The following is a 72089-nucleotide window of genomic DNA, read 5'->3' as shown; positions in this document are numbered from 1 at the left end:
CAGCAATGACGTAGAGAGCATAGCAACCACCCTGGGAGGGCCTATGGGTCATAACAACCAGTTGACCAATCAACACAGGGCAAGCCCTCCAAGCCTGGAAGCACACCAATCATGAGCCTGTGCGTACCCCTAGACACTCCCCTTACGCTGCCCTATAAAGATCTGTACGCAGCGGCTTCAAACCGTCTTTTCTAGCTATCCGCCATGGCGGGTGGGTGAAAGACCCGAGCTAACATGGGGTTAGCTCGTTAAATTACAATAAAGCCTCGTGCAGTTTGCAGCAAGCTCTCGAATCCGCCTGGTGATTGGGGTGACCGTGAACGTGGCCTGGGACCCCGGATACTTGAGTTTTCGGGGGTCTAACAATATCAGTATAACCTGATACCAAAACTAAGTATAAGCATTAATTACTCACAAATTGTTTCCTTTAATGTCAAAATTATGATTAAAAAAACTTCAGAAGCTTCATGCATGCATCAATGTGTTGAAAATAAGCAACACATTTCTTCTGTAGCACAGGAAACTTAGTGAGAGCACAGAAAGGCTTTCAAATGTGATTGGTTAGACAAGGAAAGGATGGGGAAGCAACTGAGGGGACCCAGGAACCCCAAAGTCACTTCCAGAGGTTTTGCCTCAAATCACTCTTTGCAGGTTTCCTCCCTTCCATTGTTGAGTTGAGGAAACTGAGAGTCTGCAATGGGGAAAAGTTTTTTCCACATTAGAAAACCAGTAAGCAATTCAAATGTCAATGCCATGATTCTAGATTTCTTTCCCTACCCACACCCCTTTACAGTGCCCTGTCTTGGTAAAGATCCCATAACCAGCTCTCCAGCAAACCAAATCTCTCATTTGTATACTTTGCTGGTTGCTGTGGTGTGCATGTTCCCAGGGAGGATTTTGAACGGTCACATGATGTCCTTGAATACCAGGTATAGAAGAGACAGATGGCAGCAGTGGTGGCCTGTGTGGGCTGCTGCAGCTGTGCTCCACATATCATTGCCTGAGATGACTGATACCCAGTATCTTTTGTTTTGTTTTGTTTTGTTTTGTTTTGTTTTGTTTTGTTTTGTTTTGTGATAGAGTTTCACTATGTAGCTCTGGCTTCCTGGACTTCCCTATGTACAATAGGCAAACCTGAAACTCACAAAGGACCACCTGCCTTTGCCTAGCAAGTGCTGGAATTAAAGGTGTGGACTACCATGCCTGGCCCATCAGTGTCTTTTCTTATGCAAGTATGCTGTTTGATTTTCTCTGTGGCAATTACTGCCTTCTGATACAAAATTTAAATTTTTTTTTAAGGCAGATTCTTTCTCTATAGCCCAAATTAGCCTTAAACTCACAGTAATCCTATTGCCTCACTTTTCTGAGTACTGAGATAATAGGTGTGTGCCACCAATCCTGAATTATCAGTTTTTTTTGTTTGCTTTAAAGACCAGGTCTCACACTGTAACCTTGGGTGACCTGGAACTTGCAACGTAGGCCAAGATAGCCAAGAACTGGAAAAGATAACCTGCTTCTGAATCATGAGTGCTGGGATTAAAGCAATGGGTTTCTGTGCTTTTATAATTTGATTTTTATCTGTTTCTATTTTCCCTTACTATATCTGTGTTCTGAAAGAGGCATTTTATATTTATTATTCATTTATTATTTTTATTGTTCTTTTCTTAAAAAGAATGACTGATCTACTTAGCTATCTATAAATGAATGATGTTTGTATATTATTATACCGGAAAGAAGTTAAAAAAGCCTTTATTTTACAATTAGGAGTAATGGTTACATGAAGGCCTTGGAAGTAAATGAATGAATGAATGGATGAATGAAAGAAGCCATCATGTAGGTTCTGGGAACTGAACCTAGGTACTGTACAAGAGCAACAAATGTTCCTAACCTCTGGACAATGGTGGAAACTTTTTTTTGTTTTAATTTGTTTTTAAGATGTCAGGGCCCATAAAAATGGCTTCGCTTCATCTTGACTCAAGGACAGAGAGTTCAAAACTATCCTTACTCTTCCAAGGTTTAAGTCATAAAGCCGAAAGGTCTAAAGTGTGACTACTATAGGATGTTTGGTCTAAGGCTTGGATGTCTTATCTAAATAACAAGAGACTTGGTCTAAGGTGGGGTTACTCTTAACTCTCAAGGCTAGATAACAAGAGATTTAGTCTACTGAATGTTTGGAAAATAAGGAAGTAAGTCTATTTGTTCCTTGTATCATGGTAAAGAAGTCTCTTGCCTTTTCCCCTTTTTTGGTTGGGTATATTAGAATGTGGAATAAACTTGGGGCATTTGGTATTCATTGGAATGCCCTCCCAACTCTATTCTGTGTCTCTGTCTTTTCCTTAGTATCTGTATCTGCCATTTTCTTAGTCCACACACCCCTTCTCAGGTACGAACCAGGAAAGTCAGCTGGATCTCACTGAAGCCCCCCAAAGATGAGCTACTACAAATTGTCTCTGCAACATGGGGCTACTACAGATGGCAACAACATTAAATTTTAAAAAAAAAATTTTAGTGTGTGCCTGCATGTGGATATGTGCACACATGAGTACAGGTACCCTCAGAGACATCAGATCCCCCTGAAGCTGGAGTTATAAACAGCTATGGGCTGCCTGGTATGGGTGCTAGGAACTCATGTCCTTTTGAAGAGCAGCAAGTGCTCTTAGACACTGAGCCATCTATCTCTTCACCTCCTGGTGAGAAATTATAAGTACATGTGCACACAGATGCACAAATACACACACACACACACACACACACACACACACACACACACACACAGAATTTGGAGTTACTTTAAAAAATCATTTCCTTGCCTGGAGATGACAATTACTTGATAAAATACTTACCTAGCATGTAGGAACCCCTATGTTTAATCTCTAGTTCTATACATGATTACTGCCAGCATGCCTGTGGTCACTGTACTGGGGATGTGGAGGCAGGAGGATCAGAAGTTCAAGGTCATCTTCTGCTACATAGGAGTTTGAAGCTAGGCTGTTATTAATAGTTACACTGAAACTTAGTTTTGACATGTCTTCAAGTTTGGATTTATTCATAAACTCAGGAGACACAGCTAATCCTTATAAAAATAAATGTTTCATTCTTGTCTTAGTGCTTTGGTGTCCTTGGTAGACATGAAGGTGCTTGTGTTGGGAATGATCAAGCACAGAGGAATGGTCTCCTCTCTCACTCAGGAATCCAGACTGTTTCCATCTAGTGCCTCTGCTACTCCATTTCCAAAGTCAGCATTGAAAGGGAGAGTGGAGAAGGCACACCTGCTTCTTAACACATCTGACAATAAGTAATTAGAAGTTTTGCTCACCTTTCATTGAGAGACCTAGGTCACACTGTCCTGCCTGAATGCAGGATCAGCTTGGAAAATGGCCCTGCAGCTACTTCCTAACAGCAGTTCCTCATTGAATAGAAGAACAAACCCTTGGAAGACATGAGGCTACCTGTGCCACAGCCTTCCCGCTGCCTTGTAAATTTCTCTCTCTCCCTCCTCCCTTCCTCTTGCTCTATCTTTCCCTTTCCCCCAACTCCTGATTTCTGCAGGCTTGATCCTCTCTTATTACTTTGTATTCTCTCTGTTGGCTTGGAACACACAGACACACAGACATACACGCACACACACTTTCTCATTTTAGTTGCTGTTCTTTCAGTTCCAACATATTCACTCAAGTTTTGAGATTTCTATAAAGCCAATGTTTATTTAGTACATTATCAAGGTCTGTCTGTGTTAGCCCCAAATTTAGGAGCCATAAGTTTCAGACTTGTGTTTGTGGGGCTGCAATCAAGACCAGCCGAACAGCCCTGGGTCCATTCCTGAATGGGTAAGTGTGGATGAGGGAAAAGCTAGCTATAGACATTAAAGGAAAGAGGGAGATATAGCATAGCTGTCAGGAGGGCAGACTCAGTTAATACTGAATGCCCCAGTTTATTCATACATCATCTTAAGTAACCAACCAAAGGTGGAGACAATGGGAAAAGACTTCTATTATCATGTATAAAGGGCAAATAGCAATTACTTCCCTGTATTGCACGTACCACTTGGCCTTCAGGCACTAGATAGCTGCATGTATCACCTAGCCTTCAGGGTGAGTGTAAACTCACCTGGGCCTAGGTCTATTGTTTTTTAGATAGGAGTGATTCACTACCTAGACTAGGGCATCCTGTGGCTGTTAAGACAATAAGAGCTCTCTGAACCCATGGCAGGATGGAATAGATTTCAATATAGGGGTCCCAACAATACATCTCTCCTCTACAGATAAGAAAAGACTCTCTTGATTCCTCTCCCTTCACAGCTAATACACCATATATCCTTCTTTTGGTAGTGCATGGCTTTATTCTTACTTTAAAGAAAGTCATAAAAATCGTTATGAATATGAAACAAATACACATTATGCATTTTTAAATTTCTGTGCTCATTTCTCCTGAAATCTTTATTGATGAAGTCTAGACTTTGGTCACAGTAACACCCATGTGAAATATGGTCTCCGTGTTTTTCCTCAAATAAGAATGTGGCAAATGTATACCATAGTTGTGATGTCCAAATAGGTATGTGGGTAAGGAATTCTCATGCCTAAAATTTTCCTTTTGGCGTGGGGATGATATTGTTCCACTTTCTCTTGATATTGATTGTTACTAATGCTAAATCTATTGTCAGTTTAAGTGTCTTTTCCTTGGCTGAATTTGTCTTTTCTCTCTAGTAGCTTTTACAAAGCTCTGTAGTTTAATCACAATGTGATATTTTTTATTGATTCTTCACTTTGCTTCTCAGAATGTCTTCAAACTTTGAACTCATGCTTCTCCAGTTCATAAAATCATTACTCATACCCCTCCAAATATTGCTTACCTTCCATTAACTCTATTTTTATGGAATTGATTAGATGTATTTGAAACTTCTCAATATACTTTTCATGTCTCTGGATTGCCTTTTATATTTGTTTGTTCTTCCCAGAATATGTTCTTAGCACAGTTTTTCAATACATTTTTTGAGTGTATGTAGACTGGAGATAAACTTTTTTAAAAAAAATCAATTCTTTTGAGTTTTGATCACCCTTCCCCCAATTCTTCCCCAACTTGTCCCTACTTCTATTCCCACTCAATGCTGTATCATTAAAAATAAAATCCTGAAAGACAAATTTGTGCTGGCCAAATACTCTTGGATGGGTGGTCTTCCTTTGGGAAGTGTTTAACTTGCTATACTTTAAGCTATACTCCTATAGAATTGTCTTCCTCTCCCAGCAGCTAAAAATCATCAATGACTCCATGGCCTGGGATGGGATTGTGTGCTCTGCTCCTCCTTGCTGGGATTGGTTTGGCTTGGTCTTGCATGAGTTTTATATATGTTTTTGCATCTGCTGTGAGTTCATCTATGCAGCTGCCCTCCTGTACCCAGATCTTATGTACTTCCATGTAGTCACCCACTATTTCAGCCTCTTACACTTTTTCTGCCTCCCTTCAACAATGATCCCTGAGCATTGAGGTGTACACATTCCCTTTAGGACTGAGAAATCCTAAGTTTCTTATTCTCTGCAATTTGTGCTAATTATTATCTGTTTCAATTAGAAGCTTCTGAGATGAGAGATGAACTGGCCTCTATCGATATTCTTATATACTCCAGTGTCTTATGCATTTTCTTCTTTTTAAACATATTTTTTTATTGATTCTTTGGGAATTTCACATCATATACCCAATTCTGCTCATTTCCCAGTCCCCCCCATACCTGCCCTTCACCCTTGTATCTTCCCCAAAAGAAAATTAAAAAAAAATTAAAACCAAACCAAACCAAACAAACAAAAACCAAAACCTCTTCATTCTTCCATCTTTCCTGCCCTTCCAACATCTCATACATCTTAGTGGCATTGGGCATCAGCTGAGCTGGTCAGTCCAGGTCACTGGGACTATCCCTCTCAGGGGAGGAGCAGAGCCAGCTCTCTTCCACCCATGACTTCAGGACCAGTTCTCACAAGCCAATGGTGGGGTGGGGCCATATACGTTTTCTTGTAGTCACACACCCAGGTGCAGGGGCCAGCTCTCTTGCTGCAGTGTTCAGTGAGGGGCAGGACCAGCTATCCCAGAGCCAGTAAAGGGTGGGGCCAGCTCAGCATGGCCATCTGATTTCATCACACATGGTTCCTAAGGCCCTCTGAGGTGATGTGGGCCACAGACATCAACCCAGACCCAGGCTTCATCAGGAACGTGGACCCAGACATGGCCCTCCACAGCAGCTCAGGTCCAGGTGACACTGTGGCTTCATGTAGCAGCACAGGCCACTCAGATCTGTATAACCCTGACTGCAGAGTGGCCCTCACCCTGGGTCTCTGCGTGGCCTTTGGTGGCAACATGAGCCACAGACCGCAACATAGACCCTGGCTGTCATAGAACTATGGACTCTGGCCAGACATTGTCCTCGGCAGTAGCCCAGGCCTGAACGTCAACAGGGTCTCAGGTGGCAGTACAGGCCACTCAGATCAGAATGGCCCAGCACCAGTGTGGCCCTTGGGCGTTGTCTCAGGTGGCTGCCCAGACCCTCAGCAACCACATCACCTCTGCTAAAACAGGAGCCACGGACAGACCCCGACTGCTGTAGGGCCAGGCTGCCATAGGACCTGGACATTGCTATGGCCCCAAGTGGCAAACAGGCCTCCCACAACAATTCACTCGTCACCACCTTCACTTCTGTTCCATCTCTCTCCACAGCACACGAACCATTCTGCTTCTCTTTTGTAGGGGAAGCTGTAGCCACACCTACTTAGGGGCTTGCAGCCACGCCTTCAAGGGCGTGGTCAGGGTGATGTAGAGTGAGAGGCGGTCAGGTGGCTGGGCACTTTCTGTTTTGCTTTTCGGCTTGCTGTACAGGCTACTGCTGCACCGGCTGGCTAGGTCGCTCTGTAAGTAAGGCTTTTTCCCTATTAAATACCCTTATATTTCTACTTGGCTCCGTATTGGTAATTTCCCACTTTATCTGGTTGTCAGGAGTGGGATATTGGAAACCTACACCCCATTTGGGACAGGCTGTGGGTTTTACCAGGCCTGCCGCCTCGGCCGGGAAAGCTCCCTCTCTCCATAGGTGCTCCAGGCACCCAGCCGACCCACTGCTCCACACAAGCGCATTCCCGCTGCGGCTGAGCTGCTCAGAACCGTCCGCCCAGCTTGGAGACAGTTTCTAGCGCTTAGAGTCGAGTAGGCCTTGGCTTTCAGCAGCATCTTCCCCTGGCCACTGCTGTGGTAAAGCCGCATCTCTTTCAGTGGTTGTGGCCGCAAGGCCGGATACTCTCGAAGATAAGCGCAGCCGCTTTTGTGACCTCTCTCCACTGCTGCCACCAACGGCTGCCAAACGCTGTGCCGAGTAGCTGAACACCTGTGCCACCTGCTGGTCTAAAATAGTTACTGCATCTGGAGTAGAAATCAGGTAAAATTATGGCGGACTATTTATCATTTGCTAAAATTGGTAATATTTTTGCTTATTACATGAATTCAATGTTTGAGGAGTATGCTAATTTGCCAATTACTGGCCTATATGCCGTAATGACATTTAGCTTGCTGGTACAAATAATATTACTAGTCAGAGGGCTCAGGAACAGGGACAGAGATAACCTCACCACCTGCTTGCAGGAAATAACAGCTTTACTCAATGAGGTTTTGGAGAACAGATTAGGTCAGACCACAATTGTGCATCAAGTGGAACAGAAATTGGATGATAAGCTTGGCTCTGTGTCCAATACGCTAAAGGCAGAGCTGTCTGTTACCTGAGATGAGATGCAGCGTATTTATGATAAGATAAACACAGAGAGATCCTCCATGTCTGAGGCCTTAGAGGCTAGGCTGTCAGAAGACCGTGATGAGCTAAAGAATATTTGTAGCCAGCTAGAAACTCAGATAGGCAATATTACCCAGAAATTAGATGCAAAGCTGCAAAATAACCAGGATAGGGTTGAAGAATTGGACAATGCCATTCAATCAATTATTGAAGCATCTAAGGTAGCAGATCACAAATTTGAGTCTAGATTTGAATGTTTGGAAGATAATTTACAGTACAGGGCTGACAGATTACATAAGTCCACGAGGGTGATTGCTGAGGACTCAAAAATCAGCAAATCATGACCTCGAATCTAGACTCCAATACCTAGAAGGCAGTTTCCATACCATCCAGATGCTGCCTAACGACAACCATATTAAAGACCTAAAAAAAACGTGTAGAGGAGCAGTTAGAGCAATTTACAGATTCACTAACATGCTTGGAATCTTTTATGATTAAGGAGATTGAAACTTTTCATAAGGATATCATTACTAGGCTTAAAGATCATTGGGACGCCTCAGAGGCAGAATCACTCCAATCTGAGGCACCTACTCCACCTAGGTATCATGACAATTCCTCTAAGGTTGTTACTCGTACACCATTAGTGTACCCAGCTACCATGGTAGAAAAGCCAGCTTCTAAGAAACACACTCATGGATGTATGGCTTATGAATGGCAACCTATACAGCTGAAGGATCTTTTTTTTTAACACTTGGAAAATGGTTTAATGTTTTACAACAGAAATTGGAACTGTACAGCTACAGTAAGTAAGTATATATATATATATATATATATATATATATATAAAAATTACAGTAGACAAATGCATCTACACAAACCCACCATTTCATTCTGATTCACTGGCACCCACACAATCTCTCCCAAAGCCTGAGGCCCCTCTGGCAGCCCCAGAAGGGGGAATGACATAAAGGGCACTTTTAAAGAGACAGCACCACTCACAGCCCCCACCACTTCCCCAGGCCTCTGGAGATCAGCTAATCCCCAACAAGTACAACTGCTTGTGTTTCAGGTTTCCCAGGGGCACAGATAACAAGGGCCAGTGCCCCGAGTTACCAGCTGAAGGATCTTAAGAATATTAAAGAATCAGTTGTCTCATACGGTCTCCATAGCCCATATGTAAAACAGCTATTACATTCATGGGCAACCTTTAACAGGGTGACACCCACAGATTGGGAATGATTGGTAGCAGCTGTACTTGAGAATTCATGCCAAATCCAGTGGAAGGCATTGGTGAGGGAAGAGGCAAAGTTCCTTGAGTGTCAGGGCATAAAGGAAGGTTTGGAAGCCCCTCTAGATAAGATTCTTGGTGAGGGTATTTATGCTAACCCACAGGCTTAGGCTGAATATGATGATGATATACTGTCCCTATGCAGGAAAGCAGCATTAAATGCCTGGGATAAGGTTTGTGAGCCAGGAGAACGCCTAGAAGCTTATACCAGAATAGAACAGGGACCTACAGAATAGTTCCAGGACTTCTTACAAATGTTAACTAGGGCAGTAGAATTACAGATAACAGATCCAGAAACAAGACAATCAATTATATATACAATAGCTTATGAAAATGCAAACCCAATATGGAAAAGAATACTTTTGCCTTTAAAGATCAGATCAGTTCCGCTAGAAGAATGGGTTTTGCATGCAGCCAACATTGACTATAATGTGCAAGATACTGGAGCTTGGGTAGGAGAAGCCATTTCGAAAGGTTTAAAAAGGTAACAGGAAATTAAAAGTTCTAGAGGTGAGGTTGCAAGGGCTTGGGGAGGAGAAGCACCTTACAGAGGTCAACATAGGCACCAAGAGGCTAGAGGTTACTACTGCTATGAACCAGAACCTTGGGTAGGAAGAACCTTCCCCTGGAGACCACGAAGGCACCAAGAACCAAGATGTTTCAACTGTGGTAAAATGGGACATACTAAGAGAAATTGTAGACAAACAAATTCTTACAATGCCTCATACGGAAGGCCACTGCCTTCTGGATTGTGTAGAAGATGTGGTAAGGGCAGACACTCTTTCTTTCCAATTTCTCCAACACACATTTGATCATTATAATGACACACCCACCCGGTACCAAGAGGACCCATGGATGTCTTCCTACCAACCCAGGCCTTGAGGACCCAGGCTGGCCTGTGGGTGACGAACACCGCCTGAGTTAAATGGCATCAGGTGGGCCATGGATGTCTTCTTCCTTAAGCATTTTCTTTAACTCCACTTGTATCTATTTTTGTTTTATTTCCCGTCATTTATCTATGTACGAATCCTATAAATACACATTGCTTTTGGAATATTATTTCTGTTAATTTTGAAAATTTTTGAGATTTTATTTCTTTTTAAGTGTATGAATGTTTTGTCTGTGCTTATGTCTGTTGTTCAATGCCTGCAGAGGCCGGAAGAGGGTGTTGGATCCTCTGGAAGCAGAGTTACAGATGATTGTGAGCCACCAGCTAGGAACTGAACTTGGGTCCTTTGAATAGGATCCACCTCTTCAGGTCTTTTCTTTCTTCTTTGAGAGATATTCTTCCTCTCTCTCTCTTCACTTATCCCTCTTGAAATTGTTGTCTGTATCCCAATTCCCAGAAACCCCAGCACTCTCAGTGCCTGATACAGAGGTGGTAGGACTCCTACCCCTTGTGATGGGTTATACATTTACTTTCTGAATTTGTGAATAGCTTGCTTAGGGTCTGTCAGTTGTGACCTTGATGTCAGGGCTGTGTAATTTCCTCTGGTCTCTCTGGTTTACAGGACAGTCGTATTCCTTTTCTTTCAGGGACCATCTCTCTTAATTTGAGAGCTTTTCCCTATTCATTTTGATAACTTCGTTGATGACTGCATTTCTCTGCCCATTTTTGATGATCCAAATCTTTGTTGGATTTCAAAAGGCAACCAGGGCAAGCAAGTCCTAGTTGTCCTTGATTGTCATCAGAGATAGATGGCAGTGATTAAAAGTGATGATAGGAACACATTGGCTCTCAGGATCAATGTGAATTGTGACAGGGATACTGGGATTCCTTCATCCTTTTCTCCCTAACATCCTCTCTTCTTGTCTTGCCCAGCATTGATTGGTTCCCAATGCAGAGGGTCATGAGAGAACTGCTTTGGGGTCATGCTGACCTGCTGTCTTTTCTAGCACTTTGCTAAGAAACTAGCTTATTTATAGCCTCTGACATAAGGGATGGGACAATCTGTGTGGCTGTGTGATGTGCATGGAGGCTGAAATCCAGCCTGTATCAAAACTGGGGTAGTCCTACTAGAACACATCTACAGTCTCTTCCCAGCATCCTCCTTGTCATCTTTACAGACAGGCTGCAGATGAATCCTGTACTGGGGGCTCTCAGGCTGTTGTGCCAAAGACAGACAGGGTGAGGGGCCAGCACCAAGTTGTCATTATACTGTTGGTTGCCAGGAGAAACATCAGAGGCTGGGATTCTTTCCTTATTGCATCGTGGAGCTGACAGGTAAAGTGTAAGCCTCCCTCCCCCTTTTATTAGCTGAGTTATAACAGTCATTTTCTCTAATTAGTAACTTCCTCAAAGTACCTTTGACTAGATCGGCCCTCAACACCCACCCCCCAGAAGTCCCCTTTGGGTAACACTGTCTCCAAAGATATCTTGTAGGGACCAGAGAGTAAAATTCAGAGACCATGAAGAGCTTGTCTTACACATGAGGGGTGAGAGTGATGGCTCACCTATCAAGACTTTAGGTTTAGAAGTAGGAAGGGTTTGATAAGCTTCTCAGCTGGACAACATTGTATTAGTCTGGAGAGAGTTGACCGAGGATGGGGTTGTATCAGCATTGATGTTTTCAACCTGTCCCTGAGAACATCTGGAAGTATATGTATTCCTTCCATGACTACTACAAAGAAAGCATTCGCCAAGTACATGTAACAGTAGGAAATAAAATCCCCAGAGAGCTAGGGGCCCTGACATCATGGGCTTTACCAAATAGCCTGTAAAACAGAGTCTGAGGCACCTGTTTCTGAGTAGATCACAGACATTACCATAGGTTTATGAATGACATCGGGGCCATAGGGAGATGAAGGAGTTACACAGAAGTACCAGGGATCAGAGAGTGTGCTCTGATGTCTGCTGCATTTAGAAAGTAGCATGGGAAGTTTATAGATGGACTATAGCCAATGGTGTTATAGGTAGAGTAGAACTCCAGATCCACCAGAAAAGAAGATTTTCATGATGGTAGCTGTTTGGAGTGTTGAAAATCCAGAGCCTGGAGAGCTATGCTGCCTTGAGTACATGTCACACGCAATGTTTTTACTTCTCTCTCTTTTTAATCATTTCTCCTTTTGTCGCCAACTGCTCACAACCATCCTTCGCTATTATTAAAAAGGCTTCTGCCGTTGACTTCCTGTAAGGCATCTTTCCTCCCCACTGAGGGGAATAGTGTTCTGATAGTGTGCTGCACTGTATGGCTTTTGCATGTAGCACCTTATTTTGTGGCGCCAGCAATCCTATGAGTTGGCCAATAAGGATGTGATTATTAGGAGATCTTTCAAAAACAAAACACAAAAAACAAAAAACCTTGAAATGTTATTGAGTGTTCCTGGTCCTGATCATGTAAGGAGATTTCCATCTCACAAGAACAGAGTAATAGCAAATTGTGATCACCATTTTTTTAGAACAAGGTTAAGGGTCCCTAAAGAAGATCTTCTACTAGTGAAGAAGGAACATATGATTTTCTTAAGTCTCTTTAAATGAACAAATATGTCTTGGAGTCAGATTTGAATCAATCAGGGAATCAATCAGTCAGAGAATATTGGTACCTTTCTAGGCAAGTGCAATGATGTAATGTTCCTTGCCAAGGAGGAACAGGGATTAGAATTGTTGAATCCATTGAGGATGAAAGTATATGCTGAATCCATATACTGCCTCAGGAGAATCATGAAGTGTGAATAATTAATTTCTCGGTGGTATTTTCTCACTTACCCAAAGAGGCCCATTATAGTAAGTTTGGTATTCAAACTCTGTTTTACAGATCAAATGGATTCTTTGATCTGAGATATTTGTGCTGAGAGCTAATAGTCAAGGGATATCTATGCACTATAAACAGAAATAGTTTTCACTTGCCAGAAGTCAGCATCAAGGAGGTTTCATGCATCATATCAGATTCAAGGAGAGATGGAAGCAAGGAGAGTGTGTCAAGATCTCCCATGCTTTTCCTAGAGTACTAGCTAGTCTGGATGCTGCTGGGACAAATACCTGACAAAGGCGACTTGAGGCAGGAAGGGTTCATTTTGGCTCACAGTTTGAGGGTTCAGTCCATGGCAGAGGAGGCATGGCAGCAGACCCTAAGGGTACAACAACAACAAAAGTTCCCTGTCTCTACATGCAAGAAACTAAGGCTCCAAGAGGTTTGTCTAAGGCCTCAGAGGAATAGTCAGAGGATGGTCTCTCAGAGTCATACTCTATGTAGTTGGATAATCTTTTGAAGATTCCTAATTTAGTTCTGCATCTGATATGGCTAGAGTCTCTTCCTTTTCTTAAGGAAGAGATCATGAGTCTACTATTAATTCCCTTATTAGCAATGATACCAGAAGGTCATGCTAAGTTTACAAAACAGACAAATTCCTACTCCTGTTCTGGGAGAAAAGTTAAAAAATATTTTATATAAAAAATAAAATGCAAAAAATCCTTGCTTATGATGGATTTTGTTTTTACTAACGTTCATTTCTTTCTCCCGGTGTCTTTTTATTTTGGTGATGCCTTTGGGCTTCCTGGAGTGAATGATGATTTGTCATGAGCAAAATAGAATTTGTTCTTGAGTCCTGCTGGTGTAAACTCTGAGATAAATAAATGGAAACAGATAAAAGTCTCAGGAATAAACCAGACCGCTTACATAAGCATATGAGTTAGCATTTTCTTTCCAGTAGGTAGGAAAAATTCATAGAGCTAATAATTCATCTCCTTGCCTACATGTAGGACCTTCACCCAAGATACTTTTTATCTATTCATATGTGGCAAGATGGGGGATTTCTTCTTTCTTTTTGTTGTCATTCTTAGGAGGGGCCTCTGTCAATTTAATAGGTGCCAAATGAAATCCTACTATGTAAAATGTCCAATAGCAATAGTACCAGGATTGGTGGTCTTGCAAGTGTTGTCCCTTTGAGACTCTGAAGGACTTTGAATAAAGGTGATCTGCATTCCTCTTCCTCAGAGACAGAGCAAGGCACTTATGGGAAAGATATGGATAGAAAAAAATTAGGGACTATTTCTGTCTAGGGAATAGCAAAATAATACAATTTTCCCCAAGTTAAATACTTTTGTTTATTATAGTTTTTAATCTTTAGCAAGCATAAGGTTTTACTGTAGAGGAATGGAAAATACTTCAGAAGTATTGTTAGTGTAGAAACTTCCAAAGTTGGTGCAATTTTAGCAATTGTAATGCCAGATACTTAGATTCTGTCTTTTGTATTTTTTAAATTATTTCTTTTTTAAAAATTGTTTGTTATGTATACAACATTCTGCTTCCATGTATATCTGCACACCAGAAGAGGGCACCAGATCTCATAACAGATGGTTGTTGGTTGCTGAGAATTGGACTCAGGACGAACAGCCAGCCAGTGCTCTTAACCGCTGAGCCATTTCTCCAGCCCCCTTTCTTTTGTATTTTTATTAGCCTTACTAAGGGAAGTCAGGGCAGGAACGCGAGCACAGGAACTGGGGCTGAGGCCATGGAAGACTAATGCTTACCGCCTTGTTCCCCTCGCTCTCTTAGTTTGCTTCCTTAAACCACCTAGGACCACTTACTTGTGGCACCACATCAGTCATTAAACAAGAAAATTCCGGCCGGGCATTGGTGGCGCCCGCCTTTAATCCCAGCACTCGGGAGGCAGAGGCAGGTGGATCTCTGTGAGTTCGAGACCAGCCTGGTCTACAAGAGCTAGTTCCAGGACAGCCTCCAAAGCCACAGAGAAACTGTCTAGAACCCCCCCCCCAAAAAAAAAGAAAAGAAAAGAAAAGAAAATTCCCGCCAGGCCATTATGATGAAGGCATTTATCTCAGTTGGGGTTCCTCTCCCTAGATAGCTCTAATTTGTGTCAGGTTGACAAACAATAACAAAAGCAACCAACTGAACACACCAGGACACCCTAAATGCAGAAATCTTCAGTCCTCTAGTGGATGCAGCCAAAATAGGGTATTGCTGACACGCTGAACATCTCATTTTCTTGTTTATTGCTGTTGCAGTCTAAGATACACACATAGAGAGTCTCTTTGCAGTGGGGGATAGAAAAGATACCTTAAACATAGTAATGCTCTGTTAAGCAAGGGCCCTGGATAAGGAGTATCTAGAATCCTCAGTTAGCTCCCCTACTTGCTTCCTGAGGCTAGTATGTGTCCTATTTTGACTTGAGCTTGACTGAGTCATGCTTGAAATAATCCAAAGGGAAGAGGGCCACTGACTCTCTACATCCTATTCCTGATAAGGTAGCATTCAACCCTGCTGCAGCATGCTGTCTATCTCTTTGACATTTTCATGTAGCTTCTCTCTATTAAAAGTCACTGGGCTAGACAGGGATTCTTATGCTTTATTACAATTTCTGGACAAACTCTGCCTGTTAGTATTTCTGTTCCTATTGAGAATAATAAAAATTTCTGCTTCACTGTTGTGGAGGGTGTTCATGGGTGATGGACAAATTGGGCATTATGAAAAGACAAAGAATTATGAAAAAGATATGTTACATCCATTTTCTATTTCCTGAAAGTAGACGCCCTTTCATTTAGAACTGGGTAGTGAGAAATTTGATACAGTACCTGAATTTATGTGGTGGAAGTCATGATTTTGGTAGGCAGAGAAGTATCACAAAGGACCATCTGTGCACGAGTATGTAATCTACAAAGAACCTGCCTCTAGTGCCCTTAGTCAGAAGGAAGGGGAGATTGGTCATTTGTCTCCATGAGCATGTCATTTTGCAATTCTAGTAATACTAACAGTCTAGTTATCTACTTAACAATGAGAAGGGAAACACTGGCCAAGACAAACATTGAGGGCTGGAGATGCAACTCATTTCTAAAGTGCTCAGTAGTATGCACAGAGAGCCCTGGGAAGATTCAATTCTCAGCACTGAAATAACTCCATGCTTCCATTAATTAAGCCATATTTCTGGAATAGTGTAGAGGTAAGATACTGTCTTTTGATCCCAGATTAATGATCATGCCTATCATCTTTACTTTTCTCTGTTGGTGACCAGGAACAATCTAGAATGCTATCAAAATTTTCTGGATAGTCCTTCTGTCTGCCCCCTTTACTGGGCTTCATGATTTGAAAGTCAAAAATCATTAGATGGCTCAGTCCTTAGGGAAACATGGTGTAAGAAGAGAACTGATTCCTGCAAATTGTCCTCTGACCCCTATGTGTATGCCAGACACGTGTGTGGTTCCCCCAAGATAAAATAAATAAATGCAATAAAAATAATTTTAAAACTATTTGTTAGAAAAGATTTTTATCCAGCCCTGATCGATAAATTGCCACATAGAGCTATTAAATGCAAGGTTTCTGGTTTCTGGTCATTAGCTCTGTGCTTTAGACAATTGCTGAGAAAGCCAACAGAAAAAAAAAAATAACAAGCTTTGTAAACATGTGGGCTGTGACAGAAAGTTTACAAAGCACAGAGATAGGGAGGAGACACATAGGATCTGGATTAGCAGAGAAAGTGGAAATATCCCTGTAAACCTATGTAGAGGCACAAGCCAACTGTGTCAGGGATAGTTTCTTAGTGTGTTGTGAACTATTCTAGGAACTTGAACTTTTTCCCCCCTCAGACAGGGTTTCATTTAATAGACCAGGCTGGCCTTAAACTTGCAATTTCCTTGTCTCAAGTCTCTCAAGGGCTGAGATCCAGTGTGTACTACCACACACAGCTCAGGAATTAAATGATTAAACTCAACGATAAGGATAACACTGAGACATGGTGGGCATGAGTTAAGTGTCTTTGTAGCTATGAAAGCAGCGTTTTTGCCCCCAGTGAACACTCACTAATCAATTGTATAGAATTTTCTGATGATAAGGATGATATTGGTAGAAAATCCTGATTTTGATGTTCAGTCCCTTCTGTACAATTTTGTGATTCTGGGAGGGTCAAGAGGCAGGTTTAGGATTCTGAAAGAGATTTGGTGTTGATGCAACCTGTAGCATGAAGGAATTCTTCTGACAGATGAGTTTGGAGAGAGGTGAATGGCAGGTACCCCGTCAGCCAAGGCCTTTGGGATTCCTCCTGAAGTGGAACTAATAGAAGGGTTTTTAGTGAACCGTGCAACACGATTAAATAAGCTGCAGAAAGGTCACAAGATGAAATGTAAGTCTTGGCTTAGAAGAGTGTAAGTAGAGACAGAGAAACCAGCTGAAAGGATGTGAGGGCAATTTTGGGAAACTGTAACTTTGGTTTGAACTAGACCAGTGCCAAAGAGAGTGGAGACGTATAGATCCATCGAAGAGGGAACGGACAGTCCTTGATATTGATTGGATGAGAGGGACCCTGAGTGAAGAGGAGTGACATGGGACATGCAGGTTCACCTGAACAATGAGAGTAAGTAATGCTATAAAGAAAGAGAAAAGACGTGGGAAGTGATAGAGGGGGGTGACCGGTTCTATTTTCTACATACAGACTTTGAGATGTGTGTAAGGCATTTCATGGGTGGGGAGGGGGAGAGGGAGGAGGATCGAATTCATGCCAGTGGAAACACAGGCATAAGTATAGATATGTAAAGAAACCTAATCTCCAGTGGCCAGACAGGTAATAGTACACACAGGGAGCGAGCTTGGGAAGAAAGAATTTGAAGAAAAGGGGAATGGTATAGCTCCTTTGCCTTAAAATCATCTTGTTGCTGCATTCCCAAATATTTTAGATTACTGATGTTGAAAATGTCCCATTGTGGGGGAGCGAGCAGGTAAGAAAACCTGTCCAGCCAGCGCTGTGTGAATGATACCACCTGAAGGTCATCGGTATATCTTATTTACATTTGCCTAGGTTCTGATCTCTTTACCTAATGCTAAAGGAGATGAGAAGAAATCACCTTTATTTATTGTTCAAGTTCACAAATACTAGCCATCGGGAGAGTAACCTAGAAATACTCTGAGTGCATTAAGGTAAGTACACTTTTTTAAAAGGTCATGTCTTTGGGCTACTGTCTGATGTGATGATTGGTGAGAATGGAACCTTAGAGGGGCAGGAAACATAAAGAGAAGGTGGCGTAAAGTCCTATGGCCTTAAAAGAGCAATGGACTAAATCTGTTCCCAGAGGGAGGTTTCATGAGTGATGACCTTGATACTTTTTTTTTTTTAAACTTTCTCACAATGAAGCAATGGGCGCTTCTTTTACTGTCTGATTAGCAGGTTCTCGTTTGAGTGATGAGGTCCATTATTTCAAATCTACTTAGAGGGCTACCTAGGGGCTCCGTGGCAGAAGCATCGTAGCAGCTATATTTGTCTCTGTTAGAGGCAGTGGGAACTGTAGAAGGCATGCTATAAGGGGCTGCAAGTGGGTGCTGTAATATCAGGGCCTTCTTTCTCTGTAATGGGGAGAGAGCCAGAAGGTCTCAAAAAGGTCCACTTTCTCCCTAGGTGCTGATGAAGAGAGGATGATTCACCCTTAGATGCTCTTCCACTCCTACCCCCTTTCCTAACAGCATAAAACCTGAGTCAGCTAAGAAAACAGACTTGCTCTTTTTTAGTCTTAGCAGCATTTGGGTCTAAAGACAGACTCTGTGGGAAGACAGATCTTAGTTACCTCCTCCCCAAGCTGGTGCAGGAATTTCAGATCTCTGCTTGCCAAAGCATTTTCATGGAACTCAGAATTGGGGGGTAGAGGGCGGGGTGCCGAATGTACACCCTTGACTACCTCACATTCAACTCTGGGCTTTTCTCTCTTCAACAAAGGATAATGCATGAGGGGGTCTTCTGGGGTTCCTTGCCTGTTTCCTCACAACCTGGTTCCAACTGAGTCTGTCCTTCCATGGTGAGCTTGACTGGTTCATGGGTGCTGTGCTGTGCTGTGCTGTACTTGGACAAGGCAAGCAATTCTATGTTAGTATGTAGAGAAGAATCTTGTTTCCTGTAGAAACCCAAGAAGGAAGGGTCTTCTAGGGTGATAGTGTACTTATCCCACTGGGAGATGGAAGACAAAGAATGCTGCTGGTTTCTAAGGAGCTGAGAAATGAGAATGATTAAATTCTGCCTGGCTCTGTCCCTGCTTGCCCAGTACCCTGGCCTGTTTAGTTTGTTTTTTCCCCTGAGAATAGCTTCCAGGTCTCAGGAAAGGGTATCAGGAGGAGGAAGATGTAACAAACCTAGCTCTGACACTAGGTTGTTGTGTGACCTTGGATCAGTTGTTGAGCTTTGCATACCACTTTGTCTTTACCTGTTAATAGATGATGCCCCATAGGAAGACTAAATGAGCTAACACATGTATACAGCAAGCGTGTGGTGTGGGGAGCTCACTGTCTGCATCTCCAGTCCCTTTACTCCCCTTTGCTTATCCCCTATCTGCTCTCACCTTTGGTGCTAAGGGAAGTCTTCCACTGTTTCCTAGTGCTTTGGTCCTTCTGGTATTCCATATGCATCACTTGGCCTTTTATTTTGGAGATAAATTTTTTATATTGTTCTAGTATTACTGATTTCCAAGGGAATACTTTCTACTATAGTTGGCAAAGTTTTAGATACATAGTAGAAACCTAAGCAATATTTGAATGGATGAATACAGAACACACTAAATTGCAGAAAGGGAGCTATATGTGCAGTGTTCAAGCCTCAATGGATGCTTAAACCAGCTTGCTTAGGTTTGAATCTTACTACTGCCAGTGCAGAGCTTTGCAAGTTTAGGGAATTGCTTGGCCTCTCTGTTCCTTGATTTGTTCATCTGTAAAATGGCTGTGGTAAAAATAAAACCTTTTCCCCAGGGCTTTTGTGATGATTAAACAAGTTATTGTTTGAAGAGTGTTTTGAAGGATGCTAGAGAGAACACATTACCATTATTTTGAAGGGCACAGGCTTGTGATCAGACAAAACTGTTGAGAGCCTGTTATGTAGCTTATCTTATGTGCCTTGAGACAGAAGTTATTCAGTTCCTCTACACCACACTTCTCATTCAAATAGGAGCAAAAGACTCTTATCAGTTGTGAGGGTGAAATTGAGACGAGGAACCAAAAACCCTGCACGTGTTTAGTGACTGATGACTTTTAAGGCCCAGAGTTTGTCAGTTGTCTCATGGGGAATTCTTGCAGTAGCCCAGGCCCTGCTAATAAACTGAAGACTTGGGTCTTACCCTGCCGGGGGGTGGGGGGGAGAATGGGGGGGTGAGAAAAGAGTGGAGTCAGATTGACTGTGGACAAACTGCCGGGAGAGATGCTAAAGCTACTTGGTGTTGGTTGTTAGTTGTATCATCAATTCTTGACCAAATTAGGTCATTAAAAAAGTTGCCTTTGGAAGGAGCTAGAGGTTTTGCCCATGTGAAATTCCAACACAGGTCTATACTCGTCGTGTTTCAGCATATCTGTCATTATGTAAGGCATTTCTCGTGCTTGTCCTTCTGTAGCCAGCTGAGTTAGTGTCATGGTAATGTGTCAGCTGTGGGTGAGTGGAGATCCTGCCATCCCTGCAGCCAAGTGGCTCTGTGGCTCTCACTCTCAGAGAAGGCAGACTTCATATATTCAAGGGGGTCACTTGGCTTATTTTCTTAAACTGGAAGAGTTTAAAAATATACCGAAGTTCACAGGAACCTAATTTCTGTGGTTCAGATTGTTGATGCTTACTCTGAAATTTGATTTGGCCCCGAATGATGTTTTAGGTCTGTGGAGTGACCCCTCTCTTCCCTCTCAGCAGTGAGGGGCCTGTCCTGAAGGTAGAGATATTTGAGGGGGTAGACTCAGTCAGAAGCTCCATTAAGTCTGTCAGTCTTACAGGGAGGGGACAGAGGGGAAGAGAAAGCAAAGAGAGCCAGGCAGGCCTTGACACTAATGGAGTCTTCCAAGGTGACTTTGCTGTGTTACCATAATAAAATTGGAGGCCAGACTCTGTCTTCCACCATCCTCTGGGTCTTCATTTAGACTTCATGGTCCAAGCCTTTTATACCCATTTTCTCTTTGTATCTTAATTTTTTTTGTTTGTTTGAGGGTAATATTAAGTTGGGCAATGAGATCTTTTTTCTTTTTTTTTTTGGTAAGGAGATGCATATTTATGCTTCAGAATTACAGATTTGTTGCATATTTGCTTATATGATCTCACTATCTCATCAAAATCTGTCAGTAGTGCTAACAACTGGCTTCAAACATGAAGATATCAGCTACAATGTCCTTACTTCATTACCTCAAGGTTCTTTATGATTGGTTTTAATTTCACTCTTTCTGTAGGAGAAAGACTGTCATTTTTTCGGAACAAAATTCAGGCATAGGAAATTTAAAGAAAACTTTTAGGAGCTGGGTATGATGGTAAACTCCTGTAATCCCAGCACTTGGGAGGTAGAGGCAGAAGGGTTGAGAGTTTAAGGTTATTCTCAACTACACCAAGGACTGAGGGTGTATGTAGCTCAGGGGTAGAGTGCTTGCCTAACATGTGTGAGGCTCTGGGCTCAATCCCTAGTAAACGCTCTCTCTCTCTCTCTCTGCTTGAGGCTGGAGATGTAGCTCAGTTGGTAGAGTGCTCACTTAACATGAGAAACCTGGGGTTTAATCCCTAGCATCCAATAAACTAGGGATGGTGGTGCACATCTGTAATCTCATCACCCCAGGAGGGAAGTAAATGCAGGAGAATCAGAATTCAAGGTCAATTTTGAACACTTAACAAGTTCACTGCCAGCTTGAGATATATGCCACCTTGTCTCTAAATAAATAAATAGATAAATAAAGATTATTCTTCTGGTTGACATGGATATACTCATTCTGGTTATATACTGGAGGAATTAAAAAAAAACTGTCTAGCTCCCACTCAAAATCAGTTAAAAGCAACAATCCATCAGGTGGTGGTATTACTATGGGATTTTAATCTTTCCAGATAAGGTTGAGGACAAACACGAGGCACTGCTGAGTTAACTGAGGAAATAAGCCCTTTTATTTATTTTTACTGTTTTGATTAGAAAATTACATGAATTAATAGAAGAGAATTTTCAAAATATAGCTATAATAGTAAATTGAAATTTGCTTTCCGATGTTACTTTTCAGTCAGCATTTTGCATATGCAAATTTCTGGGCAGTGATAACTATAACAAGGGTTTGTCTTTGGAGTTTTATTTAAAGGGTGGGGCTTTAGGTTCTAGGGCAGGAAATGTTCACTGGCGTTTTATTAGGACCTTAGGGCATGAATACATTGCTATTGCCACCTGAGTCTTTGGTGTGTGATTGTGCTAGCTAGAGTGACTTTCCCAGAGGCTGAGCAGAATACTCCCAGAGGGCTAATCAGAGCTGATTTTTTTCTGAGTATAGGTGTCTTAGTAAGGGTTACTATTCTATGATAGTAAACATAACCAAATAACCAAATAACACTATAGCCAAAGAAACTTGGAGAAGAAAGGGTTTATTCAGTTTAAACTTCTTCATCACAGTTCATCACCAAAGGAAGACAGGGCAGGAACCTGGATACAGGAGCTAATGTAGAGGCCATAGAAGGGTGCTGCTTATTTGCTTGCTCCTGATGGCTTGCTCAACCTGCTTTTTTATAGCACCCAGGACCACTAACCAGAGATGGTACCATCCACAATGGGCTAGGCCTATCCCTATCAATTACTCATTAAGGAAATGCCCTTAGATTGACTGCAGCCTGATATTGAGGAGGCATTTTCTCAACTGAGGCTCCCTCCTCTCTGATGATTCTAGCTTGTGTTTTGTTGACATAAAACTAGCTAGTGCAACAGCTTTCTCAACATACATGCTCTAGCAGAGTTCCCACCTTCTTCTGTGATGGGTCTGTTACATAACCTCGCCCTTTCTAACTGATGAAGTACGTCTCTGGAATATGTGAATGCAGAAATTCTACTGCAAGCCACTTGCTTCATGTTCTCTGCATACTTTCTTAAGTGTGGCATATTCATCCTTGTCTTTAGTAAAGCTCTTGTGGGCATGCCAACCCAGTACTTGCCAAAGTCCTTGTATTTTATCTACAAGTATGATGTAGCCATAGCTAGAATTCCCTTCTTGGGATGGAGGGCAGGGCAAAAAAGGAAACCAGTTCTGTGGAAGATTGGCTCTGGAATAGTATCTGCATCAGGGTTCTTCTTGAGTCACTCTGAGATTCTTCAGATTTGGGACTTGGCCAGAGAGTTGTCATTAGTATTTGTGAGGAGCAACTGGACTACACCAACAAAAGGTGAGAAACACAAGGCTGTAGTTTCTTCATGGGGGGTATATAGTTTCTTCTCGGATGAATACCAGAGTTATTTTTCTTGGTACAGAGCCATTCGTTAGGTGGGAAGGTCTATTGTTCTACTAGTAGTAACGTTTCTCATTCATTTTTTTTCACTAATGAATTTTTCAAATTTGTGTACTAAAACAAAACAAAGAACAAACACAAAACAAATTATCTTGAACTTATAAGGTGGATCACTTGGTTAAGGTGGTTCCCGTCAAATCTGCCACCTGAGCTTGATACCTGAAACCCACAGGGTAGAAGGAACTGGTTCCTGAAAATTGCCCTCAGACTTCCCCCCCACACACACACACACACACACACACACACACACACACACACACACACACACACACACAATCATTTTTTAACCTTAAAAAAATCCACAAGTTGAACAAAATGCTTCCTTTGTCATAATAACTTGCTTAGAGATCTGAAAAGGCCTCTGATATAGGATGTCACTTTCCCTGCCGTATTTGCCCATTGAAGCACAATTGACTGAAGCCAGGGACTGGCAGTCTGTAAGCATTTTGCTGTAGCTAAACTGGGGGCTGACAGAGGTTGGTGATAGTCATTTGCATACAAAGAATCCATTCCCAAAGACTTAGATATCACATACCAAGAAGGATGAATTGTGAAATGCAGGGACAAACTCAAGTGTTTCCCAGCTGTTGTGGGTACATTTGGTATGTGTAATTCTGCCTGACACTGTTTATCACTTGGTTGTCTAAACAGAACTTTGTGGTGGCAAGTATGGATTAATGGTCACATCCAGCAGTTACCAAGATGATGAGTGGTTATGCCAATTAGCCTTCCATTGAAACCTTCAGCTTGGGGCTCTTAGGCTCTCCTCCAAAGCTGCACTGTTGGAGAACTCTGACCAGGGACTGTGTGCTGCAGAGATCTCATGAAGAGAGAGGCCTAACTAGAATGTTTTCCAGGACTCTGAAGGCTCTGTTGCTTCTCTTCTCTGTTTCCAAGCTCCTTGGGCCTGGATATTGCAACAGCAACCCCTAGTGTGTTACAGGGTGAAAACAAAATTCTAGCTAATAAGGTGAGATGAAGCAGGATGTGGGAATCAGGCATCTTGGTGTTTATAAAGCAATACAGCTAGGTCTAAATATGTAATATCACCATGTTTTCTAGGTTTTGACAGCTGGGAAAGAGAAAAGACAGCAGGAAGGTAGGTTTTAAATTACTTTAGAAAAATGTAGAGGCGAAGAAGAACATAGAGTAGGAGGGAATTAGGAGGGAATTGGAGAAGGGAGTTGTTCTTGGGAACAATTTACCATTCTTTCAAAGATTGCAAAACTTGACTGTGTACAGAGAGAGTGGTTAGGATTCGGTCACAAAGGTCACTCAGATTGGAGGCCTATGATGGGGACCCAAGACTGAAATTCTGGAGATGCCAAGCAATAACCTAAAGACTAGTAAAATAAGGATGGTGGATAGAATTTACTAATAATGGAGTTTTGATTAAAGGGACTAGGCCTAAGTAAGACAGGGAACTAAAAAGGAGGTGGTGGTGAAGATGGACTATAGAGAGAAGAAACAAGGATATATATATATATATGTGTGTGTGTGTGTGTGTGTGTGTGTGTGTGTGTGTGTGTGTAAGCTAGACCTCACTTTCATGAAGCATACATTTTGTTCAGTTGCCAAGGATCAGCTCACACAGCTCAGACCTTGGTGTCTAAATGTTTCAAGCATGAGTCATACACAGGCAGAATGTGATTTGAGAGTATGGAAAGCACCCATAACTCAAGACTTTGTCTCCTGCCTGCCCTGTATGTCTCTTCTGAAAAATTTAACCCTAAATGCCTTGTCCAGTAAATGGCTATTTTCTAAAGAAGTAATAATGGAGCCAGTTACTTTGCCTGGTGAAAATGAAAAACTTGATGTGATAGGATGGCAACAATTAGTGTGTGTGTGTGTGTGTGTGTGTGTGTGTGTGTGTGTGTGTGTGTGTGTGTGTGTGTCCTGAACCTAGGAGTGATGAGCTGTGGCTTTGGGGAGTTTGTTTCTTAGGGGCAAGTTTTATTCACCCATAGAAATAGCTGTGTTGAACCTGGCAGGCCCTTTCTAGCTCTAAGAAGCATCCTGTCATATGCTTAGGTGGGTAGAAGGCACAGAGCATAGGACATTTTGGGGACCCTGCTGTTTGGGGGCAGGGGTAAGACCAGACTGAAACTGGGAAGCATAGAGGATTTATGAGAGGGAGTATGTATCTGATGATCAAATTCAGGATGCTTGAACGTGTTTCCAGTACATTTTTTTCCCAGATTCAATTTATGCTAGAAAGGGTTTCGGTGTGAAGGTGGTAATGTGGATGTGATTGTTGTGGCTTTGGTGAAGTGCCATCAGTTTTACTTCTGTAGTTCAAATTATTTTTCAAAATTACTCACAAAGCTCCCAGTTGTAGTCCTGATTCCCAAATTGCAATTAAAGAATTGCTTCTTGCTTTCTTGCTCAGGGCACTATACTGTAGACTGAGTCTCTGACTCAGAGAAAGCAAGCCACCCCACTTTGTGTTGTACCTGAAATAGCCAGTTAGAATATATTTTAGGTTCCAGGACAACCTCCAAAGCCATAGAGAAACCCTGTTTCCAAAAAAAAAAAAAAAAAAGAATATATTTTAGGAAATGGCTTTTCAGCCTGACATGTGAGTGCCAGTACAGAGACACTCGCTGGCTCATGGTTGTTCTGACATGAGTGTAATTGTTAACTTTTCTCCTTAAAAAGAGGCAATGCCAAATCCGAGGACTGCTCTTGTTAGAAAAGACTATAATTGTGGCTTTATAGACACAGGCAATGAAGAACAAGCCAAGGTTTTTTATTAGGGCTAGTGCTGTTTGTGAAGGCAGAAGCTACCTGCTGAATTCCCTGACAGGTAGAGGGCTTTGAGCCTGGTCTTTGCAGTTTATTGTCAGGGTTTCCTTGTGTTGGGGGTTCTTCTTTCTGCAGAGTTTTTGTTTCTCTGTGAAAACCAAAGAATCATGTAAATAGGATTGGAGGATGGAATGTGAGTGAGGTTTTTTAAATTTGCAGAATCCCTTTCAACACATGGATCATGTTTTCAATGTTGGGGATTGAGTTCAAGGTCTTGTGCTTATTAAGCACACACTTATCCCTGCTGACTTTTCAATAGCTAATACCATGGACCATCTGAGAGACAACAAATAAACAGAAAATGCTGGGTGGCTTTGGAATGTTCCATGTGTGTGTTCTGCCACCTGCTGGAAAGGGATCTGCCTGGAAGGCTGAGCAGCAGAGTAGAGCTGGTGTGCAGTTGTAGTCCCTCTGTCCACTTTCCAAGGCTGGGCAGAGGATAGCAAAGTCCTAAGGTCTTATGTGTTTGGTTTTCTACTGAATCTCACAAGCTGGGAGCTGGATTTCTCCTCTGACCTGTTGAACTCTCTCTCCCAGCTCAATCTCAGGCTGCACTGGGAACTTACCTCATGTCATCTTTAAGCCTCCTTCCTACCTCTGGGGATCCAGTATGTTTACTGGTATTGTCCTAAACTACTTTCCATGGGCTTAAAATGAAAACACAACAAAATAATTAGTCCAGGTTAGATGCCTTCATCAGTGTGTGAGGGCCAATTGACCTATTCAGCAAAGAAAGAACCCCCTTTCTTTCTACTCCTTAGTGTGAAATGGCTTTTTATTAAATGTAGGTAAGAGGTGAAATGTGCTAGCCTCTGAGTCAAACTACTGCCATCTTCAGAACTCTAGTAAGTTCTATGTACTTGCTAGAGTGCATGATGAGGGAGCCTGTGGACTGTTGGCACTGCCTCCTAGGAGGAGGGTGTGGCACTTCTGTATTTGTCCATCCTTGTACACAAAGTTCTGCCTGAATTGCACATAGCCTCAGAGTCTTTGGGAAGGGCTGGAGTTTATGCGCTGGGGGAGATTAGGGAAGGGGGTGTTCATCTGTGCAGCTGTGGGAAAGCAATCGTCCATGTTGGGTGACGACTTTCCTTTGTATCTTCTTTGGGGGCCTGTCAGCGTCTCTTTACTCGTGTTGTTAACATAAGTCCAGTAAACTTTTTGGCTCCCTGGGGTAAAATTTCATGGAATCAAAACTTGGTGTTTTTGTCATTGAGACTTGGGGTGTGTGTGTGTGTGTGTAGGGGTAGACATTTACATTTCCCCCAGGGAAGGAATTTTGGTGACAAGTTAAAAATGTTCATTTTCTTGGCAAAATAACATGTTAACCACCATAAATCAATCTCTGAACTTGTTGCAAATGTTTTCCCATCTATGAAATCCCCAAATTTGGGCAATCACAGTTTTTTTTTAAACTTTCTAGTCTCACCTTTTCTTTCGTGTGACAACTTGTAGAAAAAAGTAGGGTCAACAATTCTCAGTTGTAAGTTCCATATTTTCCCTGGAAAGTTCTCTGTGGAATTTTCTGTGCTGTGACCCACATAGATACACAAAAATAATAGTGTGGTGGGATGGGGGTAATGTTTCTTCATTAACTGGGTCGCTGAGCTATAGATGAATTTTGGTTTGTAGTAAATGCTTGGCCTGATTTCACAGCCCTTTAGATCATTCTCTTTCTCTGGAGTTTCTGGCTGGATTGTGACCTTCCTGGCTGGATGTGTATATGGGACTCCCATGGGGGAAATCTTAGATTTTTGGCAGCCAGGCCCTCAAGGCAACTGGGACAGGATATGGAGGCCCAGTTTCCCTGACTATTGGAATTTCTCAAACATTTAATACTTCTGAAATATTTTCACACAGGAACACAGCATTTTAATATCTATGACTAGCTGAAAAAATACTAACAACTAAATTAATAAAGCTAACCTCATTACTAAGGGATATAATTATGAATCTCCCCCCAGAAGTTTTGAAGCCTTAATTCAAGCAAGCTTGTGACACTTAAAAGGGGAAAAAGCAGAGATACCCTGATTGAGGCAGGTTTGGGAGCTGGCTTCATATAACCAGAATCTAACATTGGTAGTAGAGAAAATCTTAAAATTAAAACTTACTTTGAGAAGAATTCTAGTAAAAAAAAAAAAAAAAGGGTAGATAGTGTGATCTGAGTAGGTGGAGGCTGGGAAATAGATTTGTACTGAAGCCAGAACACATGGTGACTTCATTGTGAATAGATGTTCCCAAGGAATAAAGCTTTTTTAATGTTTATTTATTGATAACAACAGCTTCTGGATGGCTGAGAATCACTATGATCTCAGGCTATGGCTTTCTTATGAACACATATAAAAGTTGTGTCCTCAAGGCCACATGAAGTAGGTAGAAAAAAATGCCCTGTTTTATTTCAGATCTATATCATCTGGTAAATATTTTTGGACTTTTTTATGTTTTCAAAGAAAGTGATTAAAATGTAGAAAAAATTTCAACAAAAACCAAAACTTTTTAGACAGAACTTTGATAAAGACAGGTATTTTCCTGCCCATCCCACCCCAGTCGGACAGTTGATAGAACTGATTCAACTTACATTCTCTTATTAAAGGTTACCAGGAAGCTGCCAGGAAGATGGCTCAGCGGGTAAAGGCGCTTGCCTCCAAGCCTGACTACCTAAGTCTCATCTTTGAGATGAAATGGTACAAACTGAGAGGCAAATTCTACAAGTTGTCCTCTGTCCTCCGCAGGAGAGCTGTGGCATGTATGATTCCCCCACAATAAACAGAAAAAAACACATAATGGGTATTTAAAGAGGTGACCAGATAGAACTTGGCCTGTTAACAAAGTCTTTCCAGGTGGCATCACCTGGGACTCTTTCCTTTTTGTCAGTCTTCCTTACTCTAAAGAGCTTATGGAATCTCAACACCGCCACTTACATCTTAAGCCCAGTGCGTTTCAGCAACAACCTGGGAATGCGAATTTCCTAGGAAAATTAGGAAGCCTGCAAATATCAAGGTTGTGGCTTATGTCCTCAGGTCACAGCCTTCTGTTAATGACCATCTGTGTTTCTTTCACTGTGGGTTCAGTCACATTTTCTCATTTGTTTTCCAAAATAGCTGCTAGTGTAAATGGGTAGAGTGATCCTGACTCCATTTTAACACTGTTAGAGGTGAGGAGTCAGTTTTCTCATCTCGCTTTCCCCAGCCATTGTTCTTCTGGTCCGACGGGTAATGTAAGTGTCAGCAACTTTTCTGTATGTGAAGTGTATCACATGTGTAATTAATGTATCATGTGTGTGATTTATTTTTCGGGTCAGTTTGTTCTTTTATAGAGAGCAGCTTATAGAGCGCTTTTACAGTTTGAATCGGAAATGTTGCCCACAGGCTCACATGGTGAGCACTTGGCTCCAGCTTGTGGTGTTATTTTGAAGGCTGTGGAGCTTTTTTAGGAGTTGGTGCCTGGCTGGTGCTGATAGGTCCCTAATGGTGGGCCTCTGAATGTCATAAATTCATACCCATCTGCTGGATTACTGGTAAGCCATAGCCTGGTGGCAGTACATAGTTTAATAGTTATGGGTTAATAGTTGAGGAAGCCGCCAGGGAGACACCATGTAGCTGCTGAGGGAGCAAGATTCTCCGGTAAGATAAGACCACGTGGAAATACTGGATTAATAGAAATGGGTTAATAATAATTAAGAGAGAGCTAGCCAATAAGAAGCCTAATCCATTGGACAAACAATTTATAATTAATAAAAGCCTCTGTGTGTTTATTTGGGGCTGAAGGGCAGAGGGACCTGGTGGGACAGAAACTGTGTCTACACCCATCCCTGGTTCTAGTCTAGTGCTATGTTCGTGGTCTACTGCCATGTGAACAAATGTCTGCTATGTTGTCCTGCCACCAAGACCTCTGCAATGCATCCTTACGATGATAGAATGAAACTTCTGAAATGGTAAGCCAAAATAAATTTATCTCTGTAAGTTGTTCCTGCCATGTGTTCTGTAGTAGTGAATAGCACAGAGATTTTAAAAACTTGGAATTTACACAGCAAGTCAGTGGAGCTGGGAACTGATACATTTCTGACTTTTTGACTTAGGTTTGAAACCAAAGGCCTGATAGCAGAATGCTGCAGGGAAAGCAGCTTCCCAGGCTATTGAACCCAGCTGCCTGTCAGCAGGTGCTGTCTCATTACCCTTCTCTATGTCCAACACTGAGAGAACCAAGGAGTTCATTTGGAGGTGCCAGGAAAGAGCCCTAGGAAGGCCGAGGGGTCTTGTTCTCTAACTCAGGATTACCTTCCATCCATAAGGGCTTTCTCTAAGATGTCTTGGAATCACATTACACAGTAAATGCATAAACTTTCTATATGAATGTACAGTAAATAGGAACTCGATAATTGCCCACTGTCTAGGCAGGCAAGCAGGAAGCCTCAAAATGAACACACCTGCCCAGCATATAGGCAGAGGTCATCTCTGAGACTTTATTCTCACCATGACCTCTTCCATTTTCTGTTGACTTGGGCAAAGGCTCAGCTTTTCTTTACAAAATCCAAAACTAAAACATTTTGGCTGCCCAAATCAGGTTGTCCCTAGGGGCTGCCTGTCTCTCAGAAAAAAACAGGTTGGGCTCTCATCTCTTGGCATTCCAGGAAATGAAGACTCCACAGAAGATTCTTAATACCAACAGCTGTTCTTTTCAGGCCTCACCAGAGAGGCTCAAGGGCAGCTGCATAGAGAGAGAGACTGCCTTAAAACAAACAAAAAACAAACCAAAAAAAAAAAAAAATCAATCAACCAAATAATCACTAGCTGTACCTGATGTCAAGCAAAGGATGTCTTGGGGGATCCAGACTTCCTAGTTTGTGTTTAGATAACAATTCCTTCTCTTTTAGGTCATAGGCCTGTACACGTGAAATCATATTTGGATACAAAGCTTATCCTAAAAATGTGTGCATTTTGGACTGGTTCTGTTTTGAGGCATAGTAGCTGTCTAATTTTGTTGATTATGAATTATTAGAAGAATGGTTTTACATAGGTATTTTCTGGACCCCGTTTGTGAAAAAAAATCACTTCAAATGAAGATATTTAAATGTCTCACTTTCAGAAGGAGAGAAGCAGTTACATTTTTCTATTTTCTTTTTTTCTCAAGTGTCCTCTCAATGTATAGACATCATCTCACAGGCTTTATCCAGACTTTCTTTGAAAACCTCAGAAATTCAAATGTCTCCTGTACTCATCACGAGAAAACATCACAAGTGCTTTAGGAGTTTTAAAGGGGTGCAGCACGGGGCGGGGGGGGGATGTGATCAAATAGTCTGTGTTAGAAGCTATGAGTGTAAACTCTTTCCAACATAACCACCCAAACATGAGCTAGACAAGGAGGGCCCCACCAAACATGCCAAACTGGGTGGGGAAAAGCCCAGGAGGCTTCAACACTATGCAGAGAACTACAGGCAACTGAATAAAGCTAGGAGCCGGTGAGACATTCCTGCCAGGGAAGAGCACAACAATTGGTTGTCCATGCTGTAAACAACCAGCCCTGAATATTCTCTCTCTCTCTCTCTCTCTCTCTCTCTCTCTCTCTCTCTCTCTCTCTCTCTCTCTCACACACACACACACACACACACATACACACACACACATTCACACACATACACACGTACGTGCGCACACATATATGCACATACACACAGACACACACCCACTCACACTCACGCACACACATACACACACACATTGTTTGGACTCAACAGTTTATATTTAAGAATATATAAATATATGACTGCATAGATGCCTATAATAACAATGATAAAGGAGGTCATGAATTTCAGGGGAGTGTGAAGATCACATGAGAGGGTCTGGAAGGAGGCATGGAAAGGGAGTGATACTGTAACTAAATTACAATATCAAGATATTGAAAAAGTGCTCAGCATGAAATTATCAAAGAATTAATAAAGTATTACATTACATAAGAGTTTTAGAAGGAAAGACGTGATTAAGGTTACTGTCTTCTCCCCATCAGTCAAGAAGCAACTGATTATTTCCTAATTCATCTTAGAAAATAAAGACCTTCCATTTAGCTTTTGCATATTATGGACCTGATTTCTAATGTCGTTTCATTATAGATAAAGCCTATTTTCTTTTTTATATAATATTTTCACTTTTTATTGAAAATAGATTCTTTTATCCTATACATCCTGATTATCCCTTTCTGTCTCTCTGTCCCGCGCGCAGTATTTTTCTCCTCCCTCTTTAATGTACTCCTTCTAGTTTCTCCCTACGTGTTACCCTATATGGTTTCCTTCCCTTCCAGATTACCTAGCGCCAATCCCTTAATCTGCAGGAAACGGCCCCCTACATCTCTCATTAGAAGAGGTTTCTTTCTTTTTTTGGGGGGGGGGCGGTGTTTCAAGACAGGGTTTCTCTGTGGCTTTGGAGGCTGTCCTGGAACTAGCTCTTGTAGACCAGGCTGGTCTCAAACTCACAGAGATCCACCTGCCTCTGCCTCCCGAGTGCTGGGATTAAAGGCATGCGCCACCAACGCCCAGCTAAAAAGAGGTTTCTAAGAGGTATCAACCAAAGATGACAAAATAAAATATTATAAGATAAAACAAAAACTTATCATGTCAAAGTTGAACAAGGCAAACCAACAAAAGGAAAAGATCCCCAAGAGAAGGTGCAAGAATCAGAGACCTGCTTGTTCACACATTTCAGGAGTCCCATAAAAATACAAAACTGAAAGCTGTAATACCCAGGCAGAGGACCTGTGCAGACCAGTGTGGCCCTGTGCCTGCTGCTTCAGTCTCTGAGAGTTCATATGAGCTCTGCTCAGTTGATCTAGAGGACTTTACTCTGTGTCCTCCATTCCCACTGGCTCTTACAGGCTTCCCACTTCTTCGCCCTGAGCTCTGCAGGGACGAATTTGATGGGGACATTCCATTTAGAGCTGTGTGTTCAAAGGTTGCTCTCTCTTTCTCTGTCTTTCCTCTCCCCTCCTCTCTCTCTCCCCCCCTCCTCTCTCTCCCATCTCTCTCCATAATGTCTGGCTGTGGGTCTCTGTATTGCATCACCCCCCAGCTCTCCTAGTAACACAGGCAGCATAATTTAGAGCCCACCAACCACATGGGGCTCATTCTCAGTGTCATCATCAGAGAAGCTTCCTCCTGCAGCAGATGAGGAAAATGCCGATTATTTTAAACATCTGGCCTCAGATGTTCATTACTATGCTGTTTCCCCTCTTTCCTAAGAGCAGGTAGCATCACTCACAGCTGACAAGTAGAAGAATTATGTAGATAAGCTGTGACTCATCACCAGCTCAGCCCAGGCCTCAGGCAACAGGTGGTTCTTTTGATCTCTCACTAAACTGGGTCTTTTTATAGACACAGCCATGGAGGAAGAATTTAAGTATGTTGACAGTTTTATCGGCAACATATATGTAAGCCAGAGGATAATCTTTTCATGTATCAAACATTCTAAAATAGTGGTGGGGCCAGATACACAAGGGGCCCTAAAACTGAGACTTACTTTGTACACAGTCTGATCAGGGGCCATGGCAGTGTAGTTGGTGATACTTTGTCTGTATCTTAAACCCCAAGTTGAAGAAGGGGTATAAGGGTATCTACATTTAACCTGTGCATGTGATACTAAAAGAAGCTGTGAGCATTGGGTCAGAGGATAAATAGATCAGGGCTGGGGACATATCCACACTCACAGCGTTGCGACAACAGAAGCACACAGGAAAGGAGTGGGCAAACCTGGATGAAATTGAGCAGGATCAAGATGGGCACTACTTGCTGGGGAATATATAACTATTTCTGTGGGACTGGGTAGATAGTTGACACTGGGGGTTGTACTGTAGTCAGAGGCATCAAATATATGGAGGTTTATGTTAAGGACTATGACGTTTTCTTGTTACCTTTGCTATCTCTTGAAGGAGAAAGGGTTATGATTTCAATAGAACATAGACCATGCAGACAGCATACTGTTGACTTGGTGAACTGCATAACAGTGATAAATACTAGTTCATCTTGTAGCTGGGCATTGATACAAACACACACACACACACACACACACACACACACACACACACACACACACCTATTTTTAGAACTTCTTATGGCTATATTTCAACAATTGTCACACTAACTTGATGCTCCTAGAGAACTTCACAAAGCAAGTGAAGGGCGGGAAAAGAGGGTCCTCATGATCTATATCAGTTGGGTAGCAGCCTTGATTGCCTTCTAGGGAGTTTTTCTCCAACAGCATTGAGATTGCCTAGGTCAAACTGTCTCTAGACCCATGGGGTCTCACATGAACAATCCATACTGAATATTCATATAAGATAGGAAATTCCTCATATGCAAGACAGCTGAAGGAGACACAGAGGAAGCTAGCTTTGTGTTATTCATCTATTTTTGATCAAACAACCATTCACATTTGCTTTTCAAACTGCCTATTCTCTCTTTTTTAAATTTTTTTTTATTTTTTTGAGACAAGTTTTCTCTGTGTAGCTTTGGAGGCTGTCCTGGAACTACCTGTCTAGACCAGGCTGGCCTCGAACTCACAGAGATCTGCCTGTGTCACCCCCTGAGTGCTGGGATTAAAGGCATGCACCACCACCGCTCAGCTTCCCTCTTGTTCTTAATTTCATGACACAGTTCTATTGTACCAAGAGTACGGAAGCATTCGGCAAAGGCGTTCCACAGTGACATGCTCCACAGTGGCAGTTAGACTTTCGTTACCCAGGAACTCTACAACTTTCTCTTTTTTTCCCCCTTTAAATTAGAAACAAGCTTCTTTTACATGTCAATCTCAGTTCCCTCTCCCCCCTTCTTCCCCTGCCCCTATCCCAATCTAAAACTTTCTAAATGAGGTGGCTGGAGTGTGCATGCAGAACCACAGATGTCCAAAGTACAAATAGGTCAAATGTTTATTGAGAGATTTTCACTAGGTCATATTATACTTAATTTACTTAAAGTCTTAATTTACTTTAGGCAGTTTGAAAAGCAAATGTGAATGGTTGTTTGATGAGGCACAGTTGCTAGGCAGGGTGTATAATGTGCAGCAGTTGTGGCTAGCCACCTGGAGCTCAACAATGGTGCCAAGATGCCCAGCTTGGGCCTGGGCAGCCGGAAGTCCCCTCCTGGCCAGGTGTCTAAGGCTGTGAAGGTTGATATTGACACTGGGTACTGCCACACTGACTGTGGCCAGGTGTACCAGAATGAGAAGGAGGTGGGAGTAGCCCTCCAGGAGAAGCTCAAAGAACAGGTGGTGAAGTACCAGGGGCTCTTTGTTGTTAGCAAGCTGTGGTGCAGGCTCGATGACAAGAGCATGGAGAGAGGAGCCTGCAAGAAGACACTCAGCAATCTGCAGTGGGACTACCTACACCTCTACCTGATTTCCTGGCCAACAGGCTTCAAGCCTGGGCCTGATTATTTCCCAATGGATGCATCAGGAAAAGTGATTCCCAGTGACACCAGTCTTGTGGACATTTGGATGTCCATGGAACAGCTGGTGTCTCCAATTGATTGTGTCTCCAACTTCAACCCTCCAGATTGAGAGGGTCTTAAACAAGCCTGCCTTAAAATGTAAGCCTGTGGTTAATCAGAGTGCCACCAGTACCTAACCCAGGAGAAGCAGATTCAGTACTTACTGCCATGTCTCCCTGGCTCTCCTGACAGTCTCTGGGCCAAGCCTGAAGACCCCTCTCTGCTGGAGGGTCCTAGGATCAAGGCAATTGCATCCAAGTACTATAAAACTACAGGTGCTGATCTGGTTCCCCCAAACAAAGGAACTTGGTGGTGATTCCCAAGTCTGTGACACCACCAGCATGCATTGCTGAGAACTTGCAGGTCTTTGACTTTGAGCAGAGCAAGAGGATGTGAGCACTCAGCAACAACAGGAACTGGAGGGGTGTGTCTTGATGAGCTGTGCTAACACAAGGACTGCCCCTTCCACACAGAAGTCTGAAGCTATGGATGCCTGCTCTTCTCCAGGGGATTTGCACCTGTTCCTCCTGCCTTATCTGTCCTTGCAGGTGCCGTGTGGCTTGTGTCCCTCTGTGATGGTGGAACCTTGCAGATCAGACAATGAGGGTTTGTGAGTTTGACATAGGCTCTGGAAAGCCATAGTCGAGCTGTTTCTTCCAGCCTTTCTTGGTCTTTCTTGTTATCCATCAGGAGGACGTTTAATACAAGTACCCTTTCCAACCAATGAGAAACCACCAATTGTTGCTGGCTTTTCTTTCCTGCCAGGTCCCACAGCCGCCATCAACTAATAGTTAAGTTTTGAGTGCTTAGAACTATAATCCTTTGGGTTAGAATTATCTTTGCCTCAAATAAAAACTGATTTTGTGAAAAAAAAGTCAGGGATGAGAAATTTTTAATCAGGAAGACAAAACAGTTATGGAATTGGTAAATAAGAGTGTTGTACTGCAGGTCCTAGGTTATTTTCAGGCGATTAATGACAGAGACCAATTTATGTCTCCGGGCCATAACATTTTGCCCATTTGATTGCACAATAACCATTGGATGATGAATTCGTGAATGGAACATGGAAAACCTTTTGCCTTTATGCTCTCAACTATCGATCCGTTTACATGGGTCTTTTTATCTTTGGTCGTCTGATAGATTTTCTTTTCAGGTCTTTGACTAGATAATTGTATGTTTAGCCTTGACAATCATTAAAGTAATTTTGGCCACTTGGCTTGTGTACTGCTACCTGGCTTCATGGCTGCCTCACCTACTACATGTTCTGAAGGCATGAAGTTTTAGGTGATTCACCTTTACCAGAACATTCCTTGTGGTCTCAGAGAATTAAGCATCTTCTTGGCTCTTCTATGAGTTGCAACCCAAGCGTTCAGTAGCACATAAGGTGTCTATTCCAGCACGTCTACCCCCTTCAGCCTCTTTCTGTCTTCCTCCTTTGCATGTCTGTGCTTAGTCATGTCTACTTTTCTAAGCATCGGTTGTGGATATTTCAGGCATCAACAAGCCAGCAGGTTGGTGGAACCTTAGCAAGCTTACTGGATCTTTGCGGTCCTTGCTTGGATGTTACATTCTGCATCCCCAAGTCATTTTACTCTTCCTATGAGTCTTGTGTTTCATCCTCCTTGATCAGGTACCCTTAAATTCCAGCTACAGAGGTACTCCCGTGGGTCTTGTAGGGGCATGTATGTGGATTTTCACAGCTCCCCTTGGAGCTGTGTGTAATTTCATTCTTCTCTCATCAGTGCTAACATGTTATCACAGATTGTGCTGGAATTTATCCCAAGTTATCAGCTTGGCAGGAATCAGTGTGTGGCAACACCTATAGGTGGCATGTGTGCCTTGTAGCATAGAAGATTCTGACTAATCTTCCTGTGTGGGAGATATCCTAGTTCCTAGTAAACAGTGGTGGGCTACTTCTGTATGTTCTGAGTGCTTGAGTAAGTCTGTAGGTATCATAGTGATCAGGGAGATTAATCCAGATGCCTCACCTGCGCTCCAAGATTTGCTAGAATAGGCCTTTTATAAAATATACCTGTTTTAGCTAAGTGTTTAAATGCTTACTGGATGTACTGGGATAACTTAGTCAACAAAGTGCTTGCCATTCAAATAGGGGTCTGAGTTTAGACCCCAAGCATCCATGTAAAAGAAACCAGTGTGGATTGCACATACCTGTAACCCCAGACCAGGGAAGCAGAGACAGGGTGACCTAGGGGCTTTAAACAGCTTAAAGAGTCAGTGAGCTCCAGAAACAGTGAGAGTTCCTGTGTCAAAAAATAAAGGTTGGTAGTAATAAAGGAAGACAAATGCTGTGAACTGTGTCTTACACACACACACACACACACACACACACACACACACACACACACCACAGTGCATACATTACATTAACACAATAATAATAAATATTTATAGGGCAAGCCCAGTGTATCCCTTTCTACTATGGGCAATAAAAGCCTCTTTGCAAATTACCAAAGGTCATTAGATTGTGGTACTTAACAGATATCTACAGAACCTTCCATCCAAATACAAAACAATTTACCTTCTTCTCCTCTATAATGATTGAAAGCTTTGCTGGGTATAGTAGTCTGGGCTGGCATCCATAGTCTCTTAGTGTAGGTAGAATATCTATCTAGGACCTTCTGGCTTTCAGAGTTTCCATGGAAAAGTCAGGTGTAATTCTGATAGATTTGCCTTTATAGGTTACTTGACCTTTTTCCTTTGCTGCTCATAATATTTTCTCTTTATTCTGTATGTTTGATGTGTTGATTATTATGTGTTGAGGAGACCTTTTTTTTTTGGTTCAGTCTATTTGGTGTTCTGTAGGCTTCTTGTGTTTTCATTGGCATATCTTTCTTTAGGGTGGGAACGTTTTCTTCTTATGATTTTATTGAATATGTTTTCTGTGCCTTTGAGTTGGATTTCTTCACCTTCTTCTATACCTATTATTCTTAGGTTTGGTCTTTTCACGGTATCCCATATTTCCTGGATATTTTGTGTTAGGGATTTGTTGGACTTAAGATTTTCTTTTGTTGGTGAGTCTATTTCCACGAGTGTGTCTTCAACTCCTGAGATTCTCTCTTCCATCTCTTGTAAATTCTGTTGGTTATGCTTACATCTGTAGTTCCTGATCACTTATCCAGCTTTTCTATTTCCAGCATTGCCTCAGATTGTGCTTTCTTTATTGTCTCTATTTCAGTCTTTAGGTCTTGAACTGTTTCCTCGAGAGATTTGTTGATATCTTGTATTGTTTGGTTTGTTTTTTCTTCAATTTCTTTAAGGGATTTTCTCATGTCCTCTTTGAGGTCCTCTATCATAAGGTCATTTTCTTCTGATTCATCTGCATTGTGATGTTCAGGTCTTGCTGGTGTATGGATCCTAGTTTCCGGAGGTGTTATATTGAGTTTTCTGTTGTTGAATGTGCTTTTACATTTTCCTCTTCTCATCCTTTCTTCTGGTGGGTGTAGCAGGAATTTCTTCCTCTCCTGGTGGGTATGTGACCAAGGTTCACTTCTGGTAGATGCAAACAGATCCAATTCTCTGATGTTGGTCCTCTTCTCGTGGATGGAGGTGGCACTGTTACCGGGGCCTCAGCAGTGTCCAGGTGTGCAGGATCCTGCTGGGGAGTTCGGATCCCATGAGCAGATCCCTGGCGTCAGATGTCTCTGAAGTGTATTTTATTTAGAACTGAAATCATACCTTTCCTACCTTGTCTCTCACCAAAGAGTGTAGATTTAGGAGAAGAGTCGTCATCTGGAAAATGATGATTAACTTTCTCAAATGCAGATGTTTCTATTAATGAAAAAGTGCAATCGTGCAAGCCTCTAATTCAAATTATCTCCAGGCAAATTTCATGAAAACTTGTAAATAAATAAATAAAAAATGCTGCTGGCAAAAGAAGCCCCTGTTTCAGGCTACAGCCAAGGTTAGTGAACATGGAGGAAAATAAAAAAACAAATCAGACGGTAACCTGATTGCTCTTAGATAAGAAATGGGTATTTGTTCTGTTACGTATTAGCTAGGGTTTTAATTCTAAAATTTCTATTTATAATCTCTCAAAAGATAACATTTTAAAAAGTGAATCAGGGCACAGAGGGATGGCTCAGTGGTTAAGAGTTTGCACTGTTCTTTTGGAGGCCCTGAGTTTGGTTCTCATTACCTGGATTGGGCAGTTCACAGCTGCCTGGGGACCCGATGTCTTATTCTGACCTCCCTAGGTACTGCACACACATGCACAAACACACATTTAGACACACAATTAAAAATAACAAATTTTTAGAGCAGATCCATGATGTATTTTGTATTGATTCCCTATAGTTGTCCTGTGTCATGGAGATCCTGCTGTTTTGGTCTGTAGATTCATTCCTTTCAAATGCTCCAACAGTTCATAGATTTGGTGGATGTTGGGGTGGGCCAATTCAGCCCTGGTTCTGGGCCTGGGTCGGAGCTGGGTTGGTCAGCCGGCCTGCTTTCCCTCATCATCACTACCCAGGTGAGCTCTCCAGCACTGTCAGCACTGTTTTGACTAGCTCACCTAATGCAGCCTACAGCAAGGAGTGGGATGGGGCCAGTTCCCCTGCTCTCAGGTCCTCAGATCAGGGTCCCCCACACTCACATCACCAGGGCCAGCTCTACTCTTTTGCCCAGGCAAAGTGAAGGGCACTCTCTCCTGATTTTTGTAGAGGGCATACAAGGGCGCACGCGCGCATGCACGTGTGTGTGTGTGTGTGTGTGTGTGTGTGTGTGTGTGTGTGTGTGTGTGAGAGAGAGAGAGAGCTCTCCTGCTCTCTTGCCCTCTGAGCTAACTCACATAGACTAATCATGATAGAATTGGAAAACACAGTTCTTAGACCTCTCCAATAAATTAAATTAAATTTAATTAAATTTAATTTAATTAAAATTAAAATTTTAATTTAAAAAATTAAAAATTTTAATTTTAATTATTAATGAGTGTGTATGTTTGTGTGAGTGTCTGTATGGTTGCTGTGGAGGCCAGAAGAGGGTGTTGGATCTCCTGGAGCTAGAGTTCCAGGCATTTTGTGAGCTGCTGGGAACTGAACCCCACTCTTCATGACAGAGCAGGCCAATCCCTTAAGCACTGAACTATCTCCCTAGCTTCAATTATAGGGACTTTGAAGGGAAACAACTATCATACCTCTTTCTGTAAACAATTATTCCTTTTAAAAATTGTGCTAAGAACACAACCTAAAAACTACCCCTTGTGATTGGAATGTCTAGTGTCCTTCACGAACTCATCTGTGTCTGAACACTTGGTCCCCACTGTCTAATGTTCTCCATGGGCTCATCCGTGTGAACACTTGGTCCCCACTGTCTAATGTTCTCCATGGGCTCATCTGTGTGAACACTTGGTCCCCAGCTGATGGTTCTGTTTTAGGAGACTGTAGACCCTTGTGAACATGAGACCTGTTGTGGATGGAGCTTGAGGACTGTCTGCTGGCTATGGTTCCAGCCAGAGATTTCTGCTTCCTAGACCTCCAAGATGTGAATAGTCTAGCCACATGCGTGTACACCATGAATGTGTTCATGTTTTCCCACCATGAGCCCAAGTTCATTCTCCCCTAAGTTTTTTCATCTGGGTGTTCTTTAGCAAGTTTCTAGGTGCCATGCAGTGTGCAATGTAAACAACGGTAAATGATGCTGTGCCGTACAGTTCTAGGATTCACTCATCAGCATAACTAACACTTCTTCAAAGCAAGTTCCACACTCTTCTCCCCTTGGGCTCAGTGTCCCATGACTTTGAGTATTTCGGATTCCTCATAGATGTTTCAGTTAAGCAGTATTTGTCTTTCTGGAGGTGTGACAGCAGACTCGAAAGCTTCAACAGAGGGCATTGTTGAAGATCCTTGTCTCTATAGAAAAAAGCCTGGCATATAATTGAGGAAATAAATATTGAATTTAAATTTTGAGAAAATATCCCCGTATCTGAGCACCACATTCTACATTTTAATTCATTTCTATGTTTTCTCCAAAAGGTCTACATCAGTTAGCTTCAGTTGTCAACTTGAAAAATCTTCGAAAAGAGATGAAATTTCTCCCAGCTAATTGGCCTGTGGTTACGCCTGTGGGGGCATTTTTAACTTGTTAAGTGACATAGGAGAGCCCATATTATCGTGGGCAGTGCCATCTCTAGACAGGGGGGGTTGAGGTGTGTAGGAAAACCTTAATCCTTCTGTGTTATCCTTGGTTTCCTGGGAGAGTGATTCCAAAAGAAAATGTCAGGCATTTCTTCTCTCACTCTAGGGGAATGATTCCAGTGTATCTTTTCTGCATTGGTAAGTCTGTTTTCTAAAATGCTTCCTAGTGTTTCTTTAAGAATATATAAACAGTCACATCTGAAGACTGATTTACTAGTCTGGTCCTTCTTGTGGGAAGGGTTAATAAATAGCTTATTTCATGTTATATTGCTTTTTTTCTTTTCTCTTTATTTACTTATCCAATTTCATTTTACATTCCAACCCAAGTTCTCCATCCCACCCCTCCTCCCGAATCCCTCGCCTCTCCCCCCATCCACTCCTCCCAACAGGTAAGGGCTCCCATGGAACATTAAATTGGTGCAGGACTAAGCCCTCCCCTCTGTAGTAAGTGTGAGCATGACATCCCACCATAGGGAATGGGCTTTAACAAGCTGGCTCATGCACCAGGAATAGATCCTCGTCCTACTGCTGGGGTCTCCTCAGATAGCCTAAGCTTCACAACTGTCTCCCACATATGAAGGGCCTAGTTTGGTTTCATGGAGATTCCATAGCTGTCAGTCCAAAGTTCATGAGTTTCCATGAGCTTTATTCAGCTGTCTCTGTAGATTTCTCCATCATGATCTTGACTTCCCTCAAGTATTTCCTCTTCCCTCTCTTTGACTGGATTCCTGGAGTTTGGCCTGGTGCTTGGTTGTGGATCTCTGCACCTGGTTCCATCAATTGCTGGATGAAGGCTGCAGCTTCTCTGTAACTGTAGATTGTAGCTTGGTTATCCTTTGCTTTATATCTAATATCTACTTATGAGTGAGTCCATACTGTGTTTGTCTTTCTGAGTCTGGGTTACCTCACTCAGGATGTTTTTTTTTTTTTTTTTTTTTTTTTCTAGTTCCATCCATTTGCCTGCAAATTTCATGATGCCATTGTTTTATTACAGCTGAGTAGTACTCCATTGTGTAAATGTACCACATTTTCTCTATCCATTCTTCAGTTGAAGGGCATCTAGGTTGCTTCCAGGTTCTGGCTATTACAAATCATGCTGCTATGAACATATATGTTCTTATAGTATGAATGTGCATCCTTTGGGTATATGCCCACAAGTGGTATTGCTGGGTCTTGAGGTAGATTTTTCTGAGAAAGCACCCTACTAATTTCCAAAGTGGCTGTACAAGTTTGTACTCCCATCAGCAATGGAGGAGTGTTCCCCATTCTCCACATCCTCTCCAGCATAATCTGTAATTTTTGATCTTAGCCATTCTGACAGGTATCTCAGAGTCATTTTGATTTGCATTTCCCTGATAACTAAGAATGTTGAGCAATTCCTTAGATGTCTTTCAGCCATTTGAGTTTCGTCTGTTGGGAATTCTCTGTTTAGTTCTTCACCTTACTTTTTTTTATTTCTTTTTTTTCCAACATTTTTTATTTGAATTAAAAACAGGATGTTTTGCATGACAATCCCTGTTCTCTTCTCCCACCCATCCTCCCCTACCCATCCCCCCAACTAAAACCTTATCTGTTACATATCTTTTCTGCTACCCCCCCCCATGGTGAGGCCTTCCATAGGGTGTCATCAGAGTCTTTCATATCCTTTGGGATAGGGCCTAGGCCCACCCCCATGTGTCTTGGCTCAGGGAGTATCCCGCTATATGGGATGGGCTCCCAAAGTCCACACCTATGTTAGGGATAAATACTGGGCTTCTACAGGAGGTCCCATAGATTTCTGAGTTTCCTCACAGAAACCCATGTTCCTTGGGTCTGGATCAGTCCCATGCTGGTATTCCAGCTATCAGACTGGGGAGCAAGAGTTCCTGAATGTTCAGGTCAGCTGTTCCTGTGTGTTTTACCAGCGTGGTCTGGACCTCTGTGCTCTTCACTGGTCCTTCTCTGCATCTGGATTCCAGTTCAGTTCAGTGATTAGTTATGGTGTCTGCTTCTACTTCCACCAGCTGCTGGATGAAGGCATATAAGTCAATCATCAATCTCATAAGCAGGGGAGGGCATTTAAGGTAGCCTCTCCTCCATTGCTGTGATAGTTAGCTGGTGTCATCTTTGTAGATCTCCAGACATTTCCCTAGTGCCTGTAAACCAAAAATATCTCCCTCTATTATGATATCTCCATTCTTGTTATCGTGTATTCTTCCCCTGACTCATATTTTCTGCTCCCTCATGTCCTCGGCATCCCTCTTCATTTCCCCTTATTCTCCTAGCTCCCTCACCCCTCTTCCCATGCTCCCAATATGCTCAGCAGATCTTGAACCTCTCCCCTTCTCCAGGGGACCATGAATGTTTCTCTTAGGGACCTCCATGTTTATTAGCTTCTTTGGCAGTGTGGATTGCAGGCTGGTAATCCTTACTCTATGTCTAAAATCCACATATGAGTGAGTACATATCATGTTTGTCTTTTATCGATTGGGTTACCTCGCTCAGAATGGTTTCTTCTAGATGCATTCATTTTCCTGCAAATTTCAAGATTCCATTTTTTTTTTCCGCTGAGTAGTACTCCATTGTGTAAATGTACTACATTTTCTCTATCCATTCTTCGGTTGAGGGGCATCTAGGCTGCTTCCAGTTTCTGGCTATTACAAATAGTGCTGCTATGAACATCGTTGAATATATGTCCTTGTTGTATGAATGTTCCTCTTTTGGGTATATGCCTAAGAGTGGAATTGCTGGATCTTGTGGTAGACTGATTCCCATTTTTTTGAGGAGTTGCCATACAGATTTCCAAAGTGGCTGTACAAGTTGGCACTCCCACTAGCAGTGGAGAAGTTCTCCCCTTTCTCCACATGAACTGTCATTGGTGTTTTTGATTTTGACCATTCTGACAGGAGTAAGATGGTATCTCAGCATCTTCACCTTATTTTTTAATTGGATTATTTGATATTTTGTGGTCTAGTTTCTTGAGTTCTTTACATATTTTGGAGATCAGCCCTCTGTCAGATGTGGAGTTGGTGAAGATCTTTTCCATTCTGTAGGCTGTTGTTTTGCCTTATTTACTATGTCCTCTGCCTTACAGAAGCTTCTCAGTTTCCAGAGATCCCATTTATTGATTGTTGCTCTCAGTGTCTGTGCTACTATATTTAAGAAGTGGTCTCCTGTGCCAATGCATTCAAGGCTACTTCCCACTTTCTCTCCTGTCAGGTTCAATGTAACTGGATTTATGTTAAGGTCCTTGATCCATTTGGATTTGAGTTTTATATAAGGTGATAGATATGTAACCATTTGCATCCTTCTACATGTTGACATCCAGTTAAGCCAGCACCATTTGTTAAAGATGCTTTCCATTTTCCATTGTATCTTTCTGGCTTCTTTGTCAAAAATCAGGTGTTCATAGATGTAGATTAAAGTCAGGGTCTTCAATTCAATTCCATTGATCCACGTGTCTGTTTTTATGCCAATAACAAGTTCTTTTTATTACTGTATCTCCATAGTAGAGCTTGAAGTCAGAGATGGTGATGCCTCCAGAAGTTTTGTACAGGATTGTTTTAGCTATTCTGGGTTTTTTTTTTTGTTTTTGCATATGAAGTTGAATAATGTTCTTCATGTTATATTGTTAAGTACTGTATTCGAAATGCCAAAACTTAGTAACATCGTGTTATTTGTTTTTGTTCAACTACTTTGTGTGAATTAAACAACTTATTTTTTTTTTCCTGCAAAATCTCATAGGCTTCTCCAAAAGTTTACTTGAATATTTTCTCAGGCTTTTCCCCATTGTGTGGCCCACCAAGATGCTGCTGACATTTGAGGGTGCTCTCCTGAACTCAAAGTGAGGGCTGGAGTGGAGTCCAGTCTCAGACCCTGCAGTCCATGTTAATAAGAATTGCTTCAAAGCACAGATGCTGCCTGCCTGCACTGGCCAGTACTATCCTCCCTGCCTGCATCGGCCAGCATTTTCTTCCATCCTCCTTTTTTTGTTGTTGTTGTGAGGTTTAGGAGTTAAAGCTCATTCTGACACCATTTTGTTGAAAAAACAGTTCTTGGAAATAAAGGTTTTCACTCAGTATACTTCTTCGGTATCTAATTACTAGCCAAGTGCACACACAAAAACACATTTTCTTTCTTTACAGGACTTATTCTTGTTGGAAACTGGCTTGAATTCTTTTTGAAGCAAAATACACTTTGTCCTCATTTCAAAGAATCTGTTCTTGTTTTGAGCAACAAAGGCTCAAAAAGATTTAAAAAAAATACTGAAGCATTATCTTTAAGGCAAGACATGGTGGCATACCTGTAATCCTAGTACCCAGGAAGTTGAGAGCATGGCTGCATGTGCACCATGTATGCCTAGTGCCCACAGAAGCCAGGTCCTCTGTAGCAGCAGCAGGTGTAGTTTTGAGTTGGGATTTGGGGCTTGATAAGAGGCAATCACCATGTTTCCTTCCTTTCTTCTGGTTCTTACTCTCTGGTCACAAGGCAGTGGCCGAAATGTATTTGCTGTGTGGACTTGGATAGGCTGATTGTGCTGCAAACTTCCAGGGATGGTTGAGATTTCCTGAAGCAAAGTAGGCCTTGTTCAAACTTATGCAACAAAAGCAAAGCTGTTGTCAAGTGCCTACTTGTGCCAGGCAGATGGCGGTGTGAGGAGATGAGGCTGGGAACAAGTCTGGCATTCTCTGTAACCTCATGATTCACATTTAGAAGGGAAGAGAAAAGGATGAAGAAATGTTTGTTATATGTAAGAGATGATGAGAGAAGATGGCAAGGTATACAGGTATTGGAATGACACATGGCATCTCATAAATATGTCTGATTACAATTGTAAAATCAAGAAAGGAAATCTATTTTCTAGGACTGAGTCAGGTACGGCCTCTCCTGGGACCAGTGGACCTTGGATAGCTGACTCACATTGTAGAAAATATCTTTTGGCTATATTTTATCTTCCACTATCACCCCTTTGTAGGGGACTGATTGTGATCTCATAAGCTAAGGGAGAGGGAATGCTTATATTTTTTTTATGTGTGTGTATGTATGGGGTATGCTTGTGTTTGTGTGCACATGTGTGTATGTACATGTGTGTGGATGCCAGGGATTGATATTGGGAATTGCTCTGAGACTTAAATTTGAGACAGGGTCATTAACGGAACTTGACACTCATAGTTGGCTAGGCTGGCTGGCCAGGATTCTAGGCAGCCTCCTGCTTCTGTCTCAACAGCACTAAGATTACACACGTATTCTACCATGCCTGACTTTTTCTGTGGGTGCTGGAGATCTAAGCTCAGGTCCCCATGCTGTAAAATAGACACGTTGCCAACTGAGCCACTTCCACAGCCCCTTGTTTAGTTTTTGTCCCCTATGCTTTTCCATGTTAATGAAGGAAGTGGCATTTGACGTATTAAAGGGAAGAAAATAATTAGTGTACTTTAAGTATGTGTTTCTTATATCGATCAGGGGTTTGCCTGAGAAATATGCATATATCTCCATGACTCCAGGGTCAACCCTTGAAACAAACTCCTGAGTACACATATGTTTGGTGTGGTCTAAAAATAGATCATTTTCAAAGGGGGCACACCTTTGAAGATTATGTTAGGTCCTGGCCACTTCCTTTTTCTCCTTGCTTCCTGCCTGCTATGCCCTGAACAACTTTCTCTTGCTCTGTATTTTCACCATTAAACATTGCCTCAGTGCAGGCCTAAAAGCAACTGCCAAGTAACCAGGGACTGGAAATTCCAAAAGTCTTAGCTAAAGGAACCTTCCTTCCTTCCTTCCTTCCTTCCTTCCTTCCTTCCTTCCTTCCTTCCTTCCTTTCTTTCTTTCTTTCTTTCTTTTGTCCTTTCTTCTTCTTCTTTTTTTTTTTAAACTTTATCTGCCTCAGGTATTTTGTTACATTGATGTAAAGTTAACTTTCCTGAATCCATCAAGGATAGGCCGAACTTGCTCAGAGTTTGTTTGTTTGTTTATTTATTTATTTATTTATTTGCTGGTTCTAACTCACTGAGATCCAGCTGCCTCTAACTCGCAAGTACTGGGATTAAATGCATGCACCACCACCGATCAGCAAAAATGTATTTACTTGTGTTGAAAATTGGTGCACTCCTTCCCCAAAATGCAGCTTCTTGTATTTGGAGAACTTTGTCTTCTCAGGCTGTCTGTCTGACCTGGCATTTTCCCTCACTTTCTAGGTACTGTGGAGTGCTTGTGGCAAGGCTGACCTTGAATTTACAGAGGGAATACAGGTGTGGGCCACCACCACCTGGGGAGACAGGGCCTCTTAAATCCCAGGTTTCCTCACAATTGAAGCATTGCTGAGGATGACCTTGAACTTCTGAGCGTCCCCTGATTACAGGCATACACCTCCAGGCCTAGTGCATCTGATGAGGAAGATTAAATTCTGGTTTCCTGCTTGCTAAGGAAACTATTCTCCCAGCTTCTCTAATTTTCATTGTATCATTAAAAAAAAAAAAAAACAAAAAACAAAAAACAAAAAACCCTAATTGCTTCATGTTGGCACATCCCAGCTCCTGGGAGACAGAGGAAGGAGCTGAGGTTCAAAACCAACTGTGCTATAGTGTGATTTAGAAGTCATCTTGGACTACTGGAGAATTTGTATAACCTCCCCCACCCCCAAAAAAAACTCTCTGAGTGGTGGTAGGGCACACCTTTAATCACAGCACTAGAGAGGCAGAGGCAGGCGAATCTCTATGAGTTCAAGGACAGCTTGGTCTACAGAGCTAGTTCCAGGACAGCTAGGGCTGTTACACAGAGAAACCCTGTCTCAAAGCAAAAACAAACACAAAAACAAAACCCTTTGCACCATGGCCTGCTACCCTACCTACATCTTTGTGTGTGCATGTGTGCATGCATCTTTCCCTGTGTCCATGTTATATGTGTGTGTGTGTGTGTGTGTGTGTGTGTGTGTGTGTGTGTTCATGCATGTTTCCCTGCATCCATGTTGTGTTTCTGTATGATCAAACTCTGGCTATATAAAAATATGGGCTCTTGTCAAAGAAGGCAATAAAATAGTTGACTGGAACTTTTTTAAAAAAGAAATTAAAAATGTTAAAATAGTTAAAATAGTTGATTATGATCCAAATTTGAATGACCATGGCTTTGGGACATCAATTTGTCCTGAGTGGTACTCCACAATGAAAAAATCTGTATGAACTTTCTTCTCTTTTAAAGATTTATCTATTTATTTATTTGTAACTGGCTGGTACATAGCAATATGCAGACCAGGCTCGCCTGGAACATACAGGGATCTGTGAGCCTCTGCCTCCAGGTTGTAGGAGTAAAGGTGTGTGCCACCATACCTGGCTCTTTTGTTGTTTGTTGTTGTTGTTGTGACTATTTTTTTGTGTGACAGAGATGGAAACCAGGGTGTCTCTCCCACTCACCTCGAACTCCAGTCTCCCAAACTCATCTTCCCACTTTTCATTTTGAGACAGGGTCTTACTAAGTTACTCAGGGAGCCTAGATAGGCCTTAAGTTCATGATCCTCTGGCCCCAGCCTCCTAGAAGCTGGGCTACAGCCCTGTACTTACAGACCAACTGTGGACTTTTGACAGTCCAGGAAATAAGCCAAGTGTCAGTGTTTATACAAAGCACAGAGGTGGACTGGGTGGGTTGGGTCATGCTGTATTCCCAGCATTCTGAGGAGGAGGTTCTCTATAGGTGACAGATAACCCTAAGAAAGAACAAGCTCCAGGTACAGTAAGACCTCCAGAAATAACTAAATAAAGGGAAAAAAATAACATTCAAACAAACATCCACCCTGGAGGATCAGGAGGCAGGGGCTACAGTAAGGCACAGAGAATTCTGGCCATAAGATGTTTGCTCAGAGTTTTGCTCTCTCTGATATTTCCTTAAAGTCAGTTGAAACTTGCTTAAATTTCAGTAATTGATGAACTTGGAGTCTAAGCTACTTTTAAAATTTCTTCCTTACATTTCAGCCTAAAATGAGTTACATTAGTTTATTTATTGATGTGTGCATACATGCATGTTGCTGTAGTTCACATGTGGAGCCACGTGGGCTTCAGAGACTGAATTCAGGTTGTCAGTCATGTTTCTGCTGGACCATGTGAGCTTTTTTTTTTTTTTTTTAACACACCAGGTGACAAATCTAACATTAGAATGGGTGATGTGCACTCAGTAAGGACTTCAAGACTTCCTTTCTGGCATCAGAATAAAGAGGAAGAACGGGCTGGTTGAAAATGATGTATTTGTAGGTTTTTGTCAGGTGGTTTCTTCTGCTTCCATTTCCTTCCCTTTGCTAAGAGTTGGGTAATTTATAAACAAGTCCCCAGATTGCTTCTTTGTCTTCAGTGACAGGAACAGTCCTGTGGCGTCCCCCATTGCTAAGGAAGGTTAGGGAAACAAATAGCTGAATTTTCTATGAGCTGCAGAATTGTGGTTTCAAAAAGAGCAACTTGGGCCTGCTCTTTTCCTTTCTTTTCTCTATCTGTAATAGTACAAAGACAGAACCATCCCCGACATCCTTATTCAGAGCCCAGGCCAGAGACATCTATCCACCCCCACACAAATGAAGTGTGTACTGTCCTCATGCCATGAGAATTGTGGCAGTAGATGTTGCCTTCTTTTCTTAATAGACTTAGTTCCATCTCTAAGTTTTGTTTTGTTTGTTGGTGCATGTGTGTTTTGTATTATGAGCTTGTATGAGCATGCATGTGAATATGTGCACTTATGAGCTATTGTGTACATGTGCATATGTGCATGTAGGTGTGTGGGGCATGTGCTTGTGTGTGCATGTGTGTGAACATGGTCATGTATGAGCTATTGTGTACATGTGCATATGTGCATGGATGTGGGAGGCATGTGCTTGTGTGTGCATGCGTGTGAACATGTGCATGTATGAGCTATTGTGTACATGTGCATATGTGCATGCATGTGTGTGGGGCAAGTATGAACTATTGTGTGCATGAGGCTAGAGGTGTTGACTTTTATCACTCTCCACCTTTTTTTTTTTTTTTTTTTTTTTTTTTGAGACAGGGTCTCTCACTGATCCTGGAAGCCATTGATTTGGCTGGCTGAACAAAGAGCTTCAGATCTCCATCTGTCTCTATCAGCCAAGTGTTGGTGTTGAAGCTATGTGCTGCTGTGCCTGGCTCCACCCTGTTCCCATATGGGAGCTTAAGTACTGAACTCTGGTCCTCATACATACACAGCAGACTCTTTACCAACTGAGCCACTGCCCTCGCTCCCCAGACTCCATTTCTGGTTTATGAAAAATAAGTACCTTGTACTTATTTTTAAAATAGAAATGTAAGAGACAAGTTTTTTACTTTCAAAGAATTAAATATTGTTCATTTTTAAAACAATTTCCAGAATCTGAAATAAAATATAAAACAATTTATGAATTTGTATGCTCATATATAGACATTTATGCTTTTGTCTATTTTGGATGGATTCTTGACTTTAGTCATGCCAACTCTTTTCTTAGCCAAATGTCAGGATTTTAAAACTTCTAAAGGCAGGAGTTCTTCTGATGGCTTTATTTTATTTAATGGCCATATCATTCAAGTAACTTGTCTTAGACATGTTTTGGAAGCACAGTTATCACTAACAAAACATGTAAAGTCATAATTTAGAAATGCCCATTAAAATAGAACGTAAGTGCACACTAATGTGTAATCCCTTGATCTAGCAACCCTTCTGTCAGGGTTTTTATTTTACTAAAATAGTCTGAGTAGTATGTAATGATACTAGGACATACAAGGCTGGTTAAATAAACACATACTTAGGATAAAATACTGTTTTTAGCTATTAGAGTAAATGAAGTATATTTATCAAGTAGCAATAATAATCAGAACACAACAAGTTGTACAAAAGTACACAATACAGCCATTTTGTCTTAAATATCTACATATATGTACAAATAGCCCATGTAAGTGTTGTAGAATATCTAAAAATGAAGCCAAATAAAACAACTGTTATCAGGGATGTATGTGTACAGGGCACATTTTCTTCATCTCTTATACTTTAAATGGTTTGAGTTTTTAAAAATAATTATAGTATATTCCTTTTATAATAAAAATACTTAAAATATATTGTTTCTCCTTGGGCTCCATCAAAATATGTCAGGCCACATGAGCAAGGGGAAGTATATCTCTCTGATATCCAAAGAGAGATGCTGAAGAGGAGGATGGCCATATTTCTCCTAAAGAGTGTTATCCTTAGCAAACCATCAAGCCTAATTAAAAATGGAAAATTCATGGATGGAGAGGCCTTCCCACACATCCCTGGGGACTCATTCTTTCCCAACTCCCTCTGGATCCTTCCAGTTCATTAGCTAAGAAGGCTTTAGGAAGGTCGGCTCCAGCCACAGCTGCTGCCTTCTCACGTGTCATCTGATCAGGTCAGAAAAAAAAAAAAAAAAAAAAAAACCCTTGTTGGAAAACAGCAGGCTCCGCAGAGCCCGCCAGCCCTGACTGCTTCCAGACTGACCCGCTGGCCAGCCCACCACTCCCTTACCTCCCCTCCCTGTCTTTCCTAGCCTTTGCGCTTTGGGTAATCATTAGGAAACTCCAGGAACTAAGAGGCTTTATTCTCCGGGGTAGGGTGTGGATAATCCCAGACCTGAGATTTTAGTGATCACCAGGGCCAATGGCTTTATTTGGATGAGAAGCATCTTCCTGGTAACTATTCTCTGCTCCTGGGTGTTTGGATTAAGAAAGAGAACTGCTGTTTGCTGCTCTTCCCGTAAACCCTAAGCCCCCCTTGGTAACGATGCTCCCAGAGATTCCCAAAGAAGGAGACAAAACAGAGAACAAAGACCGTATTAATTGCGAAGGTGGCGAAGGTGGCACAGCAGGATGAGTCAGGGCAGTTAATCACAAATGGAATGCTGGGATCCGGTTCTTGTTTGGTGGCAGCACTATGACAGCAGAGTCACACTGCCCACAGAAGACAGGAAATTCTGCTGGGAAGGTCCCTCATGGCTCCCTTAGCTCATGTTACATCAGAGTTGGAACGTGGCGTTTAGATGTTATCTGACAACTACACTTTGTTGTAGTTGCCATGGCCTGATTCTCTGTCCCCGACTTCTCTATTCACAGTGATTATACTGACAGTGAAACACTGAAAGGCCAAAGTGGGTATTTGAAAACACTTTTCTCTGAACGAGGCCTAATCATTCAACTTTCTTTACCTTCTAGTAATTTTTGACTTTGATTATTTAATAAGAAAATTTTGCATATCCTGATTGCTTAATTTTAGTGTTTTTCTATATCGTTATAAAGTTATTCAAGCAGGGCAGATTCTGTATTTCAATGTGTTAAGTTACGCCATAGATCTTGAACTCAGATAAACACCCTGGACATGGTCTTTTTTAAGTCAGGAAACTCCCTGTAAGCAGCGCATTACGGGCACACTGGTCTCTCTGTGTTTGCCTTCATGGGGACACAGTTGGACCTCATGCCACATTGCCCTGGTAGTCACGCCTCTTCAAGAAGCTGCCTGGGGACTGGACTAGTGAGTGGGAGAAGCCACTTGCCCCAGGCCTGACCTGTAGAAATGTCCCATGGAGAACCCCAGTCGTCTCCATTTCTGAACAGAAGATTCAAAGACTCAGTGGAGGTCACAGTTAAAGATGGAGGAAATCTGGGAACTGACAATTTTTGTGACTGGTCCTTAGGATAATATTCATTGACTTTTCATCAGGGCAAGAAATACATTCAGTGCAAAACCAGGGGGATTTTGGAATTCTAAAAACAGTTTCTTCTAATGCCATAATTAAAATGATCTTCTCTAAGATAAAGTTCAGAGGTACTTTCTGTATTCTTTAACTCATCTCAGTAACAAAAAATACTGGAAATATTAATATTCTGTGTGGTCAGTCTCCATTTAGGGAGAAAACTAGCTCATATCATAACTCTTTAAGGAAAGTTCTCCGCCCCCCCCACCCCAGGGGCAACATTGTGAAATATTTATAGGAAGCCCTCCGAGACAGTTCGCACTAGTGGGCTATTAATCTCAAGGACAAAATCGTTGACTTTTCACTTAGCAAGACTAAATGCAAATTAAAGTAACTTTCTTCAATTTCCACATAATGGTTGGGGGTAGGCTATGCTCTTATTAAATCCTGCCTAAGGTGCCTTCCAGATACTATGTTCTGACACTCTAGGAGAAGCTGACTAATAGACACAGAAAATAAGATCTCACAAGGACAGAAGCCATGAGGTTCAGGGATCCCAGGTGAAGAATTCATGTCAAGTGCCATAAAAAATGACAGTAGCCCCCAGAATGCTCACTCTTATCAGTCTCTCTGTCCACTCAATCATCAGTCAATGCTATCATACTGAACCTTGGGGTAACATATACATTCAAGCCTTAGCACTGTCTGAAAAGCTTAACATATTTTAATATATTTAGTTGCTCATAATAGGAATAGAATTCCCAGGCATAAGTTCCAGAGATAAGACAATCATTATATATGTGTGACCTTAAGAATAATGGCAGTTTTTGATACAATGCTTAAATTAGTCTTATTAATAGATTTTTTTCAGGAAATATCTTAAGACTGGCAGCAGTTTTTAAAATATTTCATTTTAGTGAGAAGGACTATCTGGGCTTATTAGCATCTGAGGTCAAAGAGCAGTGAGTAAATCATATTGAGTCTACTCATCGATCCTTGAATCTCTTGGCCCTTAGTCCACCACTTTAATGGTTCCTAATCTAGGCTACATTTCATGTGAAATGCAGTCACATTCCCTTTTAAAACTGTTTATTCAGAAACAGACTTAACATTTCAGATGAGCTGCGAAAGTAGTGTAGTTTCTACTAACCCATCACCCGGCTTTTCTAATGTGAAAGTGTGGCATATCTATAATTACATTCATTTCTTAGTGACTGGGCTCGAGCACAATCAGTTGTATTTTAGAGAGTCAAGACAAGACAATTAAAAGAGAGAGGTGTTAAACAGTAAGTGTGAACCTAGGTCTTGTGCCATACTTAGTATCAACTACATAATACCAGGGAAGTTACCTTCTTGAAATGTAGGGCTGCCTCTGTTTTAGGGCTATTATGGTGATTAAACATACCTGGAGTTACCTAGTAAGGACTGGGTCACAGTAGATGCTTAATTGATATCCCCACATTGTATCTCTAATCTTTGGCTTCCTTCTATCTCTCTTCTCTCTCTTTTTTGGTTTATTTATTGAAAAACATCATTCTCACCCAGATTTCTATTTTTATGCTTGCCAGTCTCCCAATGTCTCTAGTTCCAGGCCTTTCTGGGGCAAAGGGAGGAAACAGCATGTTTGATTATATTAGTGTTCAGACTATTCTGAGACAGTTGAAAACCTTGGCATTCATCAAACTGAGTTTAAAGTTTAAAGTAAGGACACGGAGAGAGTAAATGGAAAAAATTAAGCCAAAACATGAATGTACATATGGTGAGAGATAAGTGGACAAGGTTATAAACTCTAAAAGACTACTCAGCCTTTTCTCTTACACCTTAACCCTGAAGGAGATCTCTAGTATCTGAGGTTTAAGGTTATGGCCCCAAACAATCCATTTTAGCTGAGTATGATTCAGGTCTTTGCTGCCTTAATCTGCTCTCATCATTTACTATAAAAGTCCACAGGGAGGGAAAACAGTACAATACTGGCACCATTTCACCTCTCAACAAAAACCTGCTTTAAACCAGATGCCCGGTAGCCATATGACAGACGCTCCACCCTGAGAAGGGGCTGTCCTCTGGGATCCTGTAGATGCAGGGTGATTATGCTGCACGCCTGCTTCCAAGCCTAATAGGCAGGCAGGAAGGGAGAGATGGAGGCCTGAACATCTTGAAGGTGACACCCTCTGGGCAGCCAGTGCTCTATGCCGGACTGAGTCACAATTTAGCAGCTGTCCCGTGTGGCAGCAGCCCTTTCTGCCATATGGAGGAGCAAGATTTGGCTCTACTTTCATGTAAAAGTGTAGGTTAGAGGCTTGATTTGAGAATGAAAATAACAGTTCTATCAGTCCTTAACTTGAGGGTTACTATTTTGGTCCACAAGCCACAGGAGAGAAGCACGAGCATTAATTTTCATCATCAGGGGCTAGAGTAGTCAATGTTGGGTGGGCAAAGATTTTTACCAGGAGAAATGCTTCTCCTTGGTGGGTTTGTCCAGAGCTTCTTCAAGAATTAGTGGAAAAACACAAAATGAAAACATCATTCAGACCAGAGAACTCTATACTCTACCATAGAAATGTTTTTATCTATATGTTTATCACTGCTCTATTCACTATAGCAAGAAGCTGGAACCAGCCCAGTTGTCCATCAACAGAGGAGTGGATAATGAAAGTCTGGTACATATAAAGCATGAGCATGGAATGAATACTCTTCACCTATATGAAAAACGATGAAACAAAAACTTGCAAGAAAATGGGTGGTTTACAATGTATAATATTAAGCCAGGGCACACAATCTCAGAAAACAAAACTGTTATGTTCTCCCTCATATGGATCGTAACATAGATTATATATGTGTATACATGTATACATATAAACAAATGTACATGTGGACATAATGTAACAGGCAGAAAGAAAAATAAAGGGTAAATATTAGGTGATGAGAAAGGAATAAATGTAGATAATGGGTATTAGTTATGAAAAGATAAAAGGCTAGTTGTTTTTCGAGTTTTAGCTCTAACGTGGAATTTTCCTTTGTGTGGCTTATAAGTGCATAACAATATATTTAAAAGTGAAAGTACAACATCTAATATGAAGCCCCACAGCTTCAGAAAGGTTATTCTAACTATACGGAAGTTCATTGGGATGCATAGAATTTGGGTCTGGTTAATTTCACTATGTGGTATTTTTTACTTATAAGTTCTTTATAATAAAGTGTTAATAATAAACAACTATTAAAAAGAAAATTATTGTGGAATATTGTTTTAAGTAGGCAAAGATGTGTTACATTGGTTTATACTGCAGGGGCAAGAATTGAGGCAGCTGTCAGCCAGCAGACAGGAGAAGCAGTGAAAGTAAGATATACAGAAGGAAAGAAAAGTAAAAAGCTCCCAGGCAAAAGAGAAACAGGTTAATTTAATCTTAAGTTAAAAGAGCTAGCTGGAAATGAGCCTAAGCTAGGCTGAGTGTTCAAAACTAATAATATGTCTCTGTGTCATGATTTGGAAGCTGGCTGGTGGCTCAAAAGAAAAACCATGGTACAGAAAATATCATTTGATATAAAAAATAAAAGTGAAACAAATGACATTTCTAAGATAGCAGTATATGCAAACTTGTGGCCAGGCAGAGAGCAAAGGCTCCATCCTGGAGTATCCTGTTTTTTAAACATTGATTACATCTTATGTGTCGGTGTGTGAAATATGTGTGTCACGTTGCACACGTGAAGCTCAGAGATAACTTGATGGAGTCGGCTCTCTCCTTCCATCATTTGGGAAGTCGTCATTCTGGATGCCTAGTACCTTTACGGGCTGAGCCATTTCACTAGCCCCTGGAGTGTTGTTGACTGTGTAGGCTGCCACTGGGCCACAAGGATCTAAAATTGCCTTTTTATAATGAGTGAGTCTGAATGGGTGGGAAGAAGAGGGGCAACATGCAAGAGCAGAGCTCTGCTTGGATGGCTAGACATTCAGGTACTAGTGTTAAGGGCTCAGTATTGAGAATATTCAAGCTCATAGAACTATGTAGTACTTTGTCTTAGCAGAGAAACCCTAGTAGTCTTGGTGTTGCTGTAGTGTTTGTAACTCTAAGTTTGTGATAATGCTAGTGCATAAGACCTACCATGCTTCCAGTAGAATGAGAACAAAACACACCCAATATACACCATCCATAGTACTTGATAATACATGACTCTGTTGCTGGTTTATATATTTATTACATTATGTTTTTGCAGTTTGTTTTAGAGTATACTCCAACTTACCAAAAGCCATTTCCTATAAAGCTACTCCAGGAACCGTGCTATCCAGAAGCAGCCAATAGTCTGTGTTGACTGTATCTCTTGATTTCTTTATTTTCACCAGTGCTTAATTTAGTGTCATTTTATTCTAGGTACCATGAACCTACAAGCAAGAGGTCATGCTATATCTACATATTATATAGTTTAAATAGGTAGTAGGCTGTAGCATCTGGGCTTGTGTGCATATATTCTATGATGTTTGAGCCATGAAATCACCCACCAATGTACTTCTCAGAATCTATCTCCATCATTAAGTGATGTATGACTATATATGACTCAGTAGAAAAATAACCAAGAAACATGAAACTTGATTGGTTGTTCCGGTTCTTTCACTAAGTTGCCCTGGTTTCTTTAACCATCAACGAGGATGATAACAATAGCTAACACATCATTAGAAGTAGCTCTGTGCCAGGTACTTTCCATGTATTAGCTCACTAGTCATCAAGAAATCCTGGGATGAGGTATTATTGTCATCCTATTCATTTTACAATGTGAGTTGGGTGATGGTGGCACATGTCTTTAGTCCCAGCACTTGGAGGCAGAGGCAGGTGGATCTCTGTGGGTTCGAGGTCAGCCTAGTCTACAAAGCCACATAGAGAAACCCTGTCTTGAAAAACCAAAAAAAAAAAAAAAAATTACAGTGAGAAAGAGCTGAGACCCAGGTTAAGTATGCTACATGTGGTAAATGTCAGATTGCCTAACTTCAGAACCTGTGTTTCCAACATTCAGGTTAGTGCCCACTCAAAAGTCAAAAGTGTGATGAGGGTGAAATTAGGGACATCAGGATTAGTAGACAGCAAAGAAGAAAGATACACTGGGACTGGCATGAGCAAATCCAACCCCCAAGCCACAGTTCCTCCAACATGGCCATACCTTCTAATCACTCTCAAGTACTGGCACTCTCTGATGACTAAGCATTCAAATATGTGAACCTGGCCGGGGAGGGGGGTAATTCTCATTCAAATCACTGCACTAACCAATTTGGTTTCTGGTGTGGAACCCTCTTTCTGATTTATCCCTGTGTTCTCACATGGTCCCAATCTCTCTCCCTCTTTTAGAAGACCCATTAGGTTAGGGCTCTGCCCTTATTATAATCCTTAATCTTTGTTATGGTTTGTTATGTAATCTTCTCATGGTTTCTGACTCCAAATATAGTTATTTTGGGGGTTAGGGTTTCAACGTATGAAATCTGAGGAAACATGATCCTGTGCACAGAATCCTGTAACCATAAAGAAAAGGGTAAGTGCTAGAGATTTGTTGTGAACTGAAGAAAAAGGCAATGACACAGCCTTCATCTCAAAGGAATGGGAGGAACTGGAACCTCCTGTCTGCCCCCAGGGTCTGTGCTCTCTGCTTCTGTAATTCCATCTGGGCCTGAAATACCTATTTCTTTGTTTTGAGTAGCTATGCTAACAAAATAGTGGGTCAGGAAGCAAAAATGGCTGATGTATGCTACTGCAATAATAATTCTTAAGTTTCAAGTCCTGGGATTTGCTTAGCTATCTCATATTGAAGATTTGTCTTCATGACATAGGAAACAAGTACGGTGAGGGAAGCCATAAGTTGGAGCCCTTATTTATAGGATGCTCCATATCACTCTTTCTATGATACACATGACTGAAGGGATGACTGTAGAGTCTACCAGAGAAGTCTCAGTAGCCCTTGGCAAGAGTTGTAAGGCAGGAAACCCCTTGCTTCTGTTTCAGCCTGCTTCAACTTGGAAGGAAGTGGAAGACAGGGCAATCAAATCCCATGCCTTCTACAATTCTTCAAATTGCCAATGGCAGAAAAACCATCCCCAAGAGTCTTAGCAAGATGAGCATTTACTGGTTTGTATGAAAATACACTATCAGGCTGAGCTGGTTCGATTCAGTGCTCATAGACCACCAAAGAGATCTGCCTGTTTACTTCATCTGGCCATCAGACTTGTGGCTTCATCTATGTACTAACAATTCCAGAGGAAGAGTAAACATGTTTCCTTGACTGTGGTTAGGTTATGTGCCATTCTGGAACTAATCAGTGAAGCCACAAAGATGGGATGTGCTATCATTTTAACTCAGCCAGAGATCCCCTGTACATGTGGGTTTAGTTCCATTAAAACCATATGACTGGAGAATGGGAAAGGGTGTTGCCCTCCCCAAAGGAAATTTTAGATCCCTCTTCCCAGAAGGAACTTTGGATTCCTTAGAAGTTTTGGAACTGGGTGCTAGAGAGAGATAATAGGCATTTACAGCATTATACTGTAGTTCCCTATACAAAATCTTTGGTTTAATGTTATTTGAATTATCTCTGAATAAGGTTTGCTCTTATTAAACCAAATTTTCAGTCTTTTGGCCTGCTATAATAAAATACCAACGATCAGATGATATAAAACAACAGACATTTATATTCTTTTAAGATTTAGAGTTAGAAAATCCAAAATTAATGTTCAAAACAACTGAATCTGATGAAGTTTTGACTTTCAGATGCTCAACTTCTCATTGTGTTCTCAATGTCAAAAAGGACACAAGTTTCTCTCTCTCTCTCTCTCTCTCTCTCTCTCTCTCTCTCTCTGTGTGTGTGTGTGTGTGTGTGTGTGTGTGTGTGTGTGTGTGTGTGTGTGTGTTTCTCTCTCTCAATAACACCAGTGCTCTTTGCTTTGAGTCCCACTCTTATAATCTCATTGGTCTCAGTTGTCTTTTTTTTATAGGTCCTATCTTCAAATATTAAGGATTAGGGCTTCAACATAGGAATCCAGGGAGGAGGACCACAGTGTGGCTGCCTTCGGTGTATGCAGATATAGATCTAGGAACTTCCTTTAGTGTCAGCCTGTTTAGTTCTATGCATGCTTCTATGTGGCAGAAGCTAGAGGATAATCCTGGAGAGGACTTGGCTATGCCTACTAATAAAAATCTAAGCATGTCTCCACAAGGCCCAGATAGAGGGAAATTCCTCTACTTATCTTCTAAGGCTGGCTTTTTCAATCCCTGCTTGTTTCTTAAGTCTCTGTCCCATTCAGCAACTGTGACCGCATATTCCTTTTAATACAACATATCCTCAATCCATAGTCCCCCTTCCCAAAAGAGAAAAGTATCTAAAAACTATTCAAAGAAGCTCGAGTTGCATGCTCACTGGCAAGGGCAGCAACAATAGAACTGGATTGAGTTTGCACCTAGATTTCAAAGGAAAGCCCGAGACATCCAGCAGTGTGTGGCACCGTCAGAGTGAAGGTAATTCACAAGAAGGAGAAACTTCGACTTTGGAGGTGAAGCTGCAGTAGACACCCTGGGATGTTGGAAGCCACAGAAGCATGGGACATAAACTGAGGGACATCAAGGCACAGCCTGAAAGAAGAGCCATGCTGGCTGCAATTGACAAGACTGCAGGAGTGAACCCACCCCCCTAACAATAAGGGACCACAGGACTTAGCCTAGTCCTGCTGAAGTTTGGTCTTGGTTTCATTCACTTCTTCCCTGTCATTCTTTCTGGCCCTCTGTTTTTTTGGAATGTGAATACTCATTCTCTGCCATCATATCTTGGAGATATGTTATGCTAATGCTAGTTTTGATATCATAGACTTTGGATTTGGACTTTTGAAAAATGCCAGATCTGTTTTGACTCTGAGGACTTTTGGAGATAGATAGACTCCTTGGGATTGGAAAGTACCCTGACCACATCTTCCTCCCTCCCTCTCTCCCTCCCTCCCTCCCTCTCCCTCCCTCCCTTCCTCCCTCCCTTCCTCTTTCCCTCTCTGCCGAACGAAAGACCTCTTCTCCCTTGCTACTCTCTTCCTTCCCCAGTGCATGGGTGCCTCGGAAACACCCTCCTGGAAGTGTTCTTGTCAGATAGTTTGTCATAGCAACATTTGCCCCGTTACTAACATTGATTGATAGTCATTCCAAAACTCCCATTTGAATAACTAGTGGTGTTTTGTGGTTCTGGGCCACCTAGCTTTGCCCTTCTTACCAGTGTTGCCTTGGCTTCTGTTAAGGCACTTGACCCAGCACTATCTGAGTCTGGGACCAAAAAGGGATGAGGGCACCTTTACCACCAATGAAGAGCTGTCTGTGAGACAATGGTCTCACAAGTGCCACCCCACATCATTGTATTTTCCATTCCTCAGCTCAGGTCTGTTCCTGCCAAATAGTGAACTTGGCAAGATCAGGAACCTGGAATCAGGAAATCTGTTCCTGGGAGGGTCAAGGGAAGTTTCAAGACCTTGATGACATCATGAGGAACTAGACAAATTTCACTCTGTGGGCTGTGAGCATTCTGCCCCACTGCTCTTAGTATCCATTGCTCAGCAGGAGAAAGCCGGAACTTTCTCTTCCCTGGACAACTCAAACTGCTCTGAGAAAAGCTGCTTCTTTCCTTGGGATACAGCCAAACGGAACCTTTCCTGTGACCTCTGGCTTCCTATTGTTCAGAACAGACAAGTGCTGCATCGTGGAGAGCTCATCAGGCCTGTAAGAAAAGGTGTATGACTCGTTTGTTCAAAGGACAGGCTGCTGTCCCTCACCCTCATATTAATAAGAGGTGGTGAGTGAGGGTTTTCTTGGTGTGTTCTAGCCACTTTCAGTTATTCTGTTAGGAACGTTACTCCATAGTGTGTTGCTATCTTAGTGTGCTTTGTTGACTGAAATGAATTGTCTCGACATCTGTTTGGATGAGTGTTGTAATATCTTTGTATATCTGCAACAAGATAAACATGTTTTCTCTGTTGGATTTTTCCTTTTTGGAAAAGATCTCTCTCTCTCTCTCTCTCTCTCTCTCTCTCTCTCTCTCTCTCTCTCTCATTAATAGTCAAACCTTGAGCATGGTGGCTCTTCATTATCTTTTTTATTTTCGAACATGTATTTATGTTTAAAAACTTCACTGCACATGAATGTACTAGTAGAGCACCACATAGTGGCATCTTTGCAAAGACCCACGTCCTGTTACTGATGCATGAACTGATGATCATTTGTAACAAAGCACAGGAGCGTGTGTGCTCTTGTACAGCTCTGAACACTCTTGTACTATAGCAGCAGAACTCTCGTTTGCACTGGGATAGGCAAGTACACATTGGAGGTAGATATACAATAACAAGGAGAGTATATTACTAATGCACTAAACACAGATGTTCTGTAACCAAGGTGGCCATGGGTTTTTCAATAGTAAATATTTGATTTTTTAAGTTTGTATATTGGATCTCTACTTCTCTGTATGTGCTTTGTTAGTAATTTAATAACATAGAGTAATATGTTCAAGATAGCTTCAGGGAGAGCTGTCTTAGTTACTTTTCTATTGTATTAAGACACCATGACCCAGACAATTTATAAAAGAAAGTGTTTAATTTGGGGCTCATGTTCTAGAAGGTTAGAATCCATGGCCATCATGGCAGGGGGCATGGCAGCAGACAGGCATGGCACTGGAGCAGTATCCCGGAGATTACATACTGATGTAAAAGCATGAGGCAGAGTAAGCTAACAGAAACCTCAAAGTCCACCCCCAGTGACACACTCATCCAACAAAGCCACACCCCCTAATCCTTCCCAAACAGTTTCACCAACTGGAGACCAAGTATCAAATATATGCGCCTGCAGGGGCCTTCCCCATTCACCACCGCAGAGACATGCCAATTTAGAGATGAGAAGAGCCTCCTTTGTAGGATCCTTGAAGGAAATTATTTTTATCTCCAGCTGAAGACCAGTGTTTTCACCTTTTTATAAATTAATATGGAGTTGCTCCTCTCAGATTGAAAGCTCTGAGAGGCTCATTTTACCTCCCCTGGCCTCATCTTACACATTCTCCACTTTCCTCATGTCAAATGAAGAAGGAAAGTGAGGACAGTACAAACATGTCACCCTTAGCAGAGAAACACAAAAGTTCTTGCTGTAGTCACAAAATGTTCATAAAGACTCATGTATATTAAACACAGACGTGTACTTTACATGGTGTAACAAAATAACTCAGTCATTCACATGCCAATTACTTATTTTGGGTTCTCAATCATTTTCTAGAATATTTTTATTTATTTGAAAATTTCATTTGTGTTTACAATGTATCTTATTCATGTTCTCCAACTCTCCCCTCCCTCCTCTCTGGGCTCCTCCAACACACTCTTTTATCATTTATATATTCTTTTTTTGTGTAATCCACTGAGTCTAATTAATGATTCTGTGTACATTTGAGTGTAGGGCCACACAGTAGGGTACAAACAACCTATCAATGGCCACACTTCCAAAAAAAAAAAAAAAGAAATGACTGTCCTCTAGCAGCCATCAGTAACCAATAGTTCCTCAGTTTCATGATCCCTTCTTACGTCCAGGCTGGAATGCGGACTTTGCTCTTGTGCAGTGGCCATATCATGCCCAGAAGACAGCTTTGCACATTCTCTGGTTCTTATGTTCCTTCTACCCTTCTTCTGTGATGTTCCCTGAGTCCAGGTGTTGACAAAAATGTCCCATTTAGGTGAAAGAATATGGAGGTATAGGGAGAAAATAACTAGAATATTAAACAGGGGAGGGGGATGGGAAAGGAGTATAAAGAAGGGACTATGGGAGGGACAACTAACACAAAAGGTCATTTGAAAAACCATAAGGAAACCTACCACTCCAGCAGCTTCCTAAAATATATACATATATGGAAAGAATCTAAATGGAGTCACAAAGTAATAGGGGAAACAGTGTCTCAACTAGGTATCTTATGCTGCAAATAAAATCATCAGTGCCAGGAATGGGTTGCAACTTGTGCGTGGTTTGAATAAGAATGGCCTTCATAGGCTCATATATTTGATACTTCGCTGGTGGAACTGTTTGGAAAGAATTAAGAGGGGTGGCCTTGTTGGAGGAGGTATGTGACTGGGGGTAGGTTTTGAGGTTTCAAAGATCCATATATCATTCCCAGTTAGCTCTCCTTGCCTTGTGTTTATGGATCAAATGTAAGCTCCTGGCTACTCCTCCAGCACCATGCCTGCCTGCTGCCGTGTTCTCAACCATGAAGGTCATGGACTCTAACCTTCTGGAACTGTGAACCCCTAATTAAATGCTTTATTTTATAAGTTGTCCTGGTGAAGTAGCTGGCAGGGGAAAGGTGGGATAATGCTGGGGTCCATGGATTTTATGGATTATTTAAACTATAAAAAATCCACATAAGAGGTAAGAAGTAAAGGGACTAAGGATGAGGAGGAAAAGATGTATACATAAGAGAGGACTTGTCCTGGTTTGCTTTGTATACTTCTGTGATGAACACCATGACCAAAATCAACTTGTACTGGTGGAGAAAAGTGTTTATTCATCTTACTATTACAGTCCATCATAAAGGGAAGTCAGGAGGGAAATATTCAAAGAAGGTGTGTGGAGGCAGGAACTAATGCAGGGATTATAGAGAAACACTGCTTGCTGGCTCGCTCCACATGTCTTGCTTAGCCTGCTTTTGTTAACAACCCAAGACCACCTGCCCGATGGTGGCACTGCCCAAAGGGGCTGGGCCTTCCCACGTGAATCACTACTCAAGAAGATGCCCCACAAACTTGCCTACAGGCCAATTTGATGTAGGTATTTTCTCAACTGAGGTTCCCTCTTCCCAGATGACTAGAACTTGTGTTAAGTTGGCAAAAAACTAATCGCCACAGGAAATAATACGATATATGAATGACAGTTATAGTAAATAATGACTTGTTTTGGCTGGTTGAAGGAACACACAAAGAAGATCTAAGCCCCAACTGAACATATACCAATAGAAGCAAAACCATCATGAGATGTATATGTGGGAGTGGAGATTAAATAAGAGAAAATAAGCAATAAAAAAGATGCTTACAAATTCTGGCACAGCTACCCTGAGTAGAAAGGTGAAATTTCAGATCTCTTTGGCTCTTTGCAGGCTTCACCGGTTGCTGTGGGAGGGAAGGGTGACTGGGAGTCATTGGTTGGTCTCCACAGCCTCCATGCGCTGATTGGCTCTGACATTCGAGGAAGAGGGTTGTATATCCTTTCCTGGTAGTTTCCCACGCCCAACCCCATTTCACTCTGGCTCTTCTGCATCAGGTGTATGTGAAGAACAGCACTTCCCTTGCAGTTTCTCCGCTCTTCTCAGGGTTGCTTAATTCTGCCCCGTGGTGCCCATTTGAGACCCTTGCATCTGGCTTCCAATTCTCAGCTCATCTCCCTACTTTCCTGCAGAGAACTCTCCTGGCCTAACAGGTTCCTTTATAGACCTCACCTTTTGTAGGAAAAGAGCTTGCCTTGTGATATCTCAGTTATTTTCCTTTAGAAAGCTTCGGTGGTGAAACTATCTGTTGTCTTCCAGCCTTGACTGGTCATGAGACCAAGCTAAGATACCTGGAGATATTCCCATAGGAACTCAAATGTGGTGGTGCCTTAGTCACCATCACTAACACCCTACAGTTTGGATACTTCTGTCCTTTCTATACATTGAAGAACGATCCTTCCTCGGGCTTGTGGTTCCATCTCAGCTTCTCTTTCAGATTTCTGGTTCTTTCTTTCTCCCTCATCTAAATTTTCCTTTTTAAGTTCCTTTTCTCCAAATTGAGGAGTCATTGCTTTTTAAAAAACAAAACTAGTTTATAATGAGGGATCACCAGTGTTTATAATAACCTTGCAAGGTCCTTATTATCCTCATTTCATAGGTGAAAATCTGAAGTTGAGATAGAAACTTTGTCTAAGGATGTACATTAGGTGGGAACAGAGATTAGGCATGAATTTGGGCTCTCAAAGAACATTATTTTATTTTTAAAAAATCTTCCTTTTTTTGCTTCTTCCCATCTTTTTCCGGTTCCTTTTCTCCTTCCCTTCAGTTTTCTTTTTTTCTTTTCTCTGTCCCCCTTCCTCCCTCCTTCCTTTATCATTCTTACTCTTCTATCTCTTAGCTTTGCAAATTCTCTTCCTTCTTCCCCGTACTTATTCTATCTTTGTTTTAAAGTGCTTGCAAAGAATTTTGTTTTCCATTCCATTTTCTTGGCTTTTGCCTCAGCCTTTTCCATGTTAGGATTCTAGGCCTAAGCTGTCATGTTTTGCACAATTTATTTCTTGGGTTATAAGAGCAATGTGTGCTTATTTCTCATCTTATAATGGTGAATCTGAAAGAGGTAAATAATCTACCCGTTTTTATCATGGCTAATTATAGCTAGACTGCCTCCCCACGAGCTTAGTGTCCTTCCCACAGCATGTAACGCTTTGTAGGTTATCAGTGGTGGGTGGTGGCTGATAGTCATCTAATCATCCAAAATAGTCATTGGTTTACAATGCAGTGGATTGAAGCCCCAGGTGGTTCAGGAACCTGGTCAGACTTCAGATTGACACAGTGAGTTTGGGGTTGGCTTTTCCTTAAGTCTTGCTGTGTGGGAGTCAGTTATGTACAAGGCCAGTTTCTGCTAGGACAAGAACACCAATGTTGGTTCCAAAACTTAAATATTAGAGATATTAAAGCCCCTGGGGGGTGTGCTGGAGAGGCTTTGGTATTCACAGTTTGAAAAGTAACACCCCAAATCTCATATATAGAAGTGGTACTGGCTGATCGTCGTCTTGGGATACCATCCTTTTCTTTAGTCTTAACTCTTCTTCTGTAAGACCGCCGGGAGCTCAGGCCCCCAGGATCTTGGTCCAGGAACATGGCCACCCCAATCACCAGGCGGAGGTGAAAGCTTGATGCAAACTGCACAAGGCTTTATTATATATATATATATAATATATATATATATATATATATATATTATAATAATATATTATATTATATTTATTTATTTAACAAGCTAACCCTATGTTAGCTCGGGTCTTTCATCTACCCGCCATGGAGGATGGCTAGAAAGACAGCTCCAAGTGTCTGCATAGAGATCTTATAGGGCAGCGTAAGGGGAGTGTCTAGGGGGTACACACAGGCTCAGAATTGGTGTGCCTCCAGGCTTGGCGGGCTTGCCCTGTGTTGATTGGTCAATTGGTTGCTATGGCCCATAGGTCCTCCCAGGGTGGTTGCTATGCTTTGCACGCCATTGCTGTGCACTTGTCCGTAAAGCACACCCAGAGCTGTAAAGCATAGTACCACCAGCTAACTTCTGATTGTTTCCTTGCCACGAGGCAGGCATCTGACCTCCTAGTGACTAAGGCAAGGTCAGGCAAGCACGTGTTCGGCTGCTATGGCTGCCGAAATGGGGAGCTGGTCCCTTCACTTCAACCAGACATATTCTGCGGTATACTACTAACAATTCAAAATCTGAACCACATGGGATTACAGTGCTGCCCAGGGACAGTTATTCTATAGGTACGTCATGTTTCTTGGGTGGTTTTTCTTAAGCCAAGGACTAATATGCTGATAAAATAGGCTCTGGAATAGCTTCTAATTTGTGTAGTTAGAAAAATGTCTTATCTTTATGGGAAAATACCATATAAGAGCTGGGAAACACTATAAACACAAATCTGTATAAAGCAATTGTTTTAATACTTTATCTTGTTATTTTAATAATATTTAATATGTTCTTTTGTGGCATATGTATATGTACATACACACATACAAAATCATGCATTTACTTTAGATCGTATTTGTGTAATTCTTTCCAAGAGAATTCCATGATGTCATCACTTTGGTCTTCTCAGGGTCCAGACTCCTGACTGGGCAAGTGTCTCATGGAAATCCATGGAAGTTATATCTGTGAAATTGATACAAAGTTATTGGACCCCATGAAAAGGGAATGTTTTAAGGCTGTGCACCCTTGGATATGTAGTACCTGTTAGCAAAGTGCTGTGAAACTGCCAAACTAGACTTTGAACTGCTGCAGCTGTTCTGGTCTGTTAGTCAGGAGCCTTTGCTCCAGGGAGTTGACCATGGGTCGGGGGCAGATAAGGGAATTAGTGACCTTTCTGATAAGCAGAAACCCACTTCAGATTTCTTCTTTTTTTAAAATCATTTTTTTATTTGAATTAGAAACAAGATTGTTTTACATGACAATCCCAGTTCCCTTCTCCCTCCCGTCCTCCTCTAACACCTCCCCAACTAAATCCCTACCAATCACATACCCTTTCTTCTATTCTTCCCCTGACTCAACCTTTCTGCTCCCTCATGACCTCTGCATCCTTCCTCTTCTTCCCTTCTCATTCTTGTAGCTCCCTCCACTCCAGATTTCTAAGGAATGCTGAGTTTAGGTTTACCTGTTAGCATCCCTTCTGTTGACTCGGTAAGGATCCAGCCTGGCTTGGGTCAAACAGTCATCTCAGGGCATCGTCAGTAGAATGGCCATGTTGGGGGCCTGCTTTGTGACTAACAGTACCCTCATCTTACTGTTCTTGAGCTGCCAATGGGGCCACTGCAGGGAGGGCAGATACAATCGTTCCTGGACACTGTACCGTTACATGGGTTGCTGCATGGCTGATGCTGCACTGCTGGCAATGCTGCCTGTTGGCTATGATTGTCTTATGTACCTGAATACTCTCAGCCTCTTTAAGGGGTGTGGCCATTTCTCCCCCTCTTGATCCCTGTATTCCAAGGAAGTCTCAGAGAGGAAGAATATTAGAAAGTGGCCTAGAGACCATTTTTGTAATATTTTGGCAAAGACTGTGGATGCTTTCTGCCCTTGTCCAGAAAGCTTGCCAGAGACTGAAGTGAAGAGTTTGGGGATTAATGGCACTGGTAGAGGAGATTTCAAGACAGCTTAGTAGTTGACAACTGACAACCTTCTCCCGCCCCCCCCCTTTTTTTTGGTTTTTCGAGAAAGGGTTTCTCGAAACCCTTTGGATACCCTATCCTGGAATTTGCTCTGGAGACCAGGCTGGCCTCGAACTCACCGAGATCCGCCTGCCTCTGCCTCCTGAGTGCTGGGATTAAAGGAGTGCACCATCAATGCCTGGCTTTTTTCCCCATTTTTAAAGACAGGATTTCTCTGTATAGCCTTGGCTGTCCTGGAACTTGATCTGTAGACCAGGCTGGCCTTGAACTCATAGGTATCTGCCTTCTGCTGCCTTTGCTGGGATTAAAGGCACGTGCCAGGGCTGGAGAGATGGTTCAGTGGTTAAGAGTACTGCCTGCTCTTCCAAAGGTCCCCAGTTCAATTCCCAGCAACCCCATGGTGGCTCACAACCATCTGTAATGAAATCTGGTGCCCTCTTCTGGCCTGCAGACAGAACACTGTGTACATAATAAATAAATAAATCTTTAAAAAAATAAGGCATGTGCCACCACCAATCTTATTCAGATCTTTAATGAAAAGGAGCAAGTTGAGCAAAAATTAAAAATATATATATATAGTTTGAGGAGAAAAGGAGCACCAGGAACTATAATGGAGCTAAGTCTAGTGCTCAAGGAGATAAAAAGTTTAAAGAAAAGGCTGATGCTAAATGGAATAGAGAGAGTGGAGAACTCAGGGCAAGACCCCACCCAGCTACACATCCAATTAGTGAAAAGGAATTAAAGAAAAGCTAAGTAGGAGAGGAAATCATCAAAAACAGAAAGCTGTTGAAAATATATTTGAATAAGTAGACCAAGTTCTAGCCCCAGCAAGCAGAAAAATGGAGCAATTTAGCCAAGCCAAGTGGTTTTAGCTTTAGAGTCATGAAGACAAGAAAGGGATTATGGAATCTCCTTCCTCAACTAAGGAAAGTTGCTGAGTCCTGGTGTGTGTCAGGGGTGTTTCTGCATTGAGACCCAGAGAGGCCATTGTGTGAAGCTGTGAATGTAAAGCCTGGATTACCTTGGCTACCACAAGATGTTGGAGATGACAGCATTATGGGCTACCTGCTGAGGAGAGCTGCTAACAGGGAGTGGAACCAGCCCAAAGGAGAGAAGTGTGTTGCAATCAACAAAGCCAAAAGGAGTTGGAGATCTGAAGAGCACTTTGACATCAGACATGGAGATGCAGTTTGGAGTTTGCCCAACTGGATTTTGGTCTTGCTTTGGTCCAGTATTTTCTCACTATGCTCTCTTTCCTCCCTTTGGAATGATAATGTATATTCTGTGCCATTGTATGTTGAAAGTATGTGATTTGCTTTTAGATTTTAATTTTATGGGGGTTACAATTAAGAGCTTTCCTTGAGTCTCAGACTAGACTTTGAAGACTTTGAAGCAGTTTTGAGACTGAAAAACTATGGGGTTTTTAAAGTTGGACTGAGTACGTTGTTTTGCATTATGATATGGCCATAAACCTATAGAGGCCAAGGAGTAGAATGTGGGAATTTGAATAAGAATGGTTCCCATAGGTTCATATATTTGAATGCTTGATTATCAGGGAGTGGCACTATTTGAGAGAGATTACGAGGAGTGGCCTTGTTAGAGTAGGTGTGGCCTTGTTGGAGGAAGTGTGTCACAGGGGGTGGGCTTTGATGTTTCAAAAGCCTATGCCAGGCACAGCTTCTTTCTCTCTTCCTGCTGTGTAACAGGTCTTTCTTTGAACCACTAGCTATCAAATAGTGACACCAAAACTTATTATTAAGTATGAAAGTTTGGCCTTACCTTAGGCTTGTTCCCAACTAGCTCTTAAAACTTAAATTAATCGTTTCTAATAGTCTACATTCTGCCATCTGGCTCATTACCTCTGCTCAGTGCCATGCATCCCACTTCCTCTATGTCTGGCTGGTGAATCCCCATCTTTCAGATTCTTCCCCTGCCCCAAGTTCCTCTGTCTTCCTGAAAGTCCCACCTATCCTCTCCTACCTAGCTATTGTATGTTCAGCTCTCTATTAAACCAACCAGAAGGTGCCTTAGGCAGATGAGGTAAAACAAATACATCTTCACAGTGTACAAAAAGATTATCCCACAATTCTGCTGCCTGTGGATCCAGATGCAGAACTCTCAGCTGTTTTCCCCAGCAACATGTCTGCCTATGTGCTCCCGTGCTCCTTGCCATGATAAAGGGTTAAACCTCTGAAACTGCGAACAAGCCCCGATTAAATGCTTTCTTTTATGAGAACTGCCATGATCATAGTGTCTATTCACAGCAGTAGAACACTATCTAAGACACATTTATATACATTATAGTATATAATCTTCAAAAACAACCCTAGGAGGTGAGCAGCAGAGCAAAGGTATTGGGAAGTCCAGAGTGAACTACCATAGGCCCCTTCACAAAGCAAGGGCATACTTTGTCTTGCTTCTACTAAAAATGGTCACCATTTTTAGCCAACTGGGTCAACTTGTGACCTACTTTTCAGCTTGTCTAGGATGTTAAAAATCTGACATGGTGTCAGATTTATTGAGCTCTCCATTCTTTCCTAATGTGCTTAGAACCTGGCAACTGGAACTACAGACATTTTTTAATTCTGAGAAGCTCTATTCAGGTGTGAAATATAACACACACACACACACACACACACACACACACACACACACACACACACATACACACACACACATACACACACCCCTACATATAACACACATACACTTATACATACTTATATTCTGTGAATGAAAGGAAATTTGGATTTGGCTAGCTTATTTTGCTTAACATCATATCATGATCTATGGTTCTGCCCATTTTCCTGCAAATGACAAAGTTTCATTCTCCTTATGATCTTTTATCTCTCCATTTGTGGACCTCCCTCACT

The 72089-nt window shown here is 41.9% G+C and overlaps 1 pseudogene; it reads left to right on the top strand.

Annotated features, from left to right (window-relative positions):
• The first annotated feature begins 16999 nt into the window (after positions 1-16999).
• LOC100763739 lies at positions 17000-35995 on the top strand (annotated as a pseudogene).
• Positions 35996-72089: the final 36094 nt, after the last annotated feature.

The sequence above is a fragment of the Cricetulus griseus genome, chromosome 5 (genome assembly GCF_003668045.3).
Source record: "Cricetulus griseus strain 17A/GY chromosome 5, alternate assembly CriGri-PICRH-1.0, whole genome shotgun sequence".
NCBI lineage: Eukaryota > Metazoa > Chordata > Mammalia > Rodentia > Cricetidae > Cricetulus > Cricetulus griseus.
Note: the sequence above shows the minus strand (reverse complement) of the source record. Positions and strands in the feature narration are given on the sequence as shown.